At 44.7% G+C, this 71,529-nt stretch overlaps 3 protein-coding genes across 9 annotated transcripts; 1 reads left to right on the top strand and 2 right to left on the bottom strand.

The window, feature by feature from the left end:
* Positions 1-39,569: 39,569 nt before the first annotated feature.
* Positions 39,570-45,503, bottom strand: LOC111163395 (pre-mRNA-splicing factor SYF2). The gene is made up of 7 exons (XM_022552034.3): positions 45,396-45,503; positions 45,054-45,164; positions 43,019-43,144; positions 42,485-42,602; positions 42,047-42,137; positions 40,780-40,878; positions 39,570-39,995 (listed from the first exon to the last, which is right to left on the bottom strand). Exons 1-7 carry the CDS (start codon positions 45,420-45,422, stop codon positions 39,830-39,832), a joined length of 738 nt encoding a protein of 245 aa, XP_022407742.2. The 5' UTR covers positions 45,423-45,503; the 3' UTR covers positions 39,570-39,829.
* Positions 45,504-49,019: 3,516 nt separating this feature from the next.
* Positions 49,020-63,966, top strand: LOC111163337 (pre-mRNA-splicing factor SYF2-like). Its single transcript, XM_022551932.3, is given in 7 exon segments — positions 49,020-49,138; positions 49,357-49,467; positions 52,467-52,595; positions 53,177-53,294; positions 53,402-53,492; positions 54,329-54,427; positions 55,709-63,966. Coding segments are annotated over 7 exon segments (741 nt in total). The 5' UTR covers positions 49,020-49,111; the 3' UTR covers positions 55,875-63,966.
* On the bottom strand, positions 59,866-63,939 carry RSRP1 (arginine and serine rich protein 1). Of its 7 annotated transcripts, XR_002641742.2 has the most exons (6): positions 63,780-63,939; positions 62,968-63,538; positions 62,182-62,333; positions 61,757-61,801; positions 60,909-61,555; positions 60,297-60,336 (listed from the first exon to the last, which is right to left on the bottom strand). XR_002641742.2 is itself a non-coding variant. In XM_022551929.2 (5 exons), exons 2-5 carry the CDS (start codon positions 63,476-63,478, stop codon positions 60,199-60,201), a joined length of 885 nt encoding a protein of 294 aa, XP_022407637.2. In that variant the 5' UTR covers positions 63,479-63,538; positions 63,780-63,935; the 3' UTR covers positions 59,866-60,198. The 7 variants fall into 7 exon arrangements, 2 of the variants coding, with proteins under 2 accessions (XP_022407637.2, XP_022407638.2); XM_022551929.2 differs by lacking the exon at positions 61,757-61,801 and having other exon boundaries at positions 59,866-60,336; positions 60,909-60,992; positions 63,780-63,935; XR_002641738.2 differs by having other exon boundaries at positions 61,757-62,333.
* Positions 63,967-71,529: the final 7,563 nt, after the last annotated feature.

Here is a 71,529-nt window from a genome sequence, read left to right as displayed (position 1 = left end):
TAAATATGCAAAATCTGAGTCTAATCTTGAGGAAACACCAGAAAAAGCCAAATTGAGAGATGGGCTACAAAATAGCTGACCTGCAATCTTCAAAAATGTCAAGGTCATGAAAATTAAGGAAAGTCTGAGGAATTTTCCAGAATGAAAGAAAAAAGACATGATACTAAATGATTCTGAATTGTATCCTTTACTATAAAAGATATTGTTGGGACCACTGGGAAAACTTGAATGGAGTCTGAAGACTAGACAGTAGTAACAAGTCAATGTTTATTTCCTGATTTTGATGGTTGTATTGTGGTTCTATAGAACTATCTTGTTTGTAGGAAATACACACTAAAGTATTGGGGGGTAATGGGGTAGTATATTGGCAACCTACTCTCAAATGATTACAAGAAAAAGCTTTTTTGTACTATTCTTGCAACTTTGAGGTTTTTCAAATTTTTTTAATTGAAGTTTATTTTATATGATATCTGCATGCTGTAGAATGAAGTTGGACCCCTACCTCACCCCATATGCAAAAATTAATTCAAAATGGATCAATGACTTAAATATAAGAGCTAAAACCATAAACTCTTAGAAGGTAACATAGCAGTGAATTTTCATGACCTTAGATTTGGCAATGGATTCTTAGACATGACACCAAAAGAACAGCAGCAAAAATAAAAAGAAAGTGGACTTCATCGAATTTAAAACCCTTGTGCGTCAAAGGACATTACCAAGAGGGTGAAAAGACAACCTACAGAAACGGATAAAATATTTGCAAATTAGATATCTGATAAGGGTATAGTATCCAGAATATATAAAGAACTGTTGCAAATCAACAATAAAAAGAAAGCCCAAATTTAAATATGGGCAAAATACTTGAATAGACATTTATTTAAAATATATACAACAGAGATTTTTCCAAAGAAGACATACGAATAGCCAGTAGGCACGTGAAAAACTGATCAACATCACTAATCATCAGGGAAAGGCAAATCAAAACTAAAATAAGATATCACTTCAAACCTGTTAGAGTGGCCATCATCAAAAAGACAAGGGATAAGAAGTGTTGGCGAGGATGTGGAGAAAAGGGAACGCTTGTACACTGTTGCTGGGAATATAAATTGGTGCAGCCACCATGGAAAACAGTATGGTGGTTCCTCAAAAAGTTAAAAAATGGAACTTTATGATCCAGCATATGATCCAGCAATCCCACTTCTGGGTATATATCCAAAGGAAATGAAAGCAGGACAGAAAAGAGATATGTACATTCCCATGTTCATTCCAGCATTATTCACAAGAGCCAAGATAAGGAAACAACCTAAGTGTCCATCAAAAAATAAATGGATAAAGAAGATGTGGCATCTATGGAGAACAGTATGGAGGTTCAATTTTGTAAGATGAAGAAGTTCTAGAGATTTGTTGCTCAGCAATGTAAATATACTTAACACTACTGAATTGTACACTTAGAAATGGTTAAGATGGCAAACTTAATCTATGTGGCTTCACCACAATTTAAAAAATAGAGTGTTCTAAAGCAAAAGTGACAAAATGTTAATAACTGTTCAGAGATGGGTATCCAGTTTATCTTCTTAATTATGTTCTGTAATTTTCTTTATATTTGAACATTTTAAATCTCAGTCCAGGGTTCTGTGTGTGCAAAGGCCCTGCGGCAGGATGAAGCATAGCCAGTGTGGGCTGGAGATCAGGGAGCAAAGGACAAGGTGGCACAGGATGAGAGAAGTAGGTGGGAACTCAATCACACAGCCACCGGAGACAACGTCCTTCCCACACATTCCAGAGGCTCCCACCTGTGCCAGCCTAGAAGTCAGGTCTGCTCCCTAGCACTAACAGGGCTCCCGAGTCTGCTTCCCAAATCACGTAGTGCCAGCCCCGGCCCAGCCCACAGCTCTGCCCTGAACAGGACGAGCTCATGTTTCCCCATCTCCTCTAGGCTGTTTTTCCCCACAAGAGACAGTTCTGAGCCAACAGGTTTCTGTGGGCGGATGCTGCAGGGCAGGGTTCACACAAAGACGCGACTGTCTCGGGCACCATCCTGGCCTTGCAGAGCAGGATCCTCACCTGATCCTCCAGCCTCCACCTCAAAGAGGAGACATCTAAACCCCCACTAGCCGCCCACAGCACTCAGCCCAGCCCTGGTCCCAGGTGGCTCTCTTGGGGCACTTTTCACCCCTCAGGTAGGAGGAGGGAAGTTGAGGCAGGACACGACAGTAGCGGGTTGGCACTTCTGTGCCCAAAAGAAGAGTCAAGCCATGGAGTGCAGCATCTTCCATGCACATGGCACTTTACAGTGCTCAGCACACCGTGAAGGAGGCATGGTGGGTACTGGCATGCTTGTGAGAGGTCACGAAAAGGAATCGATTGTACTGAAGTCACAGCTGGCCAGAGGGTCCAGACCCTCCAGCTCCCAGGAGCACAGGAGGTTTCCACCCCAGGAGTGACAGTCTGACAGCGAAGACACTGGGCGAGGCCTCCCAACGGCACCACTCAGTAGCTGGGATCTTCGGCAGACCTCCTGATCGTGACCTCCCTAGGGTGCCAAGTGCAGTGCCTGGCATGTCGTAAATATTCAGCAGTAGGTGGCTCTTCTAACCGTGATGCCCCAGAAACAACCCACTAGAGAGCTGTCACTAACAACCAACTCATCTACTCCAGAGGCCATCGCATGGGCTGAAATAGAAGGAGGGGTGAAGGCACCCGGGGGCAGAGCACCTGCCTGCCAGATAGACCGCCTGTCCCACACCCAGGCTCACCTGCTTTGCTGAGACTAAATGCAATCAGAGTCACAGAAGAGGCGGTGGGAACCAGGAGACCTGAGGGGTCCAGTCCCCACACTGATCATAATGTGCTGTGTTACTCTTGGCAAGTCACTTCCTCTCTGAGCCTCATGGTTTTTTTTCATCAGTAAAATGAAGCGTCTGGACATCAAGAAAGGCCCCTCAAAACTAAGGTCCTGTGAATGTATTTTATTTCCAAATTCCTTCTAAAATGGATAGGTAGATAAACATGGATGGATGGGTGTGCGGATTGGGGAGGTGGATGAAAGATAAGTAAAAACTGGTTGGTTATTATCTTCTTTTAAGGCTGACTCAAGAAAGGAAGAAAGGAAAGAAGGGAAGGAAGAAGGAAGAGAGGGAGGAAGGAAGGGGAAAGAAAGAAGGAGAGAGAAAGAGGGGGCAAGGGAACTAGCTACTGCTCACTGCGCCCTCCCACATGCCACGTGTTGTTCAAAGCACTTACGTGGGGATCTCCTGCCTCTTCGAGATGGTGGCAAGTGAAGAAATTCTTCAGAAATGATGAGGAGAAAAGGTCCAAAATTACTGCCAGAAACCAGCTATATCAATCAAGGTTCTCCAGAGAAACAGAACCAATAGGATGGATGGATGGATGGATGGGTAGGTGGGTGGAAGGATGGGTGGATGGATGGGTAAATGGATGGGTGGATGGATGGATGGATGGATGGGTAAATGGATGGGTGAGTGGATGGATGGGTGGATGGATGGATTTATCTTAAGGAATTGGATTACACAACTGTGAAGACCAGCAAGTCCAAAATCCTGTAAGCAGCAGGCTGGAATCTTCCAGCAGCTGGAAACTCAGGGAGAAGTTGATGTAACAGCCTTGAAGTAGAATTTCTTCTCTTGGAAACAGTTTTTGCTCTTAAGGCCTTCAATTGATTGGATGGGGCCCACCCACGGTATCAAGGGTAACCTCCTTTACTTAAAGGCAAATGATTGTAGGTGTCAACTACAATCCCTTCAGAGCAACACCTAGATTAGCGTTTGATTAAACAACTAGGTACTATAGCCTAGCCAAGTTGACACGTAGCATTGACCATCACCCCAGCTGACCCAGCCTCAACTGTGCTTCCCTTAACCTCTCTCCTATTTCCCCAACCCAGCCAAACCCAACTTCCCATCCTTATCTCAAAGAATTAACTTCGAGCCTGTGGCATTTCCACAGTCAAGATCTCCAGGGGCCTCACCCAGTAGGGTACTGTATTGGGATGGGAGCTGAACAGAACCAGAAAGATATTTCTATCAGGAACCTGGAACAAGAGACCCAGACTTGGCCAAATCAGCCAAAAGAACCCGAAAAAGAAAAGAAAAAACCTGCTCCCCAAATCAGCTGATCTCTCTCTGGGCTCTCGGTTTTTTCCTGTTCCATGGATTCCTTGGTATTCACTGTCTCTCATAAACATATTTCTGTGATATATACTGTAAATCTGCTTCATTTGAAATTCACAGTTAATGACCTATTCCCTCGGATTCAGGAAACAGAGTAAGGTTCCGGCTTTTAAAGGCCAGGAGTTTACTAGCCAGAATATGACAAGTATTACAAAGTATAGGCCTGCTCTAAAAGCACTTAAGAAACAGTCTCCATCAGAAATTTCAAGAATACCTTCAAATAACATCATTTATCTGCCAAAAGGCCAAGGGGGTGGGAAGCGATGGTGGGCAGGGAGTAAATGAGTATTTGATCAAATCCATACTTTCAACTCCCTGAGGAGGTGGATACATATTTACTAACCTTTCTTGCTCTGGCGAGGTTTGTGTGCACATTTGTGAGGGCCGGGGGTCTGCAGGGCTGCAGATGGGTGCGCACGTGGGCACCAAAGACCCTTCCAGCCACCAGCCCCCACGGCTGACAAAGCAAACTCCACCATGATCTGAACTCTATGGCAAAGAGGTAATTTAATAAAATGAGTCTCCCCGTTTTCGGGTCGGCCCACTTAACTGAAATCCAAAGCCAGCTCTGGAGTCAATTGGGCTGCGGACGCATTGATCAGGCCCATCCACACTTCCTCATTTTCAATAGAGTCAGGGCTTAACCAGGTTAATTTCTGTTAAACACATTACCCAGGTACTCTCCTCTTACCAGCCCAGTGATTTTGTGTCAGGCCTGAAGGATTGTAATTGCAATCCAGTGAGACGCCAACTCAACAGGGTGATTTACTGAGGCCCACGGAGCCCAGGCCAGCCTCCTACCTGCTGGCCACTGGACGGGAACTTTCTTCCTTGAGTCTTGTCATGATTAACGGCTGAGGGCCCGGAACGAGGTGTCACGTGAGAGGCTGTCCCTGGGGAGAACAGGATGCTGCTTCTTTTGGACACACACTCCGTGCTTCTCTCCAAGCCTGGGGAGGGGGAGGGTGGGAATTGGCACGAGGGCCTCTTTGTTCCATGGAGCGGGAGGGGCTGGGCTTCGGGAACTGGTTATTCCAAGTCATGCCCGTTCCTCGGTGGAGTGTGACCCTCCTGTCATACAAGGAACATTCCCAACCGTACTTTCCAGTCTCCTCTGGACCACAGGCCTCAGCGGGACAGGCCCAGTACTCCCACCTCAGACCCCGCCTTCTCCCAGCTTCTCTCCCCTCTGCTCTCTTTGGGCCCGACTCCCACGTGCTCCCATCCTGCTTTGTGATCACTTCACCTGTGGCCTGAGCCACTCGCCTCACGTGTCCACTTCCCAGGCCCCTCAACTGGGGCGTGACGAGGACAACTGCTTGTAGGGTCATGGAGACAAAGCCTGGGGAGCAGCCCGCCCAGCGCCTGGTGCACGGTGAGCCTTCCGTCAATGTCAGGCGCCGTCATTTCCCTTAAGAAGAGAAGCTGGAGGGCTTCCCTGGTGGCGCAGTGGTTGAGAGTCCGCCTGCCGATGCAGGGCACACGGGTTCGTGCCCCGGTCCGGGAAGATCCCACATGCCGTGGAGCGGCTGGGCCCGTGAGCCATGGCCGCTAAGCCTGCGCGTCCGGAGCCTGTGCTCCGCAACGGGAGAGGCCACAACAGTGAGAGGCCCGCGTACCGCAAAAAAAAAAAAAAAAAAAAAAAAAGAGAAGCTGGAAAGGACAGACGAGAACCTGCGCTGGTGAGGAGGGGGAGAAACTGGAGCCCTCCCCCCGCGCTGATGGGAATGTAAATGGGGCGGTCCCCGCGGAAACAGTTTGTCAGTTTCCTAAAAAGTTACATGTGCACTTACCGTATGACCCAGCAATGTTCACTCCTAGGTTTTTTTCACTCCCGAGAGGAATGAAAACAGGTGTCCACACAAAGACTTGTGCACAAATGATCAAAACAGCTTCACTCGTAATACCACAAAATTGGGAACAACCCAGATGCACATCAGCAGATGAATGGATAAACTTGAGTGTGGTCTATCCACACAGCGGAGCGTTATTCCGCCATAAAAAGGAATGAAGAACCGAGACCTGCTACGACATGGATAATCCACAAAATCATTATGCCAACTGGAAAAAGGTATACACAAAAAAGCGCATAATGTATGATTCCACACACATGAAATGTCCAGAAAAGGCAAATCTATAGAGACAGAGATTAGATTAGTGGTTGCCTGGAGCTCAGAAGTAGAGCAAGGATTAACTATAAACGGGCACTAGGGATCTTACTGAGGTGGCAAAATGTCTAAAACTCAATTGTGGTGATGGATGTACAACTCACTGACTTTACTGAAAAGCATTGAACTATACACTAAAAATGAGTAAGTTTTATGGAATGTAAATTATGCCTCATAAAGTTGTTTGAAAAGAGAGGATGAGAGCAGCTGGTACCTGTCACTTGTAATGAAGGTTGCTACCTGAATTTGATTTGGGTTTGTTTGTTCTTTGCTTGTTTGTTTTGCCAAAACAAGGTAACAAGCTTTTGTTGGGACTGAAAAAGCTCATATATGTGTCGTTATATGAGATACTGAACTAAATTTCCTAGTGCAGGGCCCAGCACAGTGTTGGAAATGACCGCAGGCATCATTTATAATCTATGAGCTCTTTTTCATTGGAAAGGTCTCCTAGAAGAGGAAAGATTTAAGGGGATACAGTTGACCTTTGATAGTCACTACCTGCCCTCTGGATGTTCAGCGCATGAAATGCCTATAAAAGTCCATTGTCCGTGGGAACCAATTAGATATTCAACCATGCGTACATCGCTTATTGATCATCTTCCACGCACACAAGTTACTGAATCTGGGCCTCAGTTTCTTCATCTGTAAAATGGGCTGATAGGCTTAATGTAAGGATTGCTTGAGTTAATATATGGAAAGTGCTTGGGCGCATAGCAAGTGTCAGCTATGATTGTTACTTTGTAAACCAGGACCTTCTCCCCAGCCTAGCTTCAAGAGTGGCCTGGCTAATCAGTGGCTACTGCTGCTGACTTCCAGGCTGTGCACCTCACATGCCCCCACACCTGTCCTTTGTAAGCCATATTTACTGCACCTGTGATGTCACTGCCCTTGTGTCATCATTTAGGCAATGGCTCTCTCTCTCCCACTGGAATGCAAGCTTCATCTGGGCAGGGACCAGGCCAGTTTCTGCTTACTACTGTGTCCCCATCTGCCTAATACAAGAGCTAACAAGCTCACAATAATTACTTATGGAAGGAATTAAAAAGGAAGATGAAGGGGGGAGGGAGGGAAGGAGGAAGGAGCCACTAGCATTGGTAGGAACAGTCCTCCCAAGATAAATGTCATTGTTACCAAGCAAATCTTCAATCCTAAGCCCAGGGTCTTCCCGTGCAGTGTCTGGAAGCATAGGGGGTGGGGAGGGGGCAGGGAAATAGGAATTTTAATCATAATGGGGGAACGACCCACAAATTGGTACCATATACTCTATGTCGGCTTTCTGGAGTTCAGTAGCGCTGGTGGTGTTAAAAGTACAGAAAGTATAGCTCCTGACATGTATTACTCTGAATACTGCCCGGCCCTACTCTAAGCCCTTTAGACTTATTATTTAATCCTCACAACAACCGTCTGTGACAGGTACTACCGCTATCCCATTTAACAGATGAGAGGACAGAGGCCCAAAGGGTTTTAGTAACTCACCTGAGGCCATACAGCTAAGTGGCAGAGCCAGCTTTGGACTCACAAAATTTGACTCAGAAACTGTGCCCTTAAACCCTACATGATGCTTCCAGAAGAGGGGGGAAGTGTTTAGAGAATGAATGAGCAGCATTTCTTTTCTGACACTATGGAGCTTAGGATCCGCCATTAAAAAAAAGGGCCACCTCCAATGACTGATGCTGGCAGATCCCTCACAGACTCTCACTCATTCAGTAAGTGTTTACTGAACATCTTACCCTCTGTTTCCTAATCTGTAAAGCGGGAATAATAGTAATGGAACGTGCCTTGTTGGATGGGCACTCAGAACACAGCCTTGCACATAGTAGGGGCTCAATAAGTGTTCGTTATATTGTTATCTGTTTGAGGCAGGCCCTCGCTGGACTATGGGAACATAAAGATGCAGAAGACACAGGCTTTCCCCGAAAGAACCCGTTGGTTACTAGGGGAAACAGACCAATAAGCCATCATAACCCAGTCATTCTTTAGAAAGTGAAAAAGTGCCTCCTTGATCAATAAGATCTTGACATTATTTACAATAGAAATGCTAATCAAATTAAATACACACACAAATGAGTGCATGTAATACTTGTGACATCTGAATAAGGTCAATGAATTGTATTAATGTTAATTTTCAACGGATTGTATCAATGCTAATTTCCTGATTGTGATAGTATACTATAGTTATGTAAGATGTTACCCTTCGGGGAAACTGGGTGAGGGGTATATGGGATCTTTTTGTATTAGTTCCTGCAACTGCATGTGAGTCTATAATTATCTCAAGATAAAAACTTTTTTTAAAAAAGCTCTTGGCTCTTTCAAGAGAAATTGATTTGTCATGCCGTCCTATATAGGACTTTTAATTTCATTAATATATGCACATCAATGCTATTATAAGTATCTATATGAGATGATGTATGTTAACTAAATTTAGTGTGGTCATCATTTCACTATATATGTATATCAAGTCATTATGCAGTGCATCTTAAATGTGTCCAGTGCTGTATGCCAATTACAACTCAATCAAACTGAAAGGGGAAGAAAATGCTGTTATGAACATCTAGTTTGCCTGGGAAAATAGTAACGTTAGTACAGGTATCAGGTGCCAGGTGTGCTCTATATGCATCACCTCCAGTCTTCACAAGAGAGCTGCAAGGTGGTATTTTTCATTTCTGAATTCAGCTGAGCACTGAAAATTGTCCAGAATGTAGGGAAAATTTTGGCCTGGCTTTGCGTCTGCTGAGAGGTTGTCCAGTGAACACAGCAGCTGAGAGCCCAGGAAACACAGCGTACCACTTCTTTCCAACCGGAACCCACCCACTCAAAAAGTTTAAAGAAGGAGAGATGGCTACGGTGGACAAGGAAGATGAAGGGGCTGGTGGGGCTGGAGATGTCATGAGAATAGCGACTTCCTGAAAGTCAGAAAAACCAAAAGTTTCCAATAGGGAAAAACAAAAGCTTTTCACGAAGGTGATCAAACATCCAAGGAAAGCAGCTTTGCATTCGGTTCAGTGGGGCAACTGGCCAAAAAGCAGCAGTGTTCTGTGGCCCAAAATGTTACTCGTCACTTATGGGAACAAGGTTACTTGTCACTTGTTTTATAAAAACAACTTCCAGGGTAAATCACTGGTGCGTGTTGTCCTCTCCTTCTGAATCAGGATTCAAAAGGACACTTTAGCATCAAGAAGAGAGTCAGTCCTGTTCATCCTAGGATAGCCTTACTGAGCCTGGAATATTTAGAAACATTAGAAATAAATTTTAGAAATATTTAGACACTATAGTTTTCTAAATTATATTTAGAGTATAATACCTAACCATTTGGGGGCCCCGCTTGGCCACAAAAATCATTTGAGAAAAGAAAGACTTCATTACGTCACTACTGTCCTTTGGTAATTGTGCAGGAAAAAGGCAGGTGACAGATGACTAATACCTGCAGGGGCCAGGCGCTCCCAAAGCAGATACACACTTGGTATAAGGAGGGCGCTTCATTCCTGGGGGCTGAGTCGTCTGCAGGGACATGAATGCTCAGTTGTCTGCATCTGGTCTCTCCGCAGCATTCCACTGGGGCAGCTTCCTTACTGGTCTTGGGAAGTTCTAGAACAGATTTGTTTTTCCCAGTCTGCAGCATGAAAGCAGGGTATAAAGGAGTCGTTTTTATGAACCACAGTGGAGTGTCTATTGAAGGATATGCCATGTGTGGAAAGGTCTGGATGGGAACATTATACAGTTTTAGGCACGGCTGAGATCAAACCACCATCTCTTGGTTTAAAATATGGTTGACTGCCCACCCTTCCCTCTGCAAGCCGAGCTCACATGCAGAAGGAGTCAGGACTCGGGCCCTCGTTGCACTTCCGGAAGGTGGTCGAATATGCCATCTAATGAGAATGGGATATGAGGAAGATAGATGAACAGCTACATAAGCCGTAGAGCCAATTCCAGCTGATTCCCCATCCCTCACCTTCCTAAAAACAACAAGAATCGTTTTCATCCCTCACCACCTACCAGGGAGGCAGGGGAGCAGGTGACTGAGCCCAGTGCTCGGGAGCACATGCTCGCTGGGCAAGCTCCCTGAGCCTCGTTTTCCTCGTGGGTAAAACGTAGATGATAATAATCATATCCTACTTCCTGGGCTCTTGTGAGGATTTAAGGTGATTACCCAGGCGGGGCACTCTCGGTGAGGGTATTTGGCTCATGGCAAAGGGTCCACACACAGGGCTTATTTGTAGTGCATTCACCCGTTCCAGGCACCAGGTAAGCCTTGGCCTTCACTATTTCACTAAACCATCACGGCACCAAATGAGGTAGGTATTTTATTTTCCCCTTTTACAGAAGAGGAAACTGAGGCCCAGCCAGGCAAAGTGGCTTTGGCCACGGTCACACAGCCTCAAACCTGGTAGGCCCCTAAGGGTCACAAAAGCAGCTCTGTTGGGGGCAACTTCCAGGCCAGGGGCCCCCACAAGGGGTCTTTGTGTGGGCAGGGCTCCCCCAGCCTGAGCCACAGCCTGGTCCCCACGGCCACCTGCTCCAGCCCAGGCCAGGCTCTGCATCTCTGCCCGCGGACGGAGGCTCTGCTGAACCTCTGCTCGCCCGTAACCCAGCTACTAATTCCCACCCCAGCTAATGTGCTGCCAGCATTTCAGAGCTAACCAGCAAATAAAAAGCTTTTCGCTCTCCGTCAGCCTCTTAGGGCCTCTCAGCCACGTTCCCTCACCTGTCAGTTTCACTTACGGAGGCAGACCCGGGAATGGAACCACTCACCTCAGCCGACCACGCTGTTACAGATGTGTTTCATGGAGACGGGGAAGGGGGGAAAGTAAGTGTGTGTGTGTGTGTGTGTAAGTATGTGAGTGTGTGTGTACATGGGTGTGTGTTTCCCAAGGCCTCCTGGTGCTGTGCCCAGAGGAACTGAGCTGAGGGATATGGTGGGGATGGGCAAGGGCTCCTGCCACTACTTACTGCTTCTGGAAGGCTCCAGGATCACCTGAGAGACCCCCAAACCTGAAAGCCTCTGCTTTCCTACCCGAGCAGGCAGAGGAGGGGGGTGGATCATTGTCTTCATTTGGCAAACGGAGAAACTGTGGGAAGGTGTGTGGGCTGACATCCTGGTCTCTTTTCCACACCCAGCACTCCTGATGCTCCTCCAGCCCCATCCTCCACTGCCTAGGCACCGCGGGTTGACTGCCTGTCCCAGCCATGTGGCTGCCTTGCTCTGTGCCCCGGAGCAAGGCACTCAGGCTCTCTGTCCTTAGTGACGGCCAACAGCTGACTAGGCACCAAGCACGTTATCCTCCTGACAGCTCTCTGCAGAGGGGATCTGAGAGCTGAGCATCCCCATTGTACAGATGAAGCAACTGAGGCCCCAAGAGTTTAAGTAACTAAACTTTTACACATGTCTGTGGTTGTCTCCTTAAGATAAAATCATGGATGTGGAAAGGCTGAGCTGAAGGGCACTTAAAATGAAGGCTTCTAATTCATCTTACCAGTGACCCTCCATAAGTGTGGTACCAATCTGTGCTCCTACCAACCAATTTCCCTCTTTGTTTGAAAATCTCATTTCCACCATTCTGGGGGGCTGACCTGCACTTCCAAAGTCAACCCCTTCACCAATTCTGCCAGAGGTCTCAGGGGTCCCAAGAGACATCCAGGTGCTCAGCTAAGGTGTCCCAAGCTCCCCAGGTGACAGACAGGTTACCCCCTCCCCCTTGCATGCACACACACACGGAAGGTGTACCTCAGCTTCTGGACACAAGCACATATGTGATAAACGACTTCTACTGAGTCTGTTCAACAGGCTATGGGCTGGGGCTCCTCACAGAGCCCTTCCATCCCAGTGAAGAAAGTCAAACTCAGATAACAATAAGCAGGTCCTGACATAGACAACAAACATCCTTGAGATGGGAATGGGGGGCGCCCTCTGAGGGATGGGATGGGCAGGGTTTTGATCAAGCCAGAGGAGGTTCTCCAGGCAGGAGGGGGCCTAGAGTTCCATCAGTTCTACTTTACAAAATAACTCCTCAAGTTGGAAAACTAAGCAGGATGCTGCCTAGTTCCCAGAGAGCCTTTTGAGCTGGAGCAGCTCTGCAAAAACATTTTCCAAACTCATTAGCACTGCAGAAGTCCAGTTTTGCTTGCAAAATTTCCCCTGGCCCTACCAACACTCTGTACAATTGTTCCCCTTTTCATTCCATCCGTCCCCCAGGATCTCTCCAACCTCTTCCCGCATCACCTGGCAAAAGGAAAGTTCAAACATTTGCTGTCCACAGCAAAGAACTTGAACTTGGGTTTGGACGTGGTGTGAGAGGTAACAAGCAGGGAACCACCCTGGGTTAACAGATGTCCTTGCCCCTCACCCTCCACTGCCCGCCACCTGACCTTCATTAGCCAGCTTCTGTTTTCTCTTAGACCCCATACCTGGGACCGTTTTTCACATCTACAGCCAGGACGTGCTCTGCCTGGCTCTGTACCCCACCTACATCCCAGCCCCCAGACCAAACACAGAGCCAACAGCTGCCCAAAGCAGCTGTCTTGATTTACAGTCAAGCATAAGCGCTGCAAATTCTATTTCCCCAGAAACACATGCAAAACTTGGCTCTTTCATTTGCTGACACAAATCTTCTTTTTTCTATTATTCTTCCCTCCCCAATGTCCTCCCTCACCTCCCACCTCTGCCCCAGTCACCAGCACATAAATGAAAAGCTGCAGTTGCAGAGGCAGGGAGACTAGACAAACTGACTCATCTTGAAAATCAGCTTCCTTCTGAGTCTGCATGTCTCCGGGAACACACATCTGTTATCACACGTCAAGGGCAGGAGGGGGCATTCGCTGGCCTGGCTTGTTTGTTAGGCACCCGGAGGGACCGCACACTTCAGGGTTCAGCAGAGTTGGAGAATCCATAGTCTCTGCACCCATCCCGAGGAGCTGGAGCCATGCAGTGGAGTTCCTTCAACCAGCCTGCCCACGGAATCCTCACCCATCTCCCCACTCCCCCCCGACCCATTCTCCCAAAACCCCACCATGTCCCATGTCCGAATCAGATGTATTTGGTCACTCCAAACAGGAAAGTCCTCTTGACTGCCCATCCCCTGCAACACACACACACACACACACACACACACACACACACACACACACACAGTCTTACCATCAAGCACAGCACAGAAATGTCAGCACTACAAGGCCTCAGAGCACAGCCACAGGCCCGCAGCCCCCTTCCAAGTCCTCTGCAAAAGTGCTTCCCCTCTAACCAAGTTGTCTGGATGTTGGAGTTTGTTAGGCTGGGTGGGGGGCGTGTTTTGTAATTTAATGTGGCTGTTGAGTCTGAGGACAAGGGTCACCAGCTGACTTGGGGGGTATAGAAACCTGATTAGGACATTTCACACATCACAGGAGGAACCCATCACCTTGACCAGGGCCTTCTCAGCTGGCAGCTCACAGGTCTGTGATCTATGACAGCATCAACACTGCCCAGAGCCTGGGGGAAGAGTTGGGCAGCGTTGAATTTGATAAGAATCTAAAGTGCCCCCCACCCCAACCCAGCATCCCCTTCAGGTCCACAGGGGAGATGAGCGATCCAATTAAAGAGTCCTGAGAGTTTGAGGATGGTGGAAATAAGACCCTGGCTTTCTCAGGCTCACTTTTCTTCCTGAGAGCCCTAAGCATTTTCACAAAGGCAGTCGTGTCTGTCCTAAAGAGTTCTGTGAAGGTAGAAACGGACAGGAGTTGCATCATGGAGTTGTACAACAAAGTTGAGGCCCAGAGAGGTTAAGTCACTTGTCCAAGGTCACACAGCATTATTAAAAAAAACAACTGAAGTTGGCAGTTTCTTAAAAGTTAAACAGACATTTAACATACAACCCTGCCATCCTACCCCTGGATATTTACCCAAGAAAAATGAAAGCATATGTCCACGTAAAGACTTGTACCCAAATATTTATAGTAGCTTTATTCATAACAGCTCCAAACTGGAAACAACTCACATGTCCATCCACAGGTAAATGGATAAACAAAGTGTGGTATATCCCTACAATGGAATATTACTCAGCAATAAGAAGCAAGAAACTGCTAGTACATGAACAACATAGATAAATCTCAAAAAAACATTATACTAAGTGAAAAAAATCAGACTCAAAAAGAAAAAAAGTACATACTACAGATTTCATTTATACAAAATTCTAAAACTGCAAACTAATCAATAGTAATAGAAAGCAAGTCAGTGGTAACCTGGCGAATGGGAGGGATGGTACCAAGGGAACCTTCAGAGGTAATAGATATGATCAGTATCTTGATTGTGGCGATGGTTTAACAGACGCATTCATATGTTAGAAGTCAAGCTGTACACTTTAAATACGTGCGGCTCACTCCATGTCAATTATACCGCAAAAAGGCTGTAAAACAATTTACTGGCAAAAGGAGAAGGGGAGACAAAGCAAAGAGGAAGTACAAGTAGAAAAATAAAAAATGCTAGAAATGAAATCAGGGTGCAGAATGTAAGGCATGCTGCCTGCTAGAGGCCCCACTCAAATTTATTTCTAAGTGAAGGCAAGGAGGGGGAAAAATGATTTTAACACAATAAAATAGTGTCCAGGAAGCTGGAAATAAAAACGTTTGGGTAAAGCCCAGTAGGTTCCCAAACCTGACCGCTTCTCTGGAGCCTAGTCATCTACCCCCACTGTCGAAAAGATTCCTAAATCCTAAATTCCTGTTGGTACAGGTAGAAACAGAGGTGTGCTGGTAAGTGTTTAACAGCCGGCTCCTGGGGTGCGGCCATCCTGGTTGCAGTGTTCACCGATTTCTGGGGTATAAATACTCTCACCACAGCCAACGTCAAACTACTACTGTAAAGACTGGGCACAGGCTTGGGAAGAGATGCACAGTAGCATTGTATAGTGTTTCCACCACAGATGCAACAGCGGTAAATAACCCCAAGACCATAGATAATAACAAAATATAGGGAAATAATTAGGAAGTGGTGAGTTTTGAATACTTCTTGTCCTTGTTTTTAATATAATTGTAAGCTTATATAATGTAATTTATAATGATGCCTGGCTCATAAAATTCCTGCTGATTTAAGGAGTGGATCTCGGTCTGGTACCAGCCAGCTCTAGCACACCACTGGGCAGAAGCTGGAGGATGCCACTGAAGACAAAGTGTCCACGTGACCCAAGGCCCCATGATTGGATGTGGGACCAGAGCTGGGTAGCAGGAGAGGGTGACTGAAACCACCTATCAGACACGGATGTAGGTGGCAATACAGGTGGTGCTAAGGCAGGGGTCCCTAACAAGGAGCTAGTCAGCTACTCCCTGGAGGCCTCGGAGGGATTGAGCACCTCTGAATATTAAGTGAGGGGGCTTCTGGCTGTGCACACACTTCAGAAAGGCCCTCATGCCCTGAGTGTCTGGCCACAGACTCACAGAATCCAGGGCCAGATGCCCGGTGGGTCCCTAATGCACGTACGGCGTCTTTGGTAGCTCTTTGCTTGAAGACTTTTGCCATTGGGGAACTCATGACCTCCCATCATTCATTCACAGAAGACTGCCTGAGTGCCCTCTCTGTGCCAGGCGCTATAGAAGGTGCTGACCAGACAGCCCTGAACAGGACATTGGTGATTCCCGATAAGGTGAAACTTAAAGTCTGCTCCAATGACTCATTACAAAATGACACCGGGGGCTTTGGAGTCTGACCACCCTGGCCCCTCTCTCAGCCCTGCATCATCCTAGCTATGTGACCTTGGGAAATTGTTCGCCCTCTGAGACTCGGATTCCTCACCCAAAAAATAAGAGCCCCCTGTAATATCATGTGTAAAGTTGTCTGATACATAGCCTGGCTCACAGCATGTATTCATGTGGGCTTTGTCCTCCAGAGCCACACAGAGAATGTCTGAATCCTTCTGCACATGAGATTCGTCCAAAAAGGTGGAATGAGCCCCAATAATAATAATAATAAATAATAATTGACACAGATTGAATTCTGTGCCTCAGGGACTATTCTGAGGCTCTCAGTGTATTAATTCATTTAATCCTTTCAACAACCATGGAAGATGGGCACTTCCATCATGCAAATGAAAAAATGGAGGCCCAGAGAGGTTTAGTTACTTCTCAAAGTCACACAGCTAGTAAGTCATGGCATAGGACCTGAACAGGGGAAACATCCTCAAGCTGGACATCCCTACCCCCTGAGGTGATTTCAGGTATCACACCACCCTGTTTTCCCCACCTAGTTCCCGTAGACTCAGACCCGGACTCACTGCTACACACAATGTCCCAGCACCCAGGGCAGAAGGAGCAGGGCTGGTGGTCCCTCCTCATTGTTGCGCTCACCCCATCAGTGGTTTCCAACCCCTGGGTCCAGAACCTGCCTCCCCCCCCACTCTCTGCCCACTTGGACTCTCACTGGTCCAAGGTAAAACATGTTCTAGGAAAGTCACTAACTGTTCTTTCTTGGAAAATACTGTTCTTTAACATGAGACTATGTCACTTCCCTTTTTTAAAATGTCCTTCCTTTTATGATATGATAATGGTGGTCTATTTTTGGCCACAGTTTTAACATCCTCAACTGGCAAAATAAGAAGTTTGTCACCCCAAGTGGTCCCAAGATTGAGAGAGGTGGCCCTTACCAATCCACAAGGCCCGAAGTCTGGGGGGCCTGGCTGCTCCCCTTCAGCCCCACCCCCGCACGTCCCCCGTGTCCTGACGCTCTGCCGCTCTCCTGGCCACCCCCCAGGCACCACGCTTGCCTCTCCCTTGTCTACCTGGGGGTGGCCCCCCGACGAATTCCAGAGAGAATCACCCATACCACCACTGCCTGACCCACTTGCAACATGATCTGGTGGCTTCGCCCACTCAGCAGTGGGCACTGGGGGCAGAGGTGACAGGTTGGCCGTGAGGGGCCCCTGTAGGTGGGAGCAGATGTAACACGTCACCCTTAGAGGGGACAGGAGAGATGGTTCTGAGAGCTTAGCCTGAGAGCATCCGTCCCCAGCCTACAGGGCAGGGGGCAGGAGGAGGGGACAAAGGGAGCACTACTGCCGGACCTCAGGTGCCGGCGGGCGCGGGGGAGCAACTCTGGGACCTGCAGGAACCGTGGGTAAAATCCACAGAGGGCCTCTCTGTGCCCCATCCCCAGCGGCGGGCTCTGACCAAGCTCCCTCCTCCCTCTCACACCCTCTCACACACTCACACCCTCTCACACACCCTCATACACACACCCTCATACACTCACACCCTCTCATACACTCACACCCTCTCACACACTCACACCCTCTCACACACCCTCATACACACACCCTCATACACTCACACCCTCTCACACAGCCCCACACGGCCTCGTATCCTCACACCCTCACACACACTCACACCCTCTCACACACTCACACCCTCTCACACGCGCTCACACGCCCCCTCCCGCGGGTGGTCCCTGGGACCCGTCTTTGAGCCATAGCGCCGAGGACCCCCAGGCACGGGGCCTGCACCCAGCCCCGCACGGCCCCCCTCCCCACCCTGATCTAATTTGGATTAGGGAACCAGCCTTCCTGTTCCTCAGACACAGACCCTGCTTGGGTGATACAGAACCTAAGGAGGATTTGCTCTCTGTAATCATTGTGGCAGCTGGTCTGGTGGGGGAACAAAGGGAAGTGCGCAGGGAACAGAGCAGCACCTGCCAGGCCTCCACCGCCATCCAGCGCAGGTCTCGAGCTGCTGGGCCCATGGGCAACACAGGCCAAAGTGGCTCCTCTGGCGTGTGACAGATGCAAGGCCACCAGGGGGAAGTGCAAAGGCCTCAGTTTCTTTCGGTCTTCAGGTCACAGCAACTCAAAAGGAGTGCCGGCATCCATGAGGTGTTTTAAACTCATGACTAGTTAGGCCTCCTGAGAAACACCACCATCCCAGCCTCTGTTCTGTCTGCTGTCCCGGGGGCCCGGGGGTTTGCCTCTCATGGTTGCAGCCCAGTACCTTGCCCAGGAACCAAGTGAAGAACTAAGTCACCACAGAATTAGCTACCTCATCCCATTGGATCCTGGCTGCAGCCCCAAGGGTACCCATTTTGCAGATGAACAAACTGAGTCTCAGTGAAGTCAGATAACTTGTCCAGTGATCAGCCTCTGAGTGGTAGGAGCCCAAAGTGGAACCCAGGCCAGTCACCCCTCTCCAAGCCTGAGCTTCTAAACATCATGCCCATGAATGAAATAGTAGACACTCTGGTGGGTTGAAGTTTTTTCTTTTATTTTTTTTCTTTTTTTTTTTTTCGGTACGCGGGCCTCTCACTGTTGTGGCCTCTCCTGTTGCGGAGCACAGGTTCCGGACGCGCAGGCTCAGCGGCCATGGCTCACGGGCCCAGCCGCTCCACGGCATGTGGGATCTTCCCGGACCGGGGCACAAACCCATGTCCCCTGCATCGGCAGGCGGACTCTCAACCGCTGTGCCACAGGGAAGCCTGGGATGAAGTTTTTAAAGTTCCCTGGGTGATCCTGATGAACAGCTGGGTTTGAAAACATCCATCCGGGGTGCAAATGCTCCCATCCAAACTCCCAGTGGATGCTGGACTTTCCCACAAAAATCGTGGCCCCTTTCTGCTTCCTGATAAAATAGCATGCTGTATGGAGAGCTTACTCTCCGCCAGGAGCTGCTCCGGGGACTTTACATGAAGGGACTCGTTGAATTCTCCCTTCCAGTCTTTCCAGTCCTGTGATATAGGAACTATTATCCCCATTAGACCTATGAGGAAACAGGCACAGAGCCATTAGGAGGCACAGCCAGGAAGAGGCAGGGATTGCAAGCCAGGCAGGGCAGCTCCACCTCCACCTGGGGCGGCGACCCTTAGCGCTGCCCCCGGCACTTGGCTAGGCTGCCCGGCCCGAGGCAACAGCACTGTCGAGCACTGTGATTTTTATCTTGACAAGTGGCCTTTTCACAATTGCTATTTCCCCTCCACAGCCCAAAGCGGAAATGAGAAGGGGAGAAAAAGAAAGAGGGCGACAGCAGGGCCTGATGGATGTGCCGGGTTGGATCACACCTTGAAACCAAAACTCCATTCCCTTTGTCTACACCAACAATGTGTGCGAGGGGCGGCAGGAAGCACAAGCGGTCCACCCCACCCCGCAGGGGAGCTTGGCATACCTCCGGGCCATGTGGGCACCCCCTGCCCGGGAGGAGCGGGAGACACAGGAGGGGCAGGGGTACACAGGGTCCGGATGGTGAAATCACGGAGTTGGGGAGCAGGCAGCATGACAACCCTGGGGAACTGGCACTGGGAAGGCCCCAGAGCACCCAGGACAGGCTGGAGAGAAGCCTTTCAGATCATCACGCCCTCCCCCGCTAAACAGCTCTGGAGTCACTATCAGGACAAAGGTTTCCTAGGTGGCCTCAAGTCTCCTGAGAAGCCGGATCAACACACCTCCCAGGATACAAGACTCGGGGGACCTGGCCCCGCCCTGGTCAGTCTGCAATTGAAGTTCGTCTGTGGTTCCTCTGACACAGGGGGGCCTGTCTAGGGCTACAGAGGTGGGATCCAGTCTTCGAGGAGCTTCCAGGAATGAGACACACACACTCAAAGTGACACCAGGCAGGTGGTCTCGCCGCTACGCCTGGCAGGTGTGTGTTGGGTGAGTTGGTGATGATAACATCAATAAAAAGTTAACATTTATCAACCATGGACTATGGGCCAGACACGTGGGGATTATCTCTTGTAATCCTCCCAACAACCTTACGACGAAGGCGCTCTGTAAAAACCTCTATTTTACAGATGAAAGACTGAGGCCCAGAGAGGTTAAGTAATATATCCAAGTTCACACAGCTGGTAAGGACAGAGAGAGGATTTGAACCTCGAAGGGTGGTTCCAGAAAATGAATACAAGCAACGATAGGAATTCAGAGGATTGGAGATGGGGACCACTCAGGGGACACTGGGGGCGTTCGCACAGAGCAGGAGCAATCTGGGTGGGTGAGAGGAGGCAATGCCCTGCCCCTGCCTGTGAGCTGCCCATCGGGAACCCTAGGCATCCACCCCTGTGTTGATACATTCAGCCCCAGGTTGTCCTAAATGGGCAAAGCCAGCCCCAGGCGGAGCAGAGGCAGCCCAGGGAGTGGGCTGAGATTGAATCCTGACTCAACCCCCTGACTGGAGGTGCTGAGTGCCTCCGTAAATGTCAGCTGCCACGGGGCCCAGTAATGAATCACGCCGACAAGGCATCACTCCTTTGGAGCCACCAGTGTGGGCACCTTTTGCTGCCTTGGGTAGGTGAGTCAGCATCCTTCCTCCAATGCTTCCACTGGTCACCTCTGGCTCCCGGTAACTCAGCCGTAAATCCTCCCCCCGTACCACGGAGATGTCCGTCTGCCCCTGGGAAACCCTGCTGAATTTACGAGCTCGCAAGTCCAGATTCACTGGCGAGGGAAAAAGGGATCGTGTTGCCCATGGGGGACCTGGTGCTCAGAAGCCATAAACCACGCTGGTGACAGCGGCCTGACGGGTTGAGGGCCCTCCCGGGTCATTTGCGCTCGGCTTAATGGCCACAATGATGAGGCGGACGCTGTTCGAGAACTCCACGCGGGCCACTACTGAAGCTTTAAATCAGTCACAGGAGGTTAAGGGAGCAGCTGTCTCTTTTCATCTTATTTTTGGGGTGCCTGATTGCAGCCCTTTTTCCTTTTTCTCTCTTGTTCCTTCTCGTTTGTCCTACCTTGGCCCACGTGATGGCCAGAGAATTTCGAACACACACGTCGAATTCTAACTTGGGGGCACAGGGGAGCCACTGCATTTCCCAATCTTTTTTATTGTCTTTGGAACAATAGTCTGCTGTGTTCCAAAGCATACAGGCTCATCTTGCAGGGGGCAGCAGAAGGAATGAGGGCAATGGGGGGTGCGGCGGGGGCAGCAGAAGGAATGAGGGCAATGGGGGGTGTGGCGGGGGCAGGAGGGCGTCCAAGGCAGCAGCAGAGCGCAGCCTGTGGGGCAATGCAGATCTGGGGGCAACCTCCGGGAAGTCGGGTCCTCCGTGTCTCCACCGGCCCTGCCAGCCACAGTGTGGTCGGGGCTACCTCCCCTTGACACCTCTCTCCCTGGACCCAAATGCCAGCCCATTAAATGGCCATTGAAAGGAGGAGCTGGCGCTAGTCTTCTTGCCTTGTGCTGGGGCAAAGAATATCCAGGTCTTATCCAAGGAGTAATCTCAAATTACCAAAAGCCAGTGCTTTTATTTGATCTAAGACTCCGTGTGTGTGTGTGTGTGTGTGTGTGTGTGAGAGAGAGAGAGAGAGAGAGAGAGAGAGAATTAAAGGCAAAAGGGGGTATTATATGAACTATCCATTGGCACAAGGAAAGAAAGAGCTAGCATCTCTGGCTGGCTGTGAATGCCCTTTAATTAAGCAATAAATTTGGAACCAGGGAAATGAGCATCAGTAAAGAAACACTCTGTTTAATTACCCATTCATCTGTTTGGCTCCACCAGGGCACCTGTGCCAAGACACGCCAGCATATGGTCACTCAGGACAGAGGCTGCCCAAGTACACATTCCAATTTGGCTGCAGCTTATGCCATGTTGAGAGAGAGAGAGAAACAGAGGCCCAGAAGCCAAGAGAGACAGAGGCGGGGAGACAATGACGGCACAGAGCAACAGCCATAATTCCATCAAAGGGCTCTGGTGACACTGTAAACCACCAGACACAACCAGAGTGGTTTGTCACCAGAGCCCCAGTGGAATTGACTCAGAAGGAATTGTTGCAGATTTTTCCAACATGAGGCCAAAAGAAAGAGGCTGTGTGTGTGTGAAATACTGTTCTCCATCATCTCCAGCCCTGCATTGCTGCTGAGGAGCAAACCCCAAGGTTTTGATCCCAAGTTCAATTCCAAGTCATCGCTGTTGAGTGTCTGAATGACACCCTGTCTGCTCTTACACCTCAGATTCAGAGTCCAGCGGGGAGTGAGGCAGGATCCCGGGGGGGCAGCTGGACACCAGGAGCCAAAGGCTTCAGGACTCTATTTCTGTGTCCCTGGGGGACCTTGGAGCTCTGGGCCTGATTCCAGAGCTGAGGCTCCTGGGTCAGCTCCACGGAAGCCAGTCACAGGATCCCCCAAAAGCCGGGGGCCAGGATGCTGGGAAGAGCTGGAGAGGGGTTGGGGAAGATGATCAATGTGAACTCTATCCCAGCTGCTCACTGTGTGACAGGCCTCTGGGAGTCTGGGATTTGGGTTCTGGAGCATTTCTAGAATCCAAGAGAAGAGCAAAGTGAAGAGGATTTCAGGCACCAGAAAGGGTCCTTCGTGTTACTACGGTGCCCCAGGGGTGACTGAAGAGGTACCTCCCACCTGCATTAAGGATCCCAAACCTGTCACTTGTTTCCAGAACTTTCTCTCCATGTGGAAGAATTTCTGGAGGAATATGTATTTCTGTCTGTGTAGGGGGATGTGCTTAGGGGATGGACCAAATCTTTCCTGCTTTGGCCTCTGATCCCTACAACCTGCTCGCACTCACAGCCCTTACTCACCAGACAGCCTCGTGACGTGTGAAGAATAAGTGAATCTGAAACTGCAGGGGAGATGGCCTTACAAAGACTCGACTTTAAAAATTAAGGCGAGGAGGAAAGCATTTGGCAAAGGCCATTTCAGGTGTGGCCAAATTCAGGGCTCTGAAAAAATATCTTGCAATGTTTCACTAAACCCAGAGCAAAGCTGTCAGGGCCCGGCTCTGGTCATTATAAGTTATTTGTAGCTTGTTTCTTTCCAAAGCAATTTTCTTTTATCTGCAAGCTAAGCTCTTTTGACCCAGCCTGATTTCTGCAGCTGTTGTGCCCAACTCCTGCCTTCACCAGCTGACAGGCGTTTGGAGACAGCTCTGGAAAGCGGCAGGAACGTGAGGGCCCCGGCTCCAGTCCGAGACCCCAAAAAGACCCTGGCCAGCTCTCTGCACGCTCAAGAAGCATCCAGAACACTGCCACGGGACCGGCATGCACATGGGACACAGCAGGTCAGAGTTCTCCGAGGCGGGGCCCAGCCAGGCGAAGCCATGCCCATTAGAAGGTCAATACCATGTGGGACCCGAACTGACAGTCAGGGACTCCGGACAGATGGCAGGAGCACAGGGAGAGGGAAAGATGGAGCCTGGGCCTCTGAGGCGAGCTTCAGCACACAGGCCAAGTTGAGAAGACTTGTGGCTGGTGGTTGGGTCCTTAACCACACCACCCACTCATGGGGCTGCAAACACACTAAGTGAGCTCCTGCGTGGGAAGTTTCCTCTACAGGGAATAGATCTTTAGGCCTCTTCTTATAGCCTCTCCACCTTTTTTAAGTTTTGTGATCTTCCTACCCCCATCAGTCCATTCTCTGTGAAAACTGTATCAGTGTGTGCTGCTCTCCCATGCCTCACTCCATCCCCATGGACCTGCCCAGCCAGCAGACAACCTCTGCGACTCCCAGGCCCCTCAAGGTCATCAGCTTCCATGTCCACCTCTCACCCATACAGGCTGGAGGTCACTTGTTGGGAACAAGTCCTCTGGAGCCTTCCAAGAGGTCAGTTTCACAGGTAAATAAATCCCCTGGGAACATGTCCTCTGAGCTGCCTCACCTCCAGGTGATGTGATCCTAAAGACCATGTCACCGACCTGTGTCCTCCAATAGTGTGGCCGGACTGGGAAGGAAGGCGGAGGGTGTTAGGCCATGAAAGCGTCCAATTACCCATACCTGATGCTGTATAAGCCATGACCCTACTCCACCTTCAGTACCTCCTGCAACATAAGGATGGAGGAGATCGAGACCTTCAGGGCGGGCGTTTCTCCAAAGGCACCCACACTTATTAATTCTGATTTGTACATCTGTCAACGCTTCCCAAGATAACAAACTAAACACCAAAGAATGAAAGAGCAATGTGCTCCCTGGCACATCTATTTCCAGATGCCCTTGTAGGATTCTCTGCTCACCAAAAGGAGCTCTGCCAGCTGCCAAAGCCAGTCTGAGGCTGGAGATGGGGGGCCATTCCCAGGCCGGGGTAATTTGTTCTTCCACAGGCCGACGCTGAAAGTCAAGACCTAGAACAGGGTCTAACAAATTATCCTGGCCCACGGAGCTTGGTTTTGTCTGATTCTCTTCCTGGTGCCCAACGGTGGCAAGTTGCAGGTGCATCTGTTCTGAATACCGGCCTCTTGCCTTTGACGCCCCTGGCTAGTGTCTCTGAGATGTTTGGTCAGAGCCACCAATGAGACCGACACGCCTCACACAAGGCTCTGCTAAAGACCTCCATTTAACTTAATGGACTAAACAGGGAACCATTTCTATATGATTAATTAATTAGAGTCTTACTAGGAAGGATAATAATATAACAATTTAAATAAGACTGCAAGGCCTAGCTGCCAGTTCATAAAAAGAACACCAAGAATAGCACAATTAGAAAGACATTCAAGACAGAGGCAACAAGAAATAGTGGACCCAGCTCTAAGGCCGCCCTTAGTTCACGGGGTTTCAAGTCCAGGGTCCACCTATTTGACCTAAAAGTTACCTGCCTTCTCTGAGCATTTCCTCTCTCAATAAATGGAAGGGTTGAGGTATATTTGTCAGTGCTGTTGTGGAAATCCAGTAGATGCCATGCTTGAAAACTGTCCAGAAAATAGGCTTAAAATGCATAGAAACACTGCTCAAGAAATTCCAGCCTAATAGCTTGTACTAAGAATGGAAATAAATGGAATGAGGTCTGACGAACATGGTCCATTCTGTTTTATCAGCAGACATCTTATTTTTCACTGCACTTTTAACCTGCTTGCCCACTCCAAGTCCTTTGAAAGTAAGTGAATGAAAAGTCCCCATAAGAATCATCTTAGGGCTTCCCTGGTGGCGCAGTGGTTGGGGGTCCGCCTGCCGGTGCAGGGGACGCGGGTTCGTGCCCCGGTCCGGGGGGATCGCACGTGCCGCGGAGCGGCTGGGCCCGTGGGCCGTGGCCACTGGGCCTGCGCGTCCAGAGCCTGTGCTCCGCGACGGGAGGGGCCGCAGCGGTGAGAGGCCCGCGTACCGCAAAAAAAAAAAAAAGAATCACCTTAGCTGATTATAGATGAATAAATAGTTGTTATTCGCAGATGAGTCAAAATGATTCTAGTTAGTAGATTTGCTGGTTGGTATTTGGATTTGGGGGCATTTGTAGCATCTCAGTGTCCCTGCAACCCACACGCAGCCCCCTCCACTCCCCCATACTCCTCCTCCTTTCTTCTCCTCACCCCTCATACTTTTGCCCATATTACTACTCAAGGTCTCCCACCTTGGGCCCCTCATCTGTCCTGCGTCTGGTGACCCCAATCCCTCAAGGCCTTGCTAGATAACTCTATCTAAACCTAAACCTTTTTCTGTAAAGGACCAGGCAGTAACTATTTCAGTCTTTGCAGGCCATACAGTCTCTGTCACAACTCCTCAACTCTGCCTCTGCAGTGTGAGAGCAGCCATAGACAAGATGCCAGTGAGTGTGGCCATGTTCCAATAAAACTTTATTTGCAAAAACAACCGATGGGCCTGATTTGGCCCAAGAATCTAAATAGTTCTTTGGTGTTATGGGATTATAATGGTTAATATATTGGATCTAGAGGTTCACTTCCTCACTTCCTTCTGGGGCTTTTTATACTTTAACCCTAAGTCACGATTAATGGGGGACATTTTAGACACTGGGAAAAGCCCAGTATAAAAGATATTAAGAATGGGTGCCTTTTAGTGTCTCTCAATCACAATACTTGTGGCTAAAGCCCACCAGACTTTGTTGCCTGTAATGCTGGCATTTTCAGATCACAGAAAGACCTAAGCTTAACTAGATCAATGGCTCTTAAGCTTGAGAGTATAACAGAATCACCCAGAGGGCTTTTTATAAATTTATTTATTTATTTATTTTTGGCTGCGTTGGGTCTTCATTGCTGAGCGTGGGCTTTCTCTAGTTGTGGCGAGCGGGGGCTACTCTTCACTGCAGTGTGTGGGTTTCTCATGGTGGTGGCTTCTCTTGTTGCATAGCACGGGCTCTAGGCGCATGGGCTTCAGTACTTGTGACACGTGGGCTCAGTAGTTGTGGCGCACGGGCTTAGTTGCTCCGAGGCATGTGGGGTCTTCCCGGACCAGAGCTTGAACCCATGTCCCCTGCATTGGCAGGGGGATTCTTAACCACTGTGCCACCAGCGAAGTCCCTGGAGGACTTTTAAAAACACAGATTACTGGGTCCCATTCCCAGACTTTCTGATACAATAGGTCTGGGGTGGAACCAAAAGATTCACCTTTCTAACTAATTCCCAGGCAATGCTGATGCTGCTGGTCCAGGTACCATGGTTTGAGAACTGCTGGGTTACATGTTAAAAACCTAGAGGTATACTGCCACCTAGTGGATGGTTCTTAGTGGTACCCTACACCAACTATTCTTTGATTTTTAAAGTGTACTAAAAATTACACATCTTTTGCCATGGAGAAGAATCAAATTCATAAAGCCAATTTGTCATTTGTATACTTGGGATTCCATAACCATATTCCAAGCTTCTTTAAAGAAATGAGATGTCACTTTATTTACGATAACATGGCAGCAATTTTAAATCAACTTAAACTAAAAACAGATTATTTTCCACAGGGGGAAAAACACTTAAAATATCTAAATAGAATAAAACCACTGCTGGCTCTGTTCTCTGGCCACTCTCCTATTGTCCAGATGCACATACCTCTTCTGAAAGGCAAAATCCACACCCCAGCCCTCCAACCCCCTATCGATGAACCACTTCGACCTGGTGTAATTGATGAAATTCAGCAGGAGATTAGCTAAAACGAACCTGTTTCAGACCCTGGACTTTGTGATCTTTGCACACACAGAACAGTAGCAATGGTAAAGGACCCTGTTAATGGGTAACTGTGGAAATGTTTGCATTCCAACATACTGACAATGCAATGACCCACTCCCACCCATTCATCCCCGTTAGTTTCATCTAACTCCACCTGGCACAAAATGAAGGGGCGCTACAGTTGCCAATAGCAGATGACTTGGGATACCATGTTTGGCGGGCTGCTGGATCATTGTCATTGTGAAGAAACACATTAGGGCCGTGCTACAAAGGATGGCCTGGTACCAAGAGCACGGAAATGACAGGGACCGGAACGATTTTTGATGCCAAGAGTTTATATTTGATCTCCAGATGCAATGCAGCTGACAGCTAATTAGTTTGACTTAGATCTACACAGATCTTCCCCTTTTTTCCCACACATGCTGTGGGCATGCTAGTGTGAAAATGTGTCTGCCTGGGGTTGCGCTTTGATTGAGAATTCTCTGGAATGAACACACTTGGAACCCCTGAGAAGTCTGGAGCCCCAGCACGTGGACCATCTGGTGAAGACAGTCTTTTTCTCTCCTGCTTGGCCCAAGAGCAGGTAATGCATTGGCAGTCTTTATTCCAGTGGCCGATTCCAGCCTAACAAATCTGGAGTAAATCATGCAGCTTCATTTTTTTCAAGTATGAGGCCACCATTAACTGCAAACCTCAGTGGTCGAGAGCTACTGGATGTGAATTCTGTGGCTACTAATGAAAAAGCAATCGCAGTGCGTTAGCTGGTGAGCTGTTTGGGAGGAATGAGAAAGACGTGCAAACCTACAGTTCCAGGGACAGCAAGAGCAGCAAGACCCTCCCCTCCCCTGGCCCCAGAGTATCAGAGCTACATTTATGCAGCCCTACTGTGTGCTGAGCATTTTTAGAAGCACATGTAGTCTTCACAACAGGGGCTATTGTTATCCTCATTTTACAGTTGAGGAATCTGAGACATGAAATTGATTGCCCCAGATCAAGCAGCTGGTATGTGGAGAAGCTAGGTTTTGATCCCCGAAGTCCTTCTCCAGAGACCATGCTCTCAACAACTACACCTTATGACTTCATGAGCCCGGCTTGGTCTAAGCCATCCATGGCAATCCAAGCTCTATTGACTGGTCTAGGGAAAGGCAGGTGTGGCCTTCACTCCCCAGAAGTAGGATTATATCTCACCCCCTACCATGACCTCATAGTGGACTGAGTGGGTCTCCCTGTCCCCTGACTTTGGGCTTGGCCATGTGACTTGCTTCAGCCAATGGGATGTTGCACCATGTGATCCAAGCTGGGGCTTGAAGTGTGCTTGTGCCATTGGTGTACCCCCTTGTCCTCATGGGCCTCAGAAGGAGATTCATGGAGCCAACCCAGACTGGAGTGAAGCCCAGAGCCAGGCCCAGCTGAACCCAGACTTAATCATCAAACCCCAGCCACCCGACTGGTTGTATACATCATGCACTGATACAGCTCACCATCATGTTCTAGTCCATGATACTCTGGGAAATGTTTCTAGAATAAATTGAGCCTCCAGAGGAGAAATATTTTTGGACCTTACCCCTCTCTTCCTCCCTGGGCACTGGTAAGAGGACAGGCACCATCTGGTGACCACAGGAAACAAACACAAACACAAAAAGCCAATACACTAAGGATGCCAAAGTAGAAAAAAGGACTGATCCTAGGTCCTTGGTGATCTTTCAAGCCACTGAACAATTGCCTACCTCCACATTTTAAAAAATTTATTTATTTAACTTATTTATTATTTTTGGCTGCATTGGGTCTTCGTTGCTGTGTGTAGGCTTTCTCTAGTTGCAGCAAGCGGGGGCTACTCTTCGTTGTGGTGCGCAGGCTTCTCGTTGCAGTGGCTTCTCTTGTGGCGGAGCATGGGCTCTAGACGCATGGGCTTCAGTAGTTGTGACTCGCGGCCTTCAGTAGTTGTGGCTTGCAGGCTCTAGAGAGCAGGCTCAGTAGTTGTGGCACACGGGCTTAGTTGCTCCGCGGCATGTGGGATCTTCCCGGACCAGGGGTCAAACCCGTGTCCCCTGCACCGGCAGGCGGATTCTTAACCACTGCGCCACCAGGGAAGCCCTACCTCCACATTTTTTGAGACAAACAATCTTCTCTTTGTTCAAGCCAGCATTAGTTGGGATTTCTATTATTTACAGTCAAAGCCTTTCTTAACTGCTATTGACTCTCTTAAGTATGGCAAAGAAGAACTTTTACAAAAGCTATATGTTCACATCTCCCTCTTTTTTCTTTAAGTTGGTCAAACCTCTCACAAATTCTTGCTAATATCAGTCAATTGATAACTGCTGCCACTCTTCCTGGAGTGATCAGTTTAGAGTTGCCCATGTGAGAAGCAGCTTAACTAAAATCAACCCTTAAATTTTGTTTGTTGATGTAGTCAAACTTCTAGAACACTTCCTAACATATAACAGGTGCTCAGTAGAGCTTGTTAAATGAAATTTTTAATTGAGGTGTTGATATTTCTCTGGATGGGCCATCACATGTGTCTCTTGGGAATCTGCTTTGTCTTCTCAAGAAGCCTCCTGGAAATCACACCAAAGTGAATTTTGTGAAGCCTGCACACTAAACAGACCTTCCAAACTCAACGGAAGTCTTCTCATGATACGATTACAAACAGAAATCATAACAGTTTATTGAAATATAATTCTCATACCATAAAATTCACTTTTTTAAAGTGCACAGTTCAGTGGGTTTTAGCATATTCACGGGACTGTGCAACCATCAACCGTAATATAATTTTAGAACATTTTCATCATCCCAAAGGAAACCTCATAACCATCAACAGTTATTCACCATCACTCCCTCCCCCATCCACCCAGCCCCTGGCAACCACTAATCTACTTTCTGGCTTTATGGATTTTCCTATTCTGGACGTTTAATATAAATGGAGCCATACAATATATGTGGTCTTTAGTGTCTGACTTGTGTCACTTAGCAAATGTTTTCAAGATTCATCCATGTTGTAGCAGGTATCAGTACTTTATTCCTTTTTATTGCTGAATAATATTCCATTATATGGATATACCACATTTTCTTTATCCATTCATCATTTGATGGCTTCTACTTTTAGGCTGTTATGAAGAATGCTGCTGCAAACATTTGCTTACAAGTTTTTTTGTGGCAATATGTCTTCTTTTCTCTTAGGTACATACCCAGGGGTAGAATTTTTGGGTCAAGCTCTATGTTAACCTTTTGAGGAACTTCCAGACTGTTTCCCAAAGCAGCTGCCCCATTTTATATTCCTGCCAGTGGTTTATGGAGAGTTTCAATTTCTCCACATCCTCACCAACACTTGTTATTATCTGCTTTTCTGATTATAGCTAGCAGGTGTGAACTGTATCTCCTTGTAGTTTTACTTTGCATTTCTCTGAGGGTTAATGGTTTTGAGCATCTTTTTTGTGTGTTTATTGGCCATTTGTACAACCTCTTTAGAAAAATGTACAGACATAAATTTGATCTTATTTATATGGTCTAGTTTTGCTGAAACCTTCTGTGAGGCTGCATTATGAAACCAAAATTCTTTTCTCCCTAATAATATACAAACTATTATGAAAACCTGGTTAACTCACATGTCACTGATTTAGAATGGCTGTATCCACAACAAAGGAAAAGATCATTGTTTTCTCAGCCACTAAAATCCCATCTCTTAGCATGTCTGGCAAAAAAAAAAAAAAAATCAGTCTAGTAGAGCAAAAGTGTGATCAGAATTAGTGAAATGTTTAAATGTTAAATGGCTCTTAGAATTCCCTTTTCTTCTTTTATTTACATGTAGTAACAGAAACTACTGTGTACTTTAAAATTATAATGTCCCACCTTTTAAATTATCTACTAATAAGTTTTTTCTAAGTTGCTATATGTCAAGCATTATACCAGATTTATTCCAGCTGCTGGTTCATTTAAACTTCACAAGAACACTATGAGGTGGGTAGCATGTATTAGTTAGCTATGCTGCATAACAAATCATCCCAAAACTTAGCAGCTTAAAACAACAGCCATGACTAATTAGCTCTCATAGTTTCTGTGGCTAAGACATAGGCAGGATGGCTTGACTCTGCTACATAACATCTGGTGCCTCAGTGGGAAGACCCGAAGGCTGGGGACTGAAATAGCAAATATCACTCAAACATCTGGCAGTTGACGCTGCCTGTTGATTGAGGCCTTCACACAGCCTATGCACGTTCTTCTTGATGTGGTGGCTGGATTCCTGACAGAGAACCAGATGGAAGCCATATTGCCTCTGTGACCGAGCCTCAGAAGTCATTCAGCGTCACTTCCATCACAGTTACAAAGGTCCACCCAAGTTCAAGTAGAGGAAACACAGTCCCTTCCAATTATGGATCGCAGTATGCACTGTGATGGTTACTTTTATGTGTCGACTTGACTGGGCCACAGGGTGCCCAGATTGAACATTCTTTATGAGTGTGTCTGTGAGGGTGTTTCCAGATGAGATTAGCATTTGAATCAGTGGACTCAGTAAAGCAGATCACCCTCCCCAATGTGGGTGGGCATCATGAAATCTACTGGGAGCCTGAATAGAACAAAAAGTGGAGGAAGGGAGGATCCATCCTCTTCCCACCGGCCTGTTGAGCTGGGACATCTTCTCCTGCCCTTGGACTGGAACTTACCCCTTCGGCTCCCCTGGCTCCCAGGCCTTCAGACTCAGACTGAATTGCACCACTGGCTTTCCTGGGTCTCCAGCTTGCAGATGGCAGGTCATGGGACTTCTCAGTCTCCAAAATCATGTGAGCCAGTTTCTTATAATAAATCTATCTACAGAGAGAGATTTATATAGAGATTGTATATATACACATGTACATAAAACTACATATACATGCGTATGTGTGTGTATTGGTTCTGTTTCTCTAATACACATGCCCCGACAAAATTCATATGTTGAAGTCCTAATCCCCATACCTCAGACTGTGACCTTATTTGGAAATGGGGTCATTACAGAGCTAATCAAGTTAAAATGAGGTCATTCAGTTGGGTCCTAATTCAGTATGAGTGATATACTTATAAAATGGGGAAATTTGAGGACAGTTAACACACACCCAGGAGAACACCACGTGAAGATGAAGGCAGAAATCAGGGTGATGCTTCTACATGCCAAGAAATGCCAAAGATTGCCAGAAAACCACTCAGAGCTAGTGAAGAGGCATGGAGGAGATTCTCCTTCACAGACCTCAGGAGGAACCAGCCTGTTCTTGGTCTCAGACACCCAGCCTCCAGAACTGTGAGGCAATAAGGGTCAGTGGTTCAAGCCAGCCAATTTGTGGTACTATCAGCCCATATCCTCACATGCGGAATCCACAGATATGGAGGGCCAACTCTGGAACTTGAGCAATCCCCTGCAGGTACCGAGGGATGACTGTACTTTATCACAGCAGCCCTAGGAAACTAATCCACCACCTCTTGATGGAGAATCATCAACATCATATTGTAGGAAGAGCTTGCAGAACGGGGTAGTTAGGGGTGTGGCCATCTTTGGAAATCCCAACCTGCCACAGCCCATCCCCTGGCCAATAAAAATTCACCTCCCTCCCATACGCAAAATACACTAGTCCCCTCCTGCAAACCACCAAGTCTCATCCCATTACAGCACTAGCTTAAAGTCCAGGATCTTATCATATAAATCAGGTCCAGATGGAGTTGAGACTTCTGGAGTTCAGTCAAGGAGCACAGCTCCTCTGGATCTGAAGTGTCATCAGTTAAATAAACCAGTTATCTACCCACCCCTACGGGCCACAGGCAATGGGGGAACAGGTCATTAACATCTTCTCCTTTTCGTCATCCTCATTCTTTGAAGAGCCTGAAACTATCAACTCTAAAACTCCATCAAATGTCTCTCTCAAATTGTATTCTTCCCTCATTTCCTCCCTCCTTATAGAACTAGATGATCTCAGAGTTGGAAAGAGATTTAAAATTTAAGCTGGCCCTGCACACAACCTGGACAAATCTCACTCTAGACATGATGTTGGGCTAAGAAAGTCAGACTCTGAAAACTAGATACTGTATGATTCCACTTATGGGAAGCTCAAAACTGGCAAACTGATCTGAGGTGATAGAGGTCAGAATAATGGTTACCTCTGGGGGATGGTTTGGCGGCGAGAGGTCATGAGGTATTCCTCTAGGCTTGACCTGGTTGTAAATATGTAAAAATTCATCTTAAGACTGTGCGTTTATGTAAGTTATACCTAGTTTTTTAACAAGAGGTTTAAGTTAGTTCTGTGGTTCCCATACTTAAGGATTTCATAAACTGATCAAACTCCATACTTCCTTCCCCACCTCCCAATTAGAAGAAATAATTTTCTAAAATGACTATGGATTAATGTTATAACTAGGAAAAAGCCACATGCTTTCTTCTTGGGTTTAAAAAAGTATGACTGACTTTGAAACTATGCTCCTCAAATCCCACAAGGGAGAGCTAAACAGTTGCCATGATCACTCCAAAGGGCTCTTTAATTGTCCCTGCTTTCCTTCCCCACCCCTTTCTGCTTTCAGGCTCTGTCCCTGTGCACATGGGCCTCTAAGCAACAGGTGAGAGACAGACCCCTCCTTTTTTGAGGGCTTCTATTACATTAATAAGAATGAGAAATGCCAAAGCAGGACTTTATTTTAGGTGTTTTACTTTTACATGCATGTGGTGACCGATATCCTATGTATGGAAGACTCCATACATTGTAGAGTATACCTCTGAGATTGTGGGGTATTTTCTGCATCTTTCCCCAAGGAGTCATTTCTAGCCAAAGAAACACACACCTGCCCCTCCCAACACACACCACACATACACCACACACCACACACACACCACACACCACACACTTGCATGTACACACACAGGTTTCAGCCAGGTGAGATGTTGTATCTCCCAGTTTCTCGTGGTCCCTCCAGCCTGTTGAGCTCCCAACAGCCTGCAGGTTTCCAAACAAAAATCCGACAACTTCATCCACAGGGACAAGACTGGATCCAAAGCTAAACTATTCATTCAAAAAGTGAACATTTTTATAGATAAGGATTTTTTGTTTGTTTGTTTTGGCTTTAATGATTTGACCATAAGTGCCGGTCCTATTGTAGCAAAAAATCCAGGAGGGACCTCTGATTCTCAAACCCCTGGGTTCTGCAAGTAGTTGTTGTTTGTCAGAAACTAGACTCTGGGGACTTCCCTGATGGTCCAGTGGTTAAGAATCCACCTTCCAATGTAGGGGACGTGGGTTCGATCCCTGGCCGGGGAACTGAGATCCTACATGCGGCAGGGCAACTAAGCCCATGACGCACCGCAACTAAGACCCGATACAACCAAATAAAATAAATAAATAAATAAATATTAAAAAAAAAAAGAAAGAAAAGAAACTGGACTTTGAGTCTAACTGCCTTGGATTGGAGAAGCAGCCCAAGGAGAGCTCAAGGTTAAATCTGCATTAGCGGTGAGCTTCTGAAGAGAGCTTGCCAACGGAGCAAGGAGCAGTGCTGCAGCATGCAGGCCCCAGGAAAGGCCTGGGGAAGGGTGGCTTCAAAGCTCCTGGGTTTCCTATCTCTTCAAAACTTCAGATTGGCAGAAAGAGGAAGTCTCCACTGGTCCCCCCCCCAAAAAAAAATGCCAAAGACTTTTGGGGGCAGGGAGCAAGTCACACAGAAATCCTACCTCCCTTGGAGATTTCTGAATGTTCAATTTGGCATTATCTTGATTTGGAAGTGAGAAAAGTACAGGAAATATCCATGAGGACAGTACGTATTCATTTCATTATTACTATTATAACTCACATAGTACCCACTATGAACCAGACATGTCTAAGCATATTACACTCATTCAATCCTCCCAGCAACCCTCAGAGGTAGGCATTATTAACAAGTTTTAGAGCTGAGGAAACTGAAGCACAGAGTAGGTGGTTGATGTTATGGACAGAATTGTGTCCCCCCAAATTCATATGCTGAAGCCCTAACCCCCAATTTGACTAGACTTGGCGATGGAGCCTTTAAGGAGGTCCTTAAGGTTAAATGAGGTCATAAGGGTGGGGCCCTAATCCAATACAACTTGTGTTTTTATAAGAGGCAGAGACACCAGGAATACACATGCATAGAGAAAATGCCATTAGGACAGCAAGAAGGTGGCTGTCTGCAAGCCAAGGAGAGAGCCCTCACCAGAAACCAACCCTGCCAGCACCTTGCGCCTGGACTTCCAGCCTCCAGCACTGTGAACAAATGAATTTCTGTAGTTTAAGCCACCTAGTCTGTAGTATTCTGTTGTGGAAGCCCTAGTGAACAGTGCAAGTGACTTGTCCAAGATCTTTTGCCTGGTAAATGGAAGAACTGAGATTTGAATCCAGACTGTATTGACACCTGAGTCCATGCTTTTCATGACTATTGTACAGTGTCTATTACCCTGAGAAAGGAGAGTCCCATTGGAGAACATGACGGTGACCACAGGAACTGCAAGCATGTACTCTGCACCAGCCCACCTCGCTAAGTGCTTTGCATGGATTATCCATTTAATACCAACAACAATCCTGTGAGATTATTGCTATTAACCACCACCCCCCATTTCACTAAGGCCTTAGGAGGAATCCAGTGGGGGCAAACTCACTCCAGAGCCAGCTGTGAACACTATGCTATACCACAATTAATTATAACTATTAGAGATCATTTTGTTATGGTCAGCTTCACCACCTGGCCAAAAACTATTCAACTGGGTTTCCCAAGTATGAGAACACAGTTGAGCCTAGTGAGAATTATGAGCCAATGAGGAAGGTGTCCCCACTGAGATAGCACACTGTTGAAGACAAAGGGCCAGTGGAGAGGCAGCTCTGCCTTGATGGGCAGGAGAGGGTAGGAAGGAGCACTGTCAGAGGGGCATACCCATCCAGGACTGCTGCAGCAGGGCCACAGGACCACTGTTTGCTCCTTCTCTCTTTGAATAAGCAATGGCTAATGGGGACTCAGCAGCAGTCAGGTTGGGGTCAAAGAGGGGTTGCTCACATTGCCTCTGTCTCCAGCCACACCCTCTACATCCCCCCAAATAGGCCTCGCTTCCTTTTTTAGGCACTCAATTTCATCAGTCCCATGGATGGGTTAGGAAGGACTGACGTAAATCATCTCCATTCTGCTGGCACTGCATTTTCCAAAGGGCAAGATGTGTCTCGCAGGTGGGCACCCCTGAGACAGGTAGACCCTTTTCAAATCTTTCTCAACCTTGTGACTATGTCAAGGAAAAGGCTTGGTGCTAATATGCCTTTCATAACGCCTCTCATATTTGCTCATACTTGAACAAAGAGAGACCAGACTTCAGACCCAGAGCCTTCCATGGGCAGCAGTGTCTGCTTGGTAAATCCAAATTACACATACAGGGTCCCACATCTTACTGACGCCCTGTTCACTTTTTAATTCTTTTACTTTCTATGTGGCCTTTTGGAAGGTTTCTGTTGCTGTATCTCCAAGTTTACTACTTTCTTTCATGATGTCTAATCTGCGATTAAGCCCATACAGTATACTTTTCATCTCAGACATGTACTTTTCATGTTGAGAAGTTCGATGTAGGTCTTTTTTTATATCTTCCTGTCTCTTCTTAACTCCTTGAACATGTGGAGTACAGCTATAGTAACTGTTTGACTTGTCCTTTTTTTTTTCTTTTTTCTTTTGGTGGCCATACTGCGCAGCTTGTGGGATCTTAGTTCCCCAACCAGGGATTTAACGCAGGCCCTCGGCACTGAGAGTGCAGAGTCCTAACCGCTTGACTGCCAGGGAATCCCCTGATTTTTCTCTTAATTCAAACATCTATGTCAGTTCTTGGTAAGTTTAGACTGATTTTTCTTCTCATTATGAGTCCTACTTTCCTGTTTCTCTGTTAGATGCTGGACATTGTGAACTTGATGTTTTTGGGTACTGGATATTTGTCTTTTTTTTACAATGATTCTTAATCTTTGTTTTAGGCTGTAGTTAAATTATTCAGAAACAGTTTCTTTCAGGTCTTAACTTTTAAGATTTTTAGGCAAGACCCAAGCAGTGTTTAGTCTAGGACTAATTATTCTCCACTACTGAGGCAAAACCTCACTATACTACTCCATGAATTACGAAGTTTTCCAGTTCAGCTGGTGGAAAACACTATTCCTGGCCACACGTGAGGGCCAGGTGCCATTCTCCTCTCAGCCTCGATTCCTCACACATGTATTCTGCCTGATACTCGAAGAGACCTCTGCGGACTTTCGGAGTTCTGTGTGCAGCTCCCACCTCTCCAACACTCTGTACTGTAAGATCTTGCCACTGTGGTGTCCCCAGACTTTCAGCTCTATCTCAACGAAGGGCGCCCCTGGGCTCTGCCTGGGTTCTTCCGCCATGCGCCACAGGCTGGAAGTTCACTAAAGACAGTAAGCTGAGGTGACCATAGGGCTACACCTGTTTGTTTCCTCTCTTAGGAACCATTGGCCTTCCTTGATTTCCATTACCTTGAAAACTGTTTTTTAACATTTCAAGTGGCAAGGTAAATCCATCCCGTCACTCCATCTTGGCTGGAAGTAAGTCTTAACTCTTTTTTTTTTTTCTGAAGTATAGCTGATTTACAGTGTTGTGCCAGTCTCTGCTGTACAGCAAAGTGACTCAGTTATACTCCTGTTAATTCTTTCATTAGATTTTATAATTTTCTTCACGTAGGTCCTATGACTTCTCATTAGTCTCAGTAGATTCTCCTACGACTTCTCATTAAATTTGTGTCTCAGTAGATTATTTTTATTGCTATTGTAACTATTTCCTCCCATCTCCATTTCTATGTATTTATTTCTAGTGGGGAAAAAACTATTGATTTTTGTATATGTAACATTTGTCCTGAAATTGAAATATGCATTGGTCATAAATTTATTCAGCAGCGAGGAACAGGAAGATGAGAGGCAGGCATCCAGTGCCGGTGCAGCTGCTCAGCAATGCCAAAAGGAATGCAAGCTCTTCTCCACTCTCCTCAGCACACTGACTTTATCCTCATGCTTGTTACTTCATGGCACAGACGGCTGCTAAAACTCCAGGCCTCACGTATGTGATCCAAGCTGGAAGGAAGGGGGAGGGAGTGGCAACTCCCTTACCAGGAAAGCAAAAGATTTCTCAGAATAATTAGATTGTGTGTTATTAGCCAGAACTATAACATTTGACCACCTGTAACAGCAAGTTGGTCTGGGGAAACAAATGTTTAGCTAGAAATTCTACCACAAATTCACCAAAAAAATCAGGGTTTGGTTGGTTATGAAGAAAAGAGAATTGATATTGGACAGGTAACTAACATGTCTACAAGCTACTCTTGCATTGTTAGAATAAACCCTGCTGTCTCATAGTGAATTATTCTTTTAAATACCTTGCCAGATTCTATTCGACAATGTTTCTTGACGTGATTTTTTTTAAGGCTATTGCAATACTCAGGACTAAAAGACCTGAACTAAAGTTGTGGAAATGGGAAAAGAAACATATCTATTTTCAGAGGCAGCATCAAAGCCCTATGATCAGACCTGATTAACTGCACATAGATTAAATGCTAGAAGAAACAAAATAAGAGCAGAAATAGAAAGTACTACATAAATTTTAAAAGGGAACAATTACCAGTGGTATTAAATGTTCATTAAACACAAAAGCTGAAATATTTGTGAAATTTTCTCTGAATTTCTGATTTTTCTTAATTTGCAATGTCCTAATTAGGTACTTAGTATTGTTACCATCACATAGAAAAAAATTATACCAATCTCTCACTCCTGACTTTTATTAAACTATTATTGCAATAATAGTACTGTGGCCTTTTTTAAGTTTTTATCTTTCAGATACATACTGAAATATTTATAGACGAAATTATATATTTAGTATTTGCTTCAAAATAACACAGGAGTTATACAGGGAAAAGTGGATAGAAATAAAGACAGAACAAAGATTGGCATTAAGTTGATAATTATTGAAGATGGGCATTGGGTATATGGGACTCATTGTACTATTCTGCCTTCTTTTGAATATGTTTGGAATTTCCTATAATAGAAAAATTTTTAATGTTTGTGGAATGGAAGCATGTATGTATATATTTGTGTATATATAAATGTACAAATACAAATATTTGTTTTAAATGATAAATTGTTTAGTAGGGATTCTATTCCACATTTCCTTTTTTAAAAGGGAACTGTGCATAGTCAGTATTCATGGGAGGACAGTTCTGCTACTTCCTGAACTTGGTCCTAAGCAGCCCGGGTAGAGCCTATACCCACCCTCCAGCAGCCACTGCTCCCTTCCTCATCACCGTCCTTAGCTTCGGAGTCTACAACCCCAAATAGTTCCTGAGTCCAGCTCTAGATTTTGTCAAATTCATAAAAACATTCAAAGTAACAATGACTGCATTTACGTATGCTGCCAGCATTCTTAAAGCCAAAATGCTTCAAAGATTCAACAGTCATACACATTTAAAATACATAGAAAAATAATAGAATTTATACAAAGTAGATTTTTACAAAACAAGTACATTACAAGAAATACATCTTATATCCAAGCACAAAAATGTGGAAATATACATGGAAGTAGAAGTTTAAGAAAAAACATTTATTTTTAAATGCTGAGCGGGAAGGCATAGACCGAGTTCTGGCTTACTGGTGTAACTCTGAAGAGAACCTCAATTTGCTAGTAGGAATTTTCACTCCATTCTCAAGCTTCTCAACAGTTCCTGAAGGGATCAGACAGCTGTTCCTCTTTCCAAGTTCTGTTTAATTTCAGCTGTGTATTTCCCATAGAATCTTTCTGCCTTCTTGTTGAATTTGGCATTCCTTTCGTTAATGTAGTCGATATCTGCATCATCATTGTAGGGACGTCTCCGGCTGTATTTGTCTCGTTTCTCAATTCTGGGAGAAGAAAATAATTTATAAAATTCAAAACTGCCTTCTTTACTGATCTTAATAAAACACGGCCAAACAGAATAGAATCAGTATACTTAAGACTAGCACTTTGGGAAGGGGCGGGAGGAAGGCCAGTTTCATCAAGATGAAGTTGAAACTGCCAATTAACAGCACAACCCTGGGTATGAACCATGAAATTTAGTAAATACAAACTCATCTTTACAATGTTTCTAGAAGAGCAATGCTACACTCTAGGAACTGGACACATGAAGTATCACTTAACAGAAAATAATTACAACAGTAATTATATTAATAATAACCACAGCTAATATGAACAGAGTACACAGTATACACTAGACACTATTCTTAATACTTAAGTGTATTAGCTCCTATAATATAAATTCATTTTGCTCTGCCTGATCAGCATCAGGAAACACATTCCTATCAGTATTAAGAAACACAAATATACAAAGATAGATTTACTAGAACATTTGTACTTCTTCAAATCAAAGAGTGGAATGGTTGTTAAAGTAAAAACAAGAATAATTTCTTAAAGAATAATTTCCTTTATAATTTTCAATTATAACAACTCAATTCCATCAATATTTTGTTTCTTCATTCCAAATCATAGGGACTCAACCCATCCTTACTGTCTGTCCCCAAAACCACTAGAGATGCTAGGTCAGAAATGAGGAAGTATAATATCTGTCTTCTCAATTCATTCTAAGCATATTATGTCCATTTTGTCATTAAACGTTTAAAATTTCAGGCTGCTACACGGAGTACTCACTGTTTTTCCAGGTCTACGACCATCCTATCAATTTCCTCTGTGGAAGGCACATGTGTCCCATGAAGAAGACTGTTGGATGTTGGGTAAAACTCTTCCTCACTGGAAAGATGGCAACAGGGACTTGGAGTAACACTGCAAGTGCTCCACATTTTCAAACTAAACTACCATTCACGATGAGAGACAAAATACATACATATCTTTATACTATGGGATCCTACCTTACCTTTTAAAAAACAACAACACAGAATTAGAAGGGACAGAAGTAAGAAATCACTTATGCCAACACCTTCATTCTACAGATGAAAGAGCCCAGGGCCAGAGGTTAAAGGACTTGCTTCTAGGCTCAGGATATTTCTCTTTCCACTGCAGCAGGCTAACAAGCTGCAGCATGTTTCTATAAACAGTTTTACTGGGACAGGACACAGTCCTTTTGTTTATATCTCCTCTACAGGCTGCTGCTGCTTTCATATCACAAGGACAGAGTGGAGTAGCTATGACAGAGACCACATAGCCCACAAAGCCTAAAATATTTACTATCTTGTCCTTTACAGCAGAAGTTCACCCATCCTGGCACTAAAGCATTCTGCGTCCCAAAATATCTGAATAACTATGATAATCTGGGTATTAAACTCTCAACACCCAGTCATAGTACGCCCAGATAGAAAGATAACCAGGTGGTTAGCTTAACTGCTGTGGATGAGCAATAAATAGTGTCATCACGACCAGAAACTATTCTTAAACAGCTGTGGATAACCCATACCCAAGCACTGCAGTCTGTTTATATTTATGTATGTACGTTTATATACATGCACAAGTACATCAATATCACTTCAGAAGGGCTTCCCTGGTGGCGCAGTGGTTAAGAATCCGCCTGCCAAGGCAGGGGACATGGGTTTGAGCCCTGGTCCGGGAAGATCCCACATGCCGTGGAGCAACTAAGCCTGTGCGCCATAACTACTGAGCCTGTGCTCTAGAGCCCACAAGCCACAACTACTGAGCCCACGTGCTGCAACTACTGAAGCCTGTGCGCCTAGAGCCCATGCTCCGCAACAAGGGAAGCCACTGCAATGAGAAGCCTGCGAACCACAACGAAGTGTAGCCCCCGCTCGCCGCAACTAGAGAAAGCCTGCGCACAGCAACAAAGACCCAATGCAGCCAAAAATAATAAAATAAATAAATAAATTTATAAACAAATAAAGTGTAATGTTTAAAAAAAAAAAAATCACTTCAGGATGAAAAAGGACTGGCATTAGTCCTGTCAACTTACTGCTTTTCTCTCAGTCTCTCATATGTTTCTATGTCCGGTTTGATCTGTTTGGTCAGCCGATGGTACTGGCGAAGCTGGGCAGCAGCATAATCTAAAAATAAAATGAGAATCGGAAATGACATATTTCCTTGTTTGATCATTACTATTCAGAGAAAAATCAAAATTATTATTAGCAATATACACACTAATCTAAGCAGAGCCTCCATCCCGAAGACGCTGATAATACAGGCTTTAATTTCAGGACAATGAGTAAAGGGATCCAGCTGCCTCAAGCACAGCCTTTTTTACTTCTGCCCTATGAAATATGTTTGTATTTTTCTTGGGAGTAAGCCTCTTCGAGAATATTCCATGAAGGGGTATATCCTTTCTTAAAACCAGAAACACTGAAGGCAACGCTTACCTCACAGGCTCATTCAATAAAGTAAAGGTGAGTTTTACCTGAAAATCCCAGGTCGGGATTTTTCCTCCTCTTTTTCCTCTCCCATCTTTCTGCATCTTCTGCACTGATCTCTAGCAACTTCACTTTCTCGTAGTCTTCCCCTCTTGCTGCACATTCCTGAAAAAGAAAGGAAAAAAAGCTAATGCCTGCCCAAATGATTCAAGCAATTATTTGACCTATTTTAAATAAAGATATCGAGCAATACATTAAAAATAATGATTAATATTTGAAGGAAATTTGATAATCTACTATGGTATATAAGAAGTGAGTACATCAATCTAAAAATAATACTTATTCAACATTTATCAGGTGTCAGACCCTTTTTTAAATGTTTTACATGCACTGACTCATTTAATTCATAATTAACTCAAATAATTATTACAGGTCCCATTTTACAGATGAGAAAACATAGGCACAGAGAAGTTAAATTACTCACCCAAAGCTTGGTAGCTGGTAAAAAGCATTTTTTACTGCCTTAATACTCTAGAAAGATTGAATAAACCACTTATGAAAATAGCAGAGGAGCTCCTAACCTTTTTCTTTTCTTCTTCTTGTAGTTCCCATTCCAAACGAGCTTTTTTGGCTTCCCAGTTTGCAGGTAACTTAAGTCTTTTATCTTCTTCAACAACTTCCTGGTGATTTAATTTACGAGCTTCATTCTAAAACCATAAACGCAAAAAGGCTATCGGCTGAAACATGAAAATAAATCCAAACAAATATTTCCCTCTTTGAGGAAGGTCAAGACACGTTAACAAGGGGACTCCATTTTACCCTAAAAGCAAGAGAACCATCAGAGGATTTTAAGCAAGGAAACGGCCTAATTAGGGCTGCATTTGTATACAGTCAAGAAATGTGTTGAGCTGCACTGGTTTGCTGTGCCAAAGGCCTGGGCGTTAATGTCTCACATTATGAGAAAGATATTCTACTTTCAATTCTCTTTTAATCCTGACTGATGCAAAAAGAAGCCTCAATTTGGGGCTGGGGGCTTTAATACCTATCATAGTATCTCTAACCTTTCCCAAGTCCCCCCTCCTCTTTAGATATTTTAGCAGTTTACATCATGTCAAATGAAAGGCATTTTCCATTTAAATTACTGTATGTAGAGTCTGTTTTAAAATAACTGCATAAAACAAAATGAGTATACCATCTTAGGAACAACTTAAGTTAGATGTTTCTTGGGTTACAGGCTGGTGGCCGTTAGTCCAGGAAGACATGTCTCTTAATCCAACCCCATGTTCTTTACACAGTCCCTCCAAGTAAATATGTAAGTGTGCTGAATTCTTTATTAAATTTTTCTGGGTAAAGAGAAAAACCCAGAACATTCCTCTCAACAACCATCCCTCACATACTCTTGGCTCTGACAATGCCCTCCAGTTGAAGACACCAAGAACACACGTGTAGTCAAAGTTGTGTGTATTGCATTGAAGGAAACAGCAAACCATGGGGAACTGGAGGCATTTCAGTGAGAGGGTGTTAGGAGGAGCCACTTACAGGATTTGAGTTTGTATCAGGTGACTGGAGGGAAAGGTTCAAGGAAGCACGGTTGTGCCCTGGATTAGGCACTGTCAGAAAGCCAGGGCATTCTATGACTGGGTATCTTCAGTTTTTATACAGGAAGCAGAACTAATGGAGTGAGGCTAGTGCTGTATTTGTCACTGGTGTTAGCAGAAGTGGGTGCTGTGTGGTCATTTCTGTGGTTTGAACAGCTTTGTTTTCGTCACACTGTGACAGTCAGAGTGATGTTGGAGTTTTGTGAAACCATGGCCAAACTACCAGTCAGGCCCCTTTGAGGTGAAAGAGTCAAGAGCTGCTTTTTTGTTTCTCAGCTCCAACTGCAGCCAGTTGTTTGCTGGACTCTTATCCTTGATATGAATTCTCTTCCTTTGCATTTGTTCCCTCTGCTTAGATATTTCTTCCTCAAACTTCTTTATTTTTCTGGTAACATCTTACTCATCTTTATAGCAGTACTTTAGGTGTCACCTCTTATACGAGCACTCCCTGGGGGCCCCTAAACTATACCAATCTCTCCTTCACTGCACTCCCAAGGCACTTTGTTCCTCACTCAAGCATGGCATTTATCACAATGTAATTTCTAGCTAGAACGTCTCCTCTACTTAAGAGCAGAGAACTTATCTTACTCATGTAGTTCCCCACCTGCTAGCTGAACCACTGACCCTATAGACTTCCCGAGATTTGCTGATTATTTTTGAATGAAGAGGCAACTAGCTTTCTTAATGGACAAGTTTCTTCCAGTCTCTAGCTCCACGTATTTCCCTAGATAAAATGAACAGTTTACTAGAATTATACAGGACGGAGGCGGTTAGTAACAGAGACCCCCAAACTAGCCCAACTAAGTTAAAACAGATGGGGGTGAAGAAAAGCTTGGTGAAAGCATGTCCCTTTCCAAAAGTGACTACAAGGTGTTGCCAGGTTGATAAGCATCGGGACTAAACTTTCATCAAGCTCTGCGAGTCTGTCACACGCGCTGGTGCGGCTTCCTCGTCGCTCCACAAACGCGCACGGGCCTGGCCACGTGACAGGTCTCAGCTGGACTCTGGGGCGACTCACCCGCTTCAGGTGCAGCTCCCGGAATTTGCGCAGTCTCTGTTCGCGCTTCTGGGCGGCCAGCTCCTCGGCCGCCGCAGGGGGCTGCTGTTCCTCCGCGCCGCCTACCGGCACCTGTGGCGGAGGACAGGCTGGAGTTGGGGCCGGTTAGGCTTCTCCCCGGAGAGCCCAGGCGGACAACCCGCGGGTCCCGACAGTCCAGGCCGGGCCCTCACCGCCGACCCAGGCCCCAAAGTATCTGCGCCTTCCTGGCCCGGCACACAAGCACCTCCTCCACCTCTCGCCCTTGCCGTCCCTCAGAGCCCTCCCCAACTAAAACCCCTGGAAAGAGCCGGCAGCACTCACCTTCTCTGCTACTGTCGCAGCCGCCATCACAACCTTTCCTCGCCCACTTCCGGCAACAACCCAGAGCACTTCCGCCGGCCGTCGGACTGCAGCGTCAATACAGATTAATAGCCTACTATAAGCCCCGCCCCTTCCTGTCAGCCTCAGGAATTTAGGACCAATCCCTGCCCCTTTTGGCAGTGAGACGTTTTCAATTGGGCAGGGCCTTGCGCAGCCGCAAAAGGCCGCAGAGGCGGGGGCCGGAAGGGTGGAGGCTGAGAGAGAAGCGCTGGCGGTTTCGGTAGAGGGTGGCTAGGTAGGAATGGTGGAGCTGGGAGCCTCGTGGAAAGTCACCTCAACTGTGTGCTGCACCCTTGAGCGAAAAGTGCTTTCCATTCAGCGCTTAACCTGTGTCACCTTCTCCGAGGCAGGCTTCCCCTGACTACGTTGTATCGCGTAGGCCCTTAGTACTGTCATATGTTACCACTTTCTTTCTCTTTAATATATGTAAGATGTTTTTCTCGTCTGTTCGTTTTCTTTTTCCCCAACGACGTTGTAAACTGCAGGAGAGCAGGACCCGTCCCATCCTGTTCGTTCTTCGTGCTCAGCGGTGAAACTGCGCCAGAATTAATAATAGTGCTGAAGTTATTAATATAATTCAGTTAAGGTGCTGGATACAAGAGAAATACATGAAAATAATTTTTTTCTTCACTAAAACCATTAATTAGATGTGGAAATGAAAAATTAATCCCCCAAATGAAAAGATACCTGGGTATAAGATTTAAACGGTAATGTGAAGAAAAATACGAAATAAAGTACAAAGAAATTAAATTTCAGTAAGTGATGAAGGATTTTCTGGTTGGAAGACAATAGAAAAATGTAATATCACAAATGAGTATCTCGAATGAGTATAAATGTAATATTATTTCATCAATCTCAGTGGGTTGTTTTTGTTTTTTTGGAACTGTAAAATATTGTGACAAAAATCTAAAAGTTCAGTGAAACACTATCGGTGAGCCTGTGAAGTGTTACCAGCCAGGGTTCTTGGACTCTTTAATCAATAGAAATTGATGAGGCCGGATGAGGAATTCAAGCAAGGTTTGAATTGGGACTCTTGCTGCAGCAGGAGGGAGTGAAAACAAGTAACAGGTGCCCTTGAGCTCCCTGAGGGAGTGGTGGAGAAGGGGCACGCTAGCTGGTCCTTTTAAATGGTAGGGGCGGATCCATAGGTTGGGCCAGAGGGTTGGCTTAGGTGGTCTGCCCACCTGTTTGGTGGTGCTGTGTTCAGGGATCATGCTGCAGTAGACTGTTTTTGTTCCTGACATCTCAGAAGAGGCAGTTGGGTTTTGGGCCTTTTTGTATTGTGTGGTTCGTACCAACTGCTCATGTACCCAGTTATTTTTAGTCCCTTATTGTTTCCTTGTGGTCCCAGGTCCCAGCCTGTCTCAGTAGGACTGAAAATTGGTACAACCCTTAGGGAGAGCAATTTGGCAATATCTATAAAAATTACAAAGGCATCTAATCTTTGACCCAGCTATCTGGGAATTTATCCTACAGGTACAATTGCACAGGCATAAACTGACTTATGTACAAGGTTGTTCATTTCAGTTTTTTGTAAAAGCAAAAAATTGGAAACAACTCAAACGTCTGTCAATAGAAGACCGGTTAAATACATTATGGTACATTCGGGGGAAGCTGTAAAAAGGAATGGGGCAGGGAATTCTCTGGCGGTCCAGTGGTTAGGACACTGTGCTTCCAATGCAGGGGGCACGGGTTCAATCCCTGGTCGGGGTTCTAAGATCGCACAAGCCACGCGGCACAGCCAAAATAAATAAATAAATAAGGAATGGGGCAGCTCTCTGTATACTAATTTGGAAAGTTCTCCAAAGTATACTAAATGAAAAATGCAAGGTACAGAACTGTATATGGTTATAGTATGCTATATTTAAGAGGCAATGGGCAGGGTTAGGGTTACTAAGAACATATTTTTGCTTTGCAAGAAGCTAATATAAGTGACAATCTGGGGGATTTACTATATATATACTTCGAATCATATTAATATATTTCCAATTCCAAAATTAAAAATTTTTTACAGAAACAGCCAAGAGTAGTTTTGGAAAAAAAAACTGAGAAGGAACTTATCTTACTAGGAATTAAAACTTAATAAGAGACTTCAGTAAAAACATTGGCACAGAAAATGACACATAATCGGAACAGAATAAGGTCAGGGGTTCAGTCCCCATATGGGCCACCAAAAAAAAAAAAAGGAACAGAATAGAAAGTTCACAAGTGGATTTAGTGGGAAAGTGATGCTTTCTAGAATAGAAGAGAATAAATGGTCAGGATATTTATTCCCTGACTGGATTATGAGTTGGCTGCATTTCTTTAGTCACAACTTCTGTCTGAAGACTTTCTCCTATCCTATCCTTCCTTCTTCTCCTTAGGATTAGGGGTAGCAATGGCTCCCTCTTGTTGCTAGCCCTGGAATGCTTCACTCTTTTGTTGGTTTCTCTTAACCCAGTCTACAATTCTGTAAACAGTCCCTTTATTAAACTCTCCTTAATTACTTGGTTTGAGTATGTAGGGCTTTGACGGATAAAATATTTTTACAAATCGTGTAATTCTGGTTAAGTGATCATACTGAAAATAACTGACATTTCTGTATTCCTAAAGAATAAAAATATGTGTTAGGATTGCTCTGTCAAATCATAATGTAGAAAAAATATAAGCTTATGACTGCTAGATTTGCTGCTTTCATAGTTGTTAAGAAACTTGTCTCATTTAAATTAACTGCACTGAACAGTCAGTTCCACGCTAATTTAATTATTTATGTAGGCACCACAAAGAAGACGGTATGAAAAGCTGTAACAGGGGAAACTGACCCTTAAGGTGGTGAAGGTTAGGGCCCCCTGAAGAAAAACATTTAAAGACATCTTAGGAGGAGGACACACCTAATCCCAACTGGTATATTGGTCATTTGCTATGGGCCAGGCACAAGTCACAAATATTTCACAAATATTGTCGAATTTGTCCTCAAACTACTCTGTAACATGGGTATTGTATTATTATTTATTTTTCATAGATGATGAACCAAAGAATAGACGAGTTAAATAGAGAATGGTTATACAGTTCATTACTGAATGAATGGACAGATATACGAAGAATGGTGTCCTATGCAGAATTCTGAGAAGAAAGTCAAAATCTCACATTAATCCAAGAAATCTTTCTGCATCTCGGAGATGCTTCAGGAAGAGATCCCAAGTACCCTCAGTCAATTTGTTCCTTCCTTTCTTCATTCAGACAGTTCGGGGCACAGGGAATCCGCTGTGAACAAGACAGAAATAGATCCTGTTCTCTTGGAGCTTCCGTTGTACCGGGCGTTGTACCGCCACGCAAAGATTAAGATAGGATGCTGTGATGGTGACTGTAGGCCTACTTTGGTCACTTGATGGGCACAATCTGTGCTCTGGGTTGCTTTCTCACACTTTTGGTGGCGTTTTCTTCCTTTTACCCCTCTTCCTCAGACGATTCCGCCGCGCTGCCCTCGTGTCTCCACTCAGTGCGCCTGGGCCCAAGCCTGGCCCAATCGGATACAGCCCAAGGGATTGGTTCCTCAGCTGGAGAAGCAGAAAGGGGCGGGGCTTTGTCCCGAAACCTGTGGCTGCTGGCTGACGGAAGTGAGCTGGAGACTCGGAAAAGTTGTCGCAGGAAGTCTGGGGAAAAAGCGCTACCGGGTGATGGCGGCAAAGGCTAAGGCAGAGGAGGTGGGTGGGGCTGGTCTTGCCCAACGGTTGGGAGTGTAGGCTAGACGACGGCGGCTAGACGAAGAGGTAGTGCCAGGGAGGCAGAGACGGGGGCGCAGACGCTGTGGGGTCGGGGTCGGCGGTGAGGGCGCCCGGCCTGTCGGGAACCGCGGGGAATCACCTGGGCCGTCCGGGAAGAAGCCGAACCGGCCCCGCCTCCAGCCTGTCCTCCGCCACAGGTGCCGGTAGACGGCGCGGAGGAACAGCAGCCCCCTGCGGCGGCCGAGGAGCTGGCCGCCCAGAAGCGCGAACAGAGACTGCGCAAATTCCGGGAGCTGCACCTGAAGTGGGTGAGTCGCCCCAGAGTCCAGCTGAGACCTGTCACGTGGCCAGGCCCGTGCGCGTTTGTGGAGCGACGAGGAAGCCGCACCAGCGCGTGTGACAGACCTGCAGAGCTAGATGAAAGTTCGGTCCCGGTGGTTCTCAACCTGGAATCACACTGAAGTCACTTTGAGACCTTTTAAAAGCTAGACATGCTTAGGCCTCACTTCCAGAGTGTCTGATTTGATCAGTTTCTAAACACAGACATTGGTATTTTTTTAAGCATCCTCTCCCCGCACCCTCCTCTCAGCTCAAGTGATTCTGTCAAACCTTTCTTTTCATGGAGGGGGATACCGTGGACCAGAAATGGAAAGTAACTTGTCTGTTGTCACGCAGCAAGTTGGCGTCATTCATCCAAAAACAGCCCCTCGCCTAATGGCCTCTAGTGTGCTATAGCCAACTATCAACAGATGGTGTGGATACAGCGGTAAATATGGTAAGGCTGCTGTCCAGTTATGGAGGCAGATCCGTAACCAATAATTACTTCACGACTTGGTAAATGGTATGTTAGAGGGAGGAACAAAGTGCCTCAGAAGTGCAGAGAAGAAGACTGACAACTAGAGACTAAGGTGACAACTAAGCTGCTTGAAAAATGGGTAGGATATTATTAGACAAGTAAAGGAGTTGGGGGAAGTGGTATAGAGCAGTAGGAACAAGAGCAAAGGAAAAGTCCTCATTAGGATAGGAGGTCAGCAGGCAGCTGGAGACAAGAGGTATGTGTGAGGATGGTAGTTATCTCTATTTGCGCAGAAAAACGCAATCTAAAAACTAGTGGGACATACTTAATTCACTTGAAATACTGTAAAAAAAAAAAAAAGGAGGCCGGATGATGTGTGAAGCAATGATATAATTCAAACATCCCCCTTTTGCAGTTTTTAATGAGTCACTGGATCACAGTCAGTGGCTGTGAACATCACAAAAAGGATAAAATCAGAGATTATGTGTCTCCTGATAGAAGTATGTAGCACCAGTTTCATATAAGTAGACTTGCTAAAAATAAATCTAACCTGAATTGGGGACTTCCCTGGTGGTCCAGTGGTAAAGAATCTGCCTTAATGCAGGAGACGCGGGTTCAATCCCTGGTCGGGGAACTAAGATCCCACATGCCACAGGGCAACTAAGCCCACACGCCACAACTACTGAACTCGCACACCTCAACTAGAGCCCGTGTGCCGCAAACTACAGAGCCCACGTGCTCTGGAACCCGCATGCCACTAGAGAAGAGAAAACCCACACGCCACAACTAGAGAAGAGAAAACCTGCACGCCACAACTAGAGAGAAGCCCGCACACCACAACGAAAGATCCTGCATGCCTCAACAAAGATCCCGCGTGCCGCAACTAAGACCCGACACAGCCAAAAATAAAATTAAATAAATAAATATAAATAAATCTTTTAAAAAAATAAATCTAACCTGAATTGGATGAAACCACTAGATCTACTGACCAATTTACAGAAAATACAGGGGTCAAAAAATATGTTATAGGACATTATAGGGAGGCAACTAGCAGATGCCACTTTGGGAAACAATAGGACAGTCAACACAGTCATTTTCACACTCCTCAAAAAAGCAATGGATAAAAAAGATGGAAAAGGAAACTATACATTAAATAAACCTTAAGAGGTGTACATACATATTGACTAATCGCAACATGTGGGACTTGTCTGAATTCCAATTCAGATTGTAAAAATAATAATGAACACTTATGAGACCATCAGGAAAATGTGAACACTGACAAGATATTTGATAACAAGGAATTATTTGGGGAGTGTGCTGATGGTATTGTGGTTAAAGAGATAATTACAATATTATAGGTAGAAAAGAAAACCAGCTAGAAATCAGGAAATTTGGGTTCTTGGCCTAACTCTGCCACTAACTCACCTAAAACTTTCTGAACTTCATAGATAATAGGAGAATTAGATTGTAGTCCTTCTCATACCACCTTCATGGTTTATACTGTAAGTGTGACCACCTGTCCACTTGCTCAGTGTTTTTATTTTTTTAATAAATTTTTATTTTATTTTTGGCTGCATTGGGTGATCGTTGCTGCACGTGGGCTTTCTCTAGTGGTGAGCGGGGGCTACTCTTTGTTGCAGCGTGCAGGCTTCTCATTGCAGTGGCTTTTCTTGTTGCGGAGCATGGGCTCTAGCCACGTGGACTTCAGTAGTTGTGCACGCAGGCTCAGTAGATGTGGCTCGCAGGCTCTAGAGTGCAGGCTTCAGTAGTTGTGGCACGCAGGCTCAATAGCTGTGGCTCGAAGGCTCTAGAGCACAGGCTCAGTAGTTGTGGCACATGGGCTTTGTTGCTCCGAGGCATGTGGGATCTTCCCGGACCAGGGCTCGATCTGTGTCTCCTGCATTGGCGGGCAGATTCTTAACCACTGCGCTACCAGGGAATGCCCCCTCTGTTTGTTTTTAAAGGGAGACTAAATGAGGAGTTAAGATAGGTGATTTTAGAGGTGTTAAAACTGAAATTTTGTCTTCAACCCAATCTGAATTAAAAAAGGAATGAGAAATGGAATCACTTTCTCAGTATGTGACTGTGTCATTCAGTAGTATCTAAAATCATCTCGAGTACCTCTGTACAGTGGAACTCATACTTTGGGAAATGCTGTTTCAATCCAATCCTAAGTGACTTGCTTACATCACACAGCTAGGGAGTAGTCAAATCAGTATATTTCTCAGGCCTTCTTACTCCCAAACTATTGCTCTTTCCATCTTTACCACATGGTTCCTTGAAGGCAGTAAAATAATACGTAAAGGTATAGATATTGGTGTTTACCTCTCTTCCCCCTACATGAAATCTCTTCAGTACAAACACACTCTCACACAAACTTCTCCAGTGGCTCCCTACCTTTCAGGATAAAATCCAGAAGTCCATTTTGGATGGCCTACCATACAAGATAGGTAACATTTATTTGGATATGTTTCCATACCTCTGCTGACAAACTTTGTGTCCTGGTGGTAGAATGAAGCTCGAAAATTAAATCACCAGGAAGTTGTGGAGGAAGATAAAAGACTTAAATTACCTGCAAATTGGGAAGCTAAGAAAGCTCATTTGGAATGGGAATTGCAGGAAAAAGAAAAGAAAAAGTAAGTACACTCCTGCCACCTTCATAAGCTGTGGATTCAAATATTATATTGTGTTTTGTTCAGGCAGTATATTGCATGGTAGTTAAGCATTAAACATTCCAGCTCTGGTTTCCTCATCTGTACCTTAGAGAGTTTTGAGAATAAAATACGGAAGACATTTACAACACTGCCTGGCACATAGTTACAGCCACACAATGGATATTAGGGTAAAAGGTTAAGCTACAGTAACAAAAGCTCCAGCAATAAGAAAAGATAAAGCTCATGAGTCTCTCCTGTATCAGTTCCCAGTTGAGCAGCCCAAGTCACCTGGCCTGATGCAGCTGCAAGGGACGTTGAGAAATGGGCGGCCATGAGCCCAGAAAGGAGGCAAGAAAGGATTTTGATGGACATCGAATGTGTCCCCCACAGCTATCTTTGGTGTCAGTTTTATAGATGTATTATTTCTTACAGATATAGCAGATTCCACAATTTTCTTTGTAAACTGGCCATTTAACTGTCTTGATGGCAGTCTTTAGGCCTTTGATTTGAAAGGAATTAAGGAATTGTATAAGGCAATAAAGCTAATGTTTTTTCCCCTCGTTTTAGGAATGTACAGCAAGAGGGGAAGACTATAAGAAAGTGAAGTTGCTCGAGATCAGTGCAGAAGATGCAGAAAAATGGGAGAGGAAAAAGAGGAGGAAAAACCCCAATCTGGGATTTTCAGGTAAAAATGGCTTTTACTTTATTGAATGGGCCTATTAATGGCCCATTTAACAAGTCTAATAATGCCCCACCCAACATCTAAAATAGTATGGGTTCTCATTTTTTCAGATTATGCTGCTGCCCAATTACACCAGTATCATAGGTTGACAAAGCAGATCAGACCTGACATGGAAACATATGAGAGACTGAGAGAAAAGCAGTAAGTCGATGTGATTTAAAAGCATACATTATGTATGTTACTGAAAGGCCTTGAATTTAAGAGTGCTGATTCTGGAGCTTTGCTTCCTGGCCTTGGGTCCCGGCTCCACCACTTAGTAGCTGTGTCACACTATTTTTCTCTGTTTTCTCATCTGTAAATAGGGAATAACAACAGTGCCCACCTCACAGGGTTATTATCAAGATTAAATAAATTCATACAATGCCCTCAATCAGTGCTTGGCACATAGAAAGCACTGTATATGTATTGGCTATTATTTGTTATCATTGATTATTACTGTTGCTATTACCCTTATCCACAGGTAAGGGACACAGTAATACTTTCTTTCGTCATGCACAGTAAACAATGGTAAACTACACTCCTTACCTAATTATGTAAGACAGGTACTGTGCTAAAGATCAAGACTTTTAATAGTGATAGTGTAGATAGTGGAGAGGGCTGTAAATTGTGCCCTCAATTGAGCATGTTACTCAAGCTCTCCTACTGTATGAACTTCGTTAATTCCATTAACCTGTGGTCCTCAGCTAACTCATTTGGGCTTTGGAGGTTTATTTTTTGGCCACACAGCATGCAGGATCTTAGTTCCCAGATCAGGGATCGAACCCATGCCCCCTGCAGTGGAAGCATGGAGTTTTAACCACTGGACTGCCAGGGAAGTCCCAGGAGTAGATATTTCTTAAATATATATTTTTTGGTCTGAATTCTATTTCTTTGAAATCAAGTATCTCAGAGTTTTCCACTTTTGACCACTAAACATTGTCCAGTTCTGAAGGTATAGGATCTTTTTTTGTGTTACTCACCACTTCACTCTTTTTCAGTGGAGAGGAGTTCTACCCAACATCTAACAGTCTTCTTCACGGAACACACGTGCCTTCCACAGAGGAAACTGATAGGATGGTCGTAGACTTGGAAAAGCAGTAAGTACTACAAATGCAGCCTAAAGTTTTAGTAGTGATTCATGCTTAATAACAAAATTAACTATATGGTCTTGAAGTGTAGCAACTGGACTGAAGTTAAGGAACATTTGAGTTATTAGTTTGAAGAATGGTCCCATTCACCACCACTTTTATATGTGTGTGGTTTTTTTAACATTTTTATTGGAGTATAAGTGCTTTACAATGTTGTGTTAGTTTCTGCTGTATAAAAAAGTGAATCAGCTATATGTATACATATATCCCATATTCCCTCCCTCTTGCGTCTCCCTCCCACCCTCGCTCTCCCACCCCTCTAGGTGGTCACAAAGCATCAAGCTCATCTCCCTGTGCTATGCAGCTGCTTCCCACTAGCTGTTTTACATTTGGTAGTGTATGTATTTCAATGCTACTCTCTCATTTCGTCCCGGCTTACCCTCCCCCCACCCCACCCTCCTCCTCAAGTCCATTCTCTACATCTGTGTCTTTATTCCTGTCCTGCCCCTAGGTTCATCAGAACCATTTTTTTTTAGATTCCATATGTGTTAGCATACGGTATTTTTTCTGACTGACTTCACTCTGTATGACAAACACTAGGTCCATTCACCTCAAATAACTCAAATTTCGTTTCATTTTATGGCTGAGTAGAATTCCATTTATATGTGCCACATCTTTATCCATTCATCTGTCGATGGACACTTATGTTGCTTATATGTGTTTTGAATGGGGTAACTACTAGGCAGAATCTACAGAGTACGTATAAAAATTCTCTCAACGTAATATGTGACCACTCATATTTCAGCGTGAACCCGGGTAATTTCCCAAACTTCAGACCAGATCATCTGATGATACTGTTAAGATTAAATTCAAGAAGAATGCTCATTGAACATATATCCTTGTAGGATGCTTTCTAAAGATATTGCTTTCAGGCTTAACTATTAAGAACAAAAAGGAGGGACTTCCCTGGTGGCACAGTGGTTAAGAATCCACCTGCCAACGTAGGGGACATGGGTTCGATCCCTGGTCCGAGAATATCCCACATGCCGCAGAGCAACTAAGCCCACGAGCCACAACTACTGAAGCCCGCGGTCCTAGAGCCCATGCTCTGCAACAAGAGAAGCCACCGCAGCGAGAAGCCCGTGCACCACAATGAAGAGTAGCCCCTGCTCACGGCAACCAGAGAAAAGGCCGCGCACAGCAACGAGGCCCCAACACAAAAATAAATTAAAAAAATAAAAAAAAAAAAGGAATGCCGCTTTGAATTCTGTATATTTGTTTCCGTTAAAGAATTGAGAAACGAGACAAATACAGCCGGAGACGTCCCTATAATGATGATGCAGATATCGACTACATTAACGAAAGGAATGCCAAATTCAACAAGAAGGCAGAAAGATTCTATGGGAAATACACAGCTGAAATTAAACAGAACTTGGAAAGAGGAACAGCTGTCTAATCCCTTCAGGAACTGTTCTGCCAAATTGTACCAGTAAATCAGGACTCTTTCCTTTTATAATTTGTAAAGACATGTTCTACAAATCTGTGTATTTTCATATATTTATTATTCATTTGTTTTAGAAAAATGTCTCGTATTTCTGTGTTTGAAGTGTGTGCTTAATGTGTGCACTCTGCTAGGCTTAAAATCCTTAGATACGAACACAAGTCATCATCATGCTGAAATCTGTCATACATTTGACTTGACCTGGAGTTGAACTTGGGAGCTTCAGAGGTGAGTTGCTAAAATGGCACTAATTCTTCTTATAAGCTATGGTAGGTAGTGAAAGGCAGGCAGTGGTCACTGGAAATTCAACCTAATCCCTCCCTGCTCCAAGAGGTCACAATTAGCAGGTGCTTGCCTGTCCCATGTTGTATCCCATGGCCCAGGTGCATTTATGGGGCAAGCATAGAGGGTGGGAGACTGATTCTCCAGTAGCATTTTACAAATATGCCATCCTTCAAAAAGCAAATATCCCTTGGAAGAAGGTAAGTTAAAACACTTGGTGAAAATATTATTAAAATACACATAATACAATCTTTTTTTTTAAAGGCTAACTGGAATTCTAACCTTATTTCAACTGTAACTAAAAAATTAGGACATGCGATTTTAGTAGTAATTATGGGAAACAGAGGATAGAAAACCTGAAGTCAGGAGTATCCCATGAAAGTGAAGATTGTGCCATGTTACGTGAATAAAAACATGCCTAGGCTTGAGATCAGTATAAGATGGGCACACTTATTGATCAACGAGTAGGAAGCTCCGATTTAGCTAATGACGGGTTTATAAAGATGGTAATATAAATGCTAATAATAAAGGTATATTCAGTGTACTGTGAATAGCGAAATTTTAACATTGTGGTACAGTCATACAACTACAGAATGAGACAGATCTAACATGAAAAGATGCTCTTACCTATATAAAGAGGTTTGTACAGGCATAGAAATAAAATCCAGGATGTGCACCATACTATTTACAGTGATTGCTGCTGGGAATGGGAACAGATGTGGTAATTTTACTTATTTTTTAAAATAATTTGACACAAATACACACCCATGCTGCCCAATCTTATCAAGAGTAATAACATGCCAGTAGTTTTTTTCTTCTCCTGTATTTTCAAAGAAACATTTAATAATACCTTTCTACTAAGGGAAAAGGAGGGGAAGGAAAAATTAATAGGTCTTCAAAGACATCATACTGACTTGGGCTTAAAGGACAAATAGGATTTCCCCAGAGGAGAAAAGTGCTCCCAATAGCCAACCAAAAAAACAGATGTCAGTATGATCTGACGACTACTCTGAAGGTGACTAGGTGGATGGTAAAAGCCACTAATTCAAACAGGCAATACTGTAATTAGCCCAGTATGGGAAAGGTTCATTTTGAAGAGCTGAGGCAAGCTTTGGAAACTAGAGTTCAGAAATTGATACTCTTCAGTTAGTAGATGGTAGTTAAAGACAGAGTAGAGGAAATTAGCAAAAGAGCTTGTAGAGGGAGTAGGCTAAGGATAGAATCCTAACAGTGGGCAAAGGACAAAAAGCCACTGTAGATAATGGAAGAGGTCAAAGAAAAGAAGACAAATGCATGGAAATCTGCCTGAATGACAGAAAAATTTGAGAAAGGACTCCGTGAAGAAATAGTGAAAAGTGAGCCCGCATAAGAACAAGTTTTATTTTGCTAGGTAAGCTTAATAAGTGCTTCAGCAAAGAAAACCAAAGGACAGCATGCTGTGGTTGGTTCAGTAATCATGGCTTCTCTAGAAAAAAAGCAAAGCATTACACACCTGAACCTACGATCTAGGGCTGTGCTTTCCAAAATGGTAGCCACCCACCATATGTCACTAGTGATCATCTGAAATGTGACTAGGGCAAATTGAGGTGTGCTTTAAGTGTAAAGTACACACTGAATCACAACACCTACCCAAAAAAAGTAAAATACCACTTTTCTACATTATATGTTTAAATATTTTAACATCTACTGGGGTAAAAAACGAATTCACCTTTTTACTTTTCATTGAAGCTCTCCTTTCTATTGGACAGCACTAAATCTAGTCTCTTGGTACAATTTCTCACTATCAGCGCCTGTTTGCTATATTGTCCACAGGTTATGTAATGACGTGGTATCACACCTGGGCAACTGCATCCCACTTATGTAATGACAGGCAGTCTGGGAATATGCACAACGAGTTATCTTCTGTGTTACAAAGCCTAGGAGAGACTGAGCACAGTTGTCCTGGCCACACACAAACGACAAGGTCAGGTTAGACAAGGACTGACAGGACTTCATGGGGTTATTATGAAAAAAAAATGGAGAAAGTGTACATTCTTTTCAGGATACTGGGTAGTAAAAAGAAAATGAACTAATAAAGGGAAAATAGGCAAGTCTCAAGGCTGAAGGAAAAGACCACTGTAGAAGTGAAATCTCAGAAGTGGCACATATCCATAGCAACTAGCCAAACCTCTTACATAAGGTCATAATCAAAGCAGGTGCTTTTCTGTTACCAGCTAAGTGAAGGTGAAAATGATCTTAGCATTATGTCCTCAATTCATTGCAAAAGTCTCCCTTACAAGGAAATCCTTGAGTTCTATAGCTTTACTATAGGAATAGAAATTATATGTCCAGGAATGTATATATCCAAGTCTAAATTTGTACATTTAAATTTTTCATAGGGTCAAATTTAAGAGCAGCTCTTATCCAATACAATGTTCTACCACAGAAGTATTCTATTATCTGCACTTTCCAGTAAGTGGTTACTTAAAATTCAGTTCCTCAGTCATACTAGCCAACTTCTCAAGTGGTCAATAGCCACAGTGGCTGGTGGCTGTCTTCATGGGAAATGCAGGTAAAATACTGGACAGCACAGCTTTAGTTAATACAGTATTACATTGCACTTGAGGATTCTTCACCATCTTTTTAAAGTCAACTTCTACTTAAAAATTTAGGACTTAAGCCTGCTCATCTATTGTCTAATTTCTGGGTGTTTGTCTTTTCCCAGGTTTTTTGTCTTGCCTCTAATATTCTCCTCATCCTATTCTCTAACTTGTTATCCCTGCCTATTGGAAGTCTATTTCATTTTTTCCCAAACTAAAAGTCTGTTCAAAATTAGGGCAAGATTCCAAGGAGTAGAAAAGAGAAACATTCAAGCAATCAATAGTACCCACCCCCATCACTAAAATAAAACCTCATGCATGTTTTTGATCTACTAGGATTTTTATTTTTTGCTTAGGTTCTAGCAAGACATGTTTTGTTGCTAAAGCCTAGCACATAGGCAAAATAAATTCATTAAGCTGGCATTTTATGTTTAATCCAAACATTTGATTAAGTCAAATTAACACTTGGAGAGACCATCTAAAACTGGCTTAAATCCTCCTAGTTTTGGTATCCACTAGAATGTATTAACAGGCAAAACCACAAAAATCCATAATCAGCTAACGTTTAAACCAACTGCCCAGACCTTTCAGTTAAGTGTAACATTCATCTCTAAATTTTTATGTGCTTAGTTAAGGTCTTTCCCAGCTACAGTAAGAAGCAACGAAGAATTTCAAATCAATAAATACTTTTTAAAATATAATAAGAAAAAAATGCAACGAAACCTCTGATTTTATAACCCAGTGAGGCATTCTGTTTCAACCCCTCTCTGGCTGAGTTTCCTGCCGTGAAGCTCAATTCTTCCAGGATAACACTATGCCAGTATTCTTTTAAGTCTTAGGCCAAACTTCCCAAATTTTAATGAGTATCTACATCAACCGGGAGTACTTTACATATCAGCTTCTAATTCAGTTCTGGGGTAGATTTCAGATTCAACATTTCTCACAAACTCTCAGCTAAGATCACAGGGCCCTATGCTGTCAGTCCATGGATTTGGATCTGGGATTAGCAAGGCTTTAAACAAGAGATACCACCTCATTCTTCTTCATTAAATAAAAACCCATTATGTAAAATATATACAATAAAGTGAAACTAAAATAAAAACAAATTTATTAATAAAATATATACAAACAGTTCAATTACTGTTTGTCTTAAAAATTTCACTTCTACATAACCAATCCATATTATATAAAACATTTACAAGTATATATACAAGAATGCCACCTGTGCGTAACCTCTGGTCCATTTGTGCTATCTCCTATCTGCAAGAGAAATCTAAAATGTTAATATTTAAATATTAAGTATTTACATCTTTCTGTGTTGTCATCTGTAATTGCAACAATTATCACTAAATGGTTCAAAGGAATGGAATAATGCTGGAAACAAACTTGCAAAAAAAAAAAATGCATTTCAGGCAACCTTAGCTATTGATGTTCTTTTCAACAGGTATCCACAGTCCATATGGACTTTTCTTCTTATCTATTTTTGGGGATCCTGAAGAGGTCTCTTCAGCAGTAGCTTTAGCTGATTTCTGAAGCAATGGCTTTGCTACAGAATTCTGTAAGAGAACAAGTTCTTAAGTCAGCTTCCCAAACAAATATTATTATACATATTTAAAATACTCGCTTTTTACAAAATACATTAAATAATTCCATTTAAGACTAGAACTTAAAAGAGACACCAACCAAATAAATGCAAAGCCACGGACTGCACTTGCAACTTGATTCAATCAAATCAGACATATGCAAGGCATGTCACTATTGCAGTAGTGAAGTATTAAAAATAGTTTTGAAATTTTATTAAGCCCTTAGCCCATTTTAAAATATTCTGACTACAGGATATTCTGAGACTTGTTTTTTGAATATTTTACCAGTTAAAAAGGAAAATAGGAATAATTAAAAGGAGGACAAAATATTGAGACTGAGAATGTAGATATTAAAGTAGGAGCCCATTATATTGGTCACTTGTAAGAACCATACAAAAAAATTTTTTTTAATTCTATTTATTTAGCGGCTTAGTAGGCCTCGAATTATCAGCATAAAAACAATGAGCCAACAAAAATAAAAACCCACATAACAGAAATATGTTTAAGGCCAGTTTTTGAGTGGTCAATGCTTAGATAATACTTACATTAGAGCTAAAAGCTATGCTTTTTTGCTGGGAAGACTTCTCGTTGGGATTTTCTGTTTCATCTTCTATTAACTTATCCGACAGCTAGACAGGTAAGAGAAAGTAAATTTTAAAAAACCATACCCTTGTAGGTATAAAAAGCAGCCCAACTGTATTACAAATTCACTTGTAGAGACACAAATCAAGTTGGATGTAACCAAATAGTTAACATCCTAAAATAAATAACAGTACTCTGTTGAGTTTTCCCCATAACAAAACTGATTCAATGATAGGCTTAAGACACTCTTCCCCATAAAGGAGTATTGTATCCCCCTGATGCAAATTCAAGTAACTTTGAAAGTCAAGTCATACCAGAAAACACCTAGTTTCAAAGAACTAAGGCATTTGCCCATCCAGTTGGGAACCTAACCGTCTGAAAAAGCGACTGAACTAAGATCTTTTTTGTCCACCACTAATACTTAGGCAAACCCACATCTGGGTCTGAATGACAGGAGATAACCCATCTTTCCTATGTTAACTGAGTGTTATCAATTCCTAACTACCTTAAACCTTTAAGATATGAATTTTATGCTGCACATTTCTGGAGAATTGTAATAAACTTATCTGCAAGTGAAGCAGGCCTCTTCTTCTGTAATCTCTCAAAACATCTGGAATATATTGCATATATTATGAAAGGGACATCTATATCAGATGCCCCACCATTACAAAGTACACTTTTGTTTAGTTTAGTACCTGTCCCAAATTCTAGCATGCATAGGGATCTACCAACAAAAAACTAAGTTTTCAGTGTGTCAACATAAACTTCAAATTAGTTAAACCTCTGATGCTTTTGCGCATATATCAATTACCAACAGATTTTCTTCATCAATGTCTGGAGACCACATTCATGATTTCTATAAGACAGAAATAAAGCAGATAAACTATACTGTATGTTGAGTACAGAATTTGTGGGAACATAATGCTGCAAATGAGCGCTACAGATAAATACTCCGTAAAAAACTAGCTAGAAAAACTTGGTAACTACATAGAAATCACCAAAGTACCAGCTACAATTATGAAAGTAATTAGTACTGTGTCAACTGAAAATAAAGTTCATTAGTCTCCCATTTTCACGGGGGGAGACTATCTAGTATTGTCAGATCTGTTATTTTAAATTATATTTAGCTAGCCTTTCCAGGAAGCAGTCTAAGGCAAATCAAATAAAAATGGCTAATCAGATCTTTCTGGTAGTAGTTTCCTGAAGATTTTGTTTGGATAAATCTAAAACACTTACCTCAGACTTTGCACCATTATTCAGTACAGCTGTTCCACGGTTGGTTTCTTTAGATACAGAAACAGTTCTGAGACTAGCTGGCAAGTCAAAGTTGGCTGTTCCTAATGCTTTTGCGGCATTGGCTTTTGCTATTTCTAACAGCTCCATTCGATCTACAAAAGAAACAGAAAGTGTTCATTTATCCTGTAGTATTTCTCCAGAAAACTCAAAATTCACAAACTGTGTTTGTGCTTTTTTTGCTGTACACAGGCCTCTCACTGCTGTGGCCTCTCCCGCTGCGGAGCACAGGCTCCGGACGCGCAGGCTCAGCGGCCATGGCTCACGGGCCCACCCGCTCCGCAGCATGTGGGATCCTCCTGGACCAGGGCACGAACCCGCGTCCCCTGCATTGGCAGGCGGACTCCCAACCACTGCGCCACCAGGGAAGCCCTATGTTTGTGCTTTTAAACTAGTAGTATCTACACATTTACCTGGTACTTCCACATGTAAGATATATTTCTATTGATGGAAAAAGAACTCTACTTATTTTGCTGAGAAAAACAAGCATCCCTAAGTGATCAACAAGTAAAAGCACACGGTGGGTAAATAACTAACTCCCTGACAATTTCAAGGCTCCACTCAGAACCGCCCTCCACCAAGCCATTTAACGTGCACAGCGTTACTCCCAAGGGGAAAGCATGCCGTCCATTTTAAAACTGGGCGCCCACTACAGTGTAGTTTTAACTATTAACCTACTGACGTCCTTCCTCTTTCCCCTAACGCCTCTCTCGACGACCGACGACTCACCCTTCTCACTCAGACGAAATGCGGTTGGGCTGCGCGACCTGGTCCGGGATCGCCCCCTCCAGCCTCTGCGCTCCTCCGGGTAGACGGTGCGGCCGAAGCCGTAGTAAGGGCGGTCCCGCGCGAAGGCGTAGGCCCTCCGGTAAGGCGAGCGGCCTCGGGAGCGGGGGCGGCTGAGGGACCGGTAGGACCTCCTGGAGGAGCCGTGGTGCCTCTCCCGGTACCGGCGGCTGCGGGGGCGCGAGCGGCTCCGCGAGTACGAGCGCGAGTAGCGCCGGTACCTCCTCCGGTGGCGCCTTCGGGAGCGAGACCTCGACCTGCTCCTCCGCCGGGGCGGGCTGCGGCTGCGGCTCCGCGACCACGACCGAGTCGAGACGATGGATCGGGACGGAGAGCTCGGGGGAGAGCGGCTCCCGGACGCCGAGGACAGCCGGCTGGACGGGCCCGACCGCGACGACGAGGGGGAGGCCTTGTGCGGCGAGCCCGGCCACAGGTCGTTCACGTAGCTGGACATCTCGGACGGCAGCTTCCGAGCTTCCTTTGCTTTGACGACCCCTGCCCGAAAACTCAGTTCCTAAAAACAAACGAGAGGAAACAAAATACAAGTGAAGTCCCGAAGTGAGCCGCGCGGGCAGCCTCGGGCCGAAAAAGAAACGGGCCTCCCGGCCTACGGAACTCCGGGCTGTGGCGCCGTCTGCTGCCGGCCTTCCCGCCCCGCCACCGTCCCCGTCCACGCTCCGCGGGGCCCACAGGGCCCGGCTACGCTCGCCTTGAGGTAGCCGACCGCAGGGCCACCCCGTCACCAGAAAACCCACCACGGGCCGTCGACGCCTCACTCAAGGAGATAAAGGCACAACGGACGCCTTCCTTCTCAAGTTAAGGACGGAGACAGGCTTTTCGCTGCTTCTCCTGAACGGCTGACTCTCGCCCCCTACCTCCGACGTCCAACGTGCAAAAGCGAACTGAACGGGGGCGCGGCAGACGTGTCGAAAATACCAGAAACTGGCGCCCCGCGCCTGCGCAGAGACGTTGCGTGGTGGGCGTGGCTCCCCTCTCGTCCAACCGCCGCTCCCCTCCTCTCTCCACCCCGAGCCCCACCCTCCGCCTCGCCCAATGGCCTCCAGGATGCGCATGCGCGCCCTAGCACGGAAGGTGGGCAGGGGGAGTCTCAGCTCCATCCGGGTAGCAACCTGTGGCTATTTAGTGTTCTTGGCTGAAACCGGGTGGAAACGAGGCGGCCTCGCGCCGGCTACACCTGACTCTGGGACTGTGTGCCTGGCCGATGTTAACTGGGTCGTTTCCTCCCCTTCGGGCTGTGCCTCCCTGGACCCTTCTTGGCCACTTCCTCCTGACCCATGTCCGGCCGGCGGGCCGCCTTCCCCGGGACGTCACAGGATGCCTGTCAATGCATTATCTTAGAAAACGTTTTTCACTCCCGTGCTTTGGCTAGGAAAAGTCAGAAAGGTGGAGACAGAATGCAGAGGGCACTCATAGCTGACCTTTAAGTTAGTCTAAAGGTTCAGAATGACGTCTGAGATGTCTATTCTGAGGACAGTGTTCTTGGTGCTAAGGATTAGACAATGGTGACTGTTTTATTTCCAGGGATTTATAAGTAGGATACATTTTAGACATATTTATTGTTGTTAATAAAGCATGACAATTGCCTTGAAATAATTTTTCATCGAATGAACTAACCACGTAAGGAGAATTAGTCCTATGAGCTGCTTGTGCAAGTCAATGCTGCTTTGCAGGTATTTTTACAAAAGCTACTTTCTTGGGAGGTAGGTAGGAAATCACTTATCCTGGATTATATAGGGTGGGCCTAATCTAATCACTTGAGAGATTAAAAGCGCGAGAAGGATTCCACATTTTATTGCTGCTTCTGAAATGTGGGGTCTCCACAAGGACCCCTGAGAGACGTCTAGGAGCTAAGGATGGCTCCCAGCTGGCAGCACCAAGGAAACAGAGATCTCAATCCAATGACCTCAGAAGTGAATTCCTCCAACACCTGAAGGAGCACTGCTGGGGATTCTCCCCTAGGTTTACGAAAAGAATGCACTCTCTGCCCTGCTGACACCTTGACTTTACCTCAGTGAGACGTGTCACCTACAGAACTGTAAGATAATAAGTTGGGATTGATTTAAGTCACTAAGTCTGTGGCTCTTTATTACTGAAGCAATAGAAAACTAATACATTCACCAAAATTTTGTAGCTTTTTTCCATACACATCTTGTACTTGTCTTGCTAGGTGTATTCTAAAATATTTTGATGGTACTTGTGGCTTGCAAATAGTATCCTTCTGAGGCAGAAGATAGATGAGCCCCAGGCTGAACAGTTTCTCCCCTGTGGACAGAAACTCCATAATAGCAGAAACTCCATAAAAGCAGGATAATGGAGGAGGCTGGGCCCTGCCCAGAAAAGAGATAAAAGACCACGTATTCCTCATTCTTGAAGTCAAGGAGACTTCACCGACTACACATGCACAGAAAGGTTCCTTGGAGTTCAAAAAGGGAGGGGGTGCCACCTCATAGTAAGTGATGCCAACTACCCATAGGCCTCTTCACTAGAATCCATCTTGGCTAACAGAGGCACACGCACACAGGGGAGGATGGTGAGAGGTACCAAATACGGACTCAGAACCAGGCAAAGCAAGATGATTGGTCAAGGGAAACCCGGAGGAAATGTCCCATAAAAGTGATTCAAACTGCCAGGAGGGCAAGACTCTCTCTCTGAGCCCGCCCGTGTGTCTATCCGCACGTACTGTAGTCTTTTTCCTCCTAATAAACAGTTTACTTGCTTCACTACTTTCCGTCTCCATGTGGAACTTCATTTCTACACAGCTGATGGGCCAGGGCCTTGTCCCAGGCCACTGGTCCCTTGTGGTCTAGTGGTTAGGATTCAGTGCTCTCGCTACCGCTGCCCAACCTCAATCTCAGGCCGGACACCAAAATCCTGCTGCAAGCCAGTGCAGGCCAAGGCCGCCCGAGACCACGTTTTATTAAAGGTTCACTTTGTTTTATGTGTTTTGAAAGGTACACAACATCTAGTTAGGTGAATAACACCTACCTGAGTGTTTACACCCAGTATGAAAGATTTTGTCATTCGATAGGTAAATTCAACCCATTTACATTTATTGGAGTAACTGCAATATTGATCTTATCTTTTCCATTGGTGCCTATTATTTATTTTATAATACTTTGCTTTTTTCACTTCTTCCCATTTTATTCTGCCAGCCTAATCAAGTATCTCTTTCTTCCTCCCTCCTACTGTTCATTTAGAGGTTCTACAATGCTTCATCATACAATTAATGCTTTAAGGGTTATCTTTTTAGCACTGTGAAACATATTTTAACCTGTTCCTCCTCCCCCATATCTCCTTCCATAAATATTTATAGAATGTTTACTGTATTAGATGGTGTAGGATAGGTTAAGAAAAATTTAGTAGTCCTTTCCCCTACCAAAATTAAATTCTTTCATTAATTTTAATAACAGCTAATTTTGTGACAGGTGAGGAAATCCAAAGATATATAAAGTAAAAGCTAATAGTCCATTCCCTAGAAGTATGGAATCCTCTAAAAGAGGTCCCCATTCTTCTTCCCCATAACTTAGAAGTAACCAACGTTAACATTTTCAAACTCTTTCAAATATACAAGCATATGGTATTTTTTATGAATATGGGCTCGTTCTAAACAAACTGATTTGAAACTTGTTCTTATAATCAATATCCTTTAAGACAAACCATTTAGATCTAATTTATTTCCAATCAGCTATCTAATATTCCATTGTCTAGAAAAACCAGAAATTAATCTTTTATCCCTTATTGCTTATTCATGGACATTCATGTGGTATCCTGTTTTTCCACCACTAAAAACTATGCTTTGGAACCAAAGTCAGATTCCAAAAACATAAGAACAGTTGCAGAGTGGAGCTACTCCACTGGCTCTTAATACATGTTTCAAGGTCAACAGAACCGTGTCCGGTACACAGCTTGGAGCAGCTGATTGCAATGAAGACTCCAGCACTACTGGAGGAGTTACTTCCAAAGTACCTGAGATAGTAGCTCAGGAAGTAAGCTTAGCTCTCTCAGACGACAGGATAAGATGAACTTGCAACCACGGAGCTCATCTAGAGAGTGAGAGCTGCAAAGAGGAATTCTGACGCAGAAGACATATTCATTGATCTTAGATCAGAGATGAGTTGAGATGAGACATCTCTGTTGTTAGAGCTGCTATAGAATCATTAGCTACAGTCAACCAGTGCAGCATTCAAGGCAGTTAACACAGAGATCAATAAACTCCAGCCTGATGTGACATTCCTGTCTTCCAAGATGTCCCAAGGAACTCCTGCCATTGATTCAAACATCACCCCATGTGGGCTCGCCACTCCACCGCCTGTGATTACTGAGCCTCACTATAACTAGGCTGTTACTGCTCCTCCAGATGAATGTTTCTTGGGTTGGTAGCTCTGGCATGGAAATACCAGACTTGCAATGCTATTCAGGAGGCACCCCTCGATGTAGCAGCTTGACACAGCTGTTTCCTGCCATGAAGACTTATCACAGGAGGATGTTATCTACAGTATCACCATGGAAGCTGACCACCGTGTCCCCATTGCAGCCACCATCGAGAGGTGTTAGGAAGTCTCCTGTACCATGTCATTTGGCTTTTGGGTGTCTACTCAGAAGCCAGGAAAAGCAAGCAAACAGCACACAAATCCAGATGTGTACCTGTCAATAGCATTCCCAATAACCCACAAAAGTGGTGTCATTACAATATAAGGACTGATCGGTGCCTCTGCCTAACTAAGAATGTGACATTTGTGTCCATGCCTAATGGCCACCTGTATTGCTTGTTTGAGGATTGCTCTACTCTGCACAGCAATATAACTCTTCAGTGCACACCTTTGCTCAGTAGAGCTCTGCTCCTCAATCAGATGAGCCGTCTCGGCCATACCCACCTGAACATCAGAGGAACCATAACTAACTGTACGTCTGTGGGTTATAAGACCTGCACAAGGAATTTGACTTCAGTAAAGGCACAGTCAGAGGCAATGTAATAACGAGAATGTCGATGGGTCCAGCATAGAAAACGGAGAAATACTGCACAAGGCTACACTACTGATTCTGTAAGAGACTTCCTTTTCAAAGGATACATGTCACGCAATCTACTCTGTGTCCTGCTCCCTCAAGCTTCTCACAGCCTTTACTTGACCATACTCAATTTTTGCAACCTTGGCTCAACAACCAAATAATTACAGATATTATCTCACGAGACTCAGCACTTGTCTTGCCCTATGTAAAGGTAAACTATTCTGTCCTCAATCTAACAACAGGTGAGCTTTGCTTCAAGGTACAATGCAATGCAACTGTGATGTTTTACCAATGGAACAGGATCTCATACAGCAATTTGCCTCCCATAGGCAAAGGACCATACATATCAGCCAGTTTGGCCAATAAGAAAAATGTGCTCCAGGTAGCCAGAACTAGCCATCGCCCCCATGTTCAACAACCATTTCGTCAAACCCCGTTAATGGATAAACTTTTACTGGGAGACTTCCATCAGGACCTTATAGCAAGCTTTCAGGTGCTGGATACTTTGTATTATGCGATTGGACCTAAATCTGATTTATCTGGAATGTTCTAAGCATCTCGTGATGAGTCCACCCACCTGAATATTTTCTAATGACTTACTGGGTTACCTGCATTTGCTTTCCTCAATCCACCAGTCTGGCTTGGAGATTTGACCTCTTGGGCAGCCTGGCTTTGTGGGATATTATACATTATAATGCTTGCAACTTTACTAGGAGTCAGAGTCACACTTTAAGTACTGGTACTTTTATTGTTATATGATAAAGTCTCAAAAGTGGGATTTCTGGGTTAAAGTTTTTGTGTGATTTAATATATTGCCATATTGTTTTCCAAAAAGCAATGATGTCTGAGAGAAAGCCTTTCTGATCCCCCAGACCAGTTAATTTTCCCCATTATAGGTTATCCTATTTTCCTGTGCCTCATATTTTTAGCATTTATCACAACTGTAATAATGTTTTAATTCATTTTGTAGTGTGTCATTTTCCTGCTAGAATATAAACTACATAAGGACAGGCTTGTTTTTATTGTACCCCAGTATGCCAGACAGTACATGGCATATGGAAGGCACTCAGCTGATGTTTACTGAATAAGCAAATGGCATAGACTCTCAAATAAATCTTGAAGAGCAGGCAGAGGGAAAGGAAGGAAATATTTTATTTTATTTTATTTATTTATTGGCCACACCACGCGGCTTACAAGATCTTAGTTCCCCAACCAGGGATCGAACCCAGGCCCATGGCAGTAAAAGCGCCAAGTCCTAACAATGGACCACCAGGGAATTCTGGAAAGGAAGGGAATGTTTTAGACAGGAACAAAGTTCTTAGCAAAATGATAGAAATAGAATTGCCCATTTTATAACTTGGGGACAGAAAACAAACCAGCTTGGCTAGAGCAACGAGTTTGTGGTGTGGAATTTTGGAAGATCAAGCTGGAGATGTAGAATTGGGGCAGATTATGGGGAACCATGAATGTGAACATCTGCTTATCAAGCAGCAGGGTCCTAGTTTGTCAGAAATACTGAATCTACCTTTCAAAAGCTGACTGAATACACTGAGATGGTAAATAGCTTTACTTGATTGGAAGGAAGAAAACACTTGCAGGATTTGGGGAATAGGGTTCAAAAGGCTTTTAACCCTAACATATGCTCCCCTTAAACAGACACCCAGAACAGTCAGCTATACTATAAAAATGCATAATCTCACACCTTATTATGCACTATAGAATGCAAAGATAAAATCCTGCCCATAATGAACACCTTTAGCTTCCTTTCTATAACTTTCAGAATCCTCTGTCATGAGGACAAATTCATTCACTAAAGGAATTTTTAACTATTTTTCCTTGACATTCTGTGAAAATGTTTTGATTAAAAGTACAGAAAACAACAGGGCATAGTTGACATCAACAATAGCAGTTTCCATGGGTTACTGGGAATGAAAACCAGACTGGAATAGACTCAAGAAAAATAAAATAAGAAAAGAGGATGTCAAGATAGTAGGTTTGGGCAAATTAGAGGAGTTTTTTAATTGAGATATAATGTACATAGCAAAACATTCATCCTTTTAAAGTATACAACTAAGTGGGTTTTAGTATACTCATGAGGTTATGTAACCATAACCACTAATTCCAGAACTCTTTCATCCCCCAGAAAAGAAACTCCTTACCCATTGGCAACATGCCTCATTCCCCTCAGTCCCTTGCAACCACTGATCTACTTTCTGTCTCTATGGATTTGCCTATTATGGACATTTCATATAAAAGGAATCCTACAACATGTGGTCTTTTGTGTGTGGCTTCTTTCACTTGGCATGTTTTAAGAGTTCAGCCTTGTTGTAGCATGCATCCATACTTCATCCCTTTTTATGGCTAAATTATATTCCACTGTATGTATATACCACACTTTGTTTATCCATTCACTGGTTGATGGACATTTGGGTTGTTTCTATTTTTTGGCTATTATGAATAATGCTGCTGTGAACATCCATGTACAAGTTTTTGTGTGAACAAATGTCTTCGGTTCTCTTAGTACATTGCTGGAGTGGAATTGCTGGGTCATTTGATAACACTATGTTTAACTTTTTGTGGGACTGTCAAACTGTTTTTCACAGTGACAGCACTATTTTACATTCCTACCAGGCGTGTATGAGGGTTCTAATTTCTCTACATCCTTGCCAACATTTTTGCTTTAAAAAAATTATAATCATCATAGTGGATATAAATTTAGAGAGTTTTGCTGTAAAGAGAAGCAAAGAATTGGGCTGGTGGCTAAAGAGGGTGGTTCTATCAAGGTTTTTTTGTTTTTGTTTTTTATTTTAAGATGGGATATATTATAGCATGTTTGTATACTGATGGTAATAATCTAGTAGAGAGGGGAAAATGGGTTATGTAGGAGAGAGATTGTACAGTTGTGGAGCCACGTTCTTGAGTAGGAGAGAGGGTAGGTCCAGAGGACAAGTGGAAGAGTTGGCCTTAAATGGGAGCACAGACAGTTTACCCAATATGGTGGTGCTGTGGTCTGAATGTTGGTGCCCAAGTTCATATATTGAAATCTAATCCCCAAGGTGATTAAATTAGGAGGTGGGGCCCTTGGGGGTGATTAGGTTATGAGGGTGGGGCTTCATGATTGGGATTAGTGCCCTTATAAAAGGAACCCTGGAGAGATTCCTCATCTTTTCTACCATGTGAGGACACAGCAAGAAGTCAGCAGTCTGCAACCCATAAGAAGCCCTTTACCAGAACCTGACCATATTGGCACCCTGTTCTTGAACTTCCAGCTTTCAGAAATGTGAGAAATGAACTTTTGTTTAAGCCACCCAGTCTGTGGTACTTTGTTATAGCAGCCTGAATGGACTAAAACAGGTGGGAAGGCAGAGCAGGAACACAAATGAAGGTAAGATGATAGCTTAGTGGTGAGCACTTGTGGAAATCCCTTTGTGATTTTTACCCCAGTGACATGAGCAGCTGAGATTGAGGAGGGGCAGG

This window comes from Delphinapterus leucas, chromosome 1 (assembly GCF_059928025.1).
Source record: "Delphinapterus leucas isolate spDelLeu-1000000601 "Yukka" chromosome 1, BTC_Dleu_Yukka2, whole genome shotgun sequence".
Taxonomy (NCBI): domain Eukaryota; kingdom Metazoa; phylum Chordata; class Mammalia; order Artiodactyla; family Monodontidae; genus Delphinapterus; species Delphinapterus leucas.
This window is presented reverse-complemented; position numbering and strand designations above follow the sequence as displayed.

Coding starts and splice junctions, on each gene's coding strand:
- LOC111163395 (XM_022552034.3), bottom strand. CDS start 45,422: ATGGCGGCTGCGACAGTAGCAGAGAAG. Junction 42,603..43,018: donor AAGAAGAAGAAAAGAAAAAG/GTTAGGAGCTCC, acceptor TTTCTTTTTCAG/GAATGTGCAGCAAGAGGGGA. Junction 39,996..40,779: donor GTCGTAGACCTGGAAAAACA/GTGAGTACTCCG, acceptor TTCTTCTCCCAG/AATTGAGAAACGAGACAAAT.
- RSRP1 (XM_022551929.2), bottom strand. CDS start 63,478: ATGTCCAGCTACGTGAACGACCTGTGGCCGGGCTCGCCGCACAAGGCC. Junction 62,334..62,967: donor ATTTCGTCTGAGTGAGAAGG/GTGAGTCGTCGG, acceptor TTTCTTTTGTAG/ATCGAATGGAGCTGTTAGAA. Junction 60,993..62,181: donor ATAATGGTGCAAAGTCTGAG/GTAAGTGTTTTA, acceptor TTACCTGTCTAG/CTGTCGGATAAGTTAATAGA.